Source organism: Ornithodoros turicata, chromosome 3 (genome assembly GCF_037126465.1).
Source record: "Ornithodoros turicata isolate Travis chromosome 3, ASM3712646v1, whole genome shotgun sequence".
Classification (NCBI taxonomy): domain Eukaryota; kingdom Metazoa; phylum Arthropoda; class Arachnida; order Ixodida; family Argasidae; genus Ornithodoros; species Ornithodoros turicata.
In genome coordinates, this window is record NC_088203.1 from 70,060,876 (window position 1) to 70,113,609 (window position 52,734).

Consider the following 52,734-nt stretch of genomic DNA (forward strand, 5'->3'; position numbering starts at 1 on the left):
CGGCAGGTTGTAACATTGGGTTGTCCATGACGTGTTGGGTTGTCTGTGACTTGTTTCTGACACCGATGATGACGACCAGGACGATCGTCACTGAAGGATGGCCGAATGTAGAATATGGCAGGTTTCGGCATAAACACGGTCGCCAACTGGGCAACCCTGGAAGTACTGCGCAAGAACATGCAAGAGTATCTATTCCGAAACTTTAGTCATTCACTGTCTCCCCTACCTTAGACTCATGCACTCACGCGTTTTGTACTAGGTTGCAATAAACCGCTTTGTGTAAGTGATTTGGCATTTCCACAGCGATAACTCGGCTACTGTACGACGCAGACATCGGTCTAATGGGGCAGGGGAAGCGATATCCAATCCTTGCGCTTGCCCAGTGTCCCTAATGATGTTCACTGGGGTGGTTGGCAAAGAGTAGCAGAGTGTTGGCGGCCCTGCCTCTGTCAATCAACCAGCCCTCTGTATTTTGCCACACTTAGGAAGTACTAAACAAGAAAATTGTGTAAAAAAATCACTGGCGATTTAGCGGTAAATGCGAGAGAAGTGCGTTAGCATTAACCACCTTTTCCAGTCCATACTTGACTTCAGGGTAACCACTTCCGGTTTAAACCCAACTTCCGGTTGTCCACTTCCAGTCTAAACCCGACTTCCGGTTGTCCACATGCCGTCTATACATGACTTCTGGTTGTCTACCTCCAGTCAATGCTCCATTCCCGGTTTGACACCTATAAGTAAGGACGTATGTAACTCCATTTAATTAACCTTTAATTAGACTCAATTACTTTCAATTACCCTGTAATTACCCTTTAATTTCCTTAGGTAACCGCAGGTTACATGAGGTAATCTTGACTTCCCTTGATTGGCTTTAATTACGTTTACTTCCCTTAATTACTCTCAATTCCCCTTTAATTAATTATAGTTAGCTTTAATTGCATTTAATTACCTCCGGTATAACCTGAGGCTACCTTCCCTATTCTTTATTTTCAATTAATCTTTCTCTTAATTACACATATCTTAAATTCATTACCTTTAAGCTCAACTTTCTTGTTTTAATTCCTTTAATTACCTCTAATTAGATTTAATTACTCTTACCTCTAACTCTTAATTACCTTTGACTACTTCAATTTCAAATCATTTTTTTTCATTTACATTTACCCTCTTATAAATAAATATCCCTTTTGCATGTCCACTCATACCGCTATCTCAGTGAGGCTTCACCATCTCACACACGGACACACGCACATACATGCAGCTCTTTCTGTTTTGACACTCTAATGCTACCGTTAATAAACATAATAAAGTTAATTAAAAGTTAATAAACATAACTTTTAAATGCAAGTATAAGTAAGCTTCGGCTGTATCTAAAAATTATGAAATATAAATAGATATCTGAGTATTTTACGTACAATGCAGGTCACTAATACACGTCAAGCTCAGATAATCATTTTTTTAAGCCGGGTGAGAGGTGCTTCGTCACTGACAAATAATGTTGTAACTTTTGTGCCCTTCACAGGTAAAAAAAACATGGTTCAGGTCTCTGAAGAAAGCAGTTGGAAACACAAAATGCCTGCAGATCTTCCCAAATAATAGAGGGTGGACCAACTTGAATTGAACTTGAACACATTGCCGACTTACACTGGCTGGTGGCCCACCAGACCTCCTACATACCAAAACCGAAACTTTGCACTAAAACATGCCTCTTTCCCTTAAAACGTAACTCTTTACACTATGATATCTACGATAAAACGAGGCCACCATAAAGCACCTAGAAGCACCATCAATGGACACTGGACTATTTTTTCCTCCCGTGCTAGCTGGGGACCATTTCTTCGGTGTCATTCTTTCTAGCGCTTTTTGCTAGAGCAGTTTTTTTCTATAACCCAGGACTTATTCTTCTCTTTTTCGAAGCGGCAGAGTGCAGCACCTTTGGTTTAGGAGCATGTCTGAGGCGATGTGTTGCCCTGAAGGGTGTTGTGGGCAAACCATTGCGAGTAGACCCCTACCAGGCAGGAGTGAAGGCCCCTACCGAATGCCGTAGCGAAAGAGGGAATCTAAAATATTAACAACTGTTTCTTTGTAATTTTACATAAAATTTAGAATGTACCTATGTGGGTGTTCTTTGTTTTACTGACTAATAGCGACGCAGCGCGAAAATTATATATATTTTATCAGCACCTGCCACACACTGCGCTGGCGCCAGGCGGCTCGTCAGGTTACTTCCCTTTGTGCCTGGCGTCCATATTTCTGTACAAAACGAAATAAATTAATTTAATTTAATTTGATTTGGGGGTGATAGAGGGTTTCGATACAAGCATTGCCGTGACCTTAATTTGCTGGTATTTGAAATGACCTCAGAGGGAGGCTTCCTTAGGCCTTGGAACTAGCTCCACTAGGCAGTTGTAAACTATGAATGAATTCTGGTACGAAATACAACCCAATGTGGACCTTTGCGGTATGCAGAAATTTTTAATATGTCTGTAGGCCAAGAGCCAGAGAGACGGATAGCCGTGGTGAAGATGTTTAAGTCTCGAAATTTCGGAGAGGCTTGAACTAATATGCAGTCCATGCCTCTAAGCAAATGAGAGTGACAGTAGATGAATACTACCGTCGAGTGACGACGAGACGAGTTCAATTTCTTCTCTTTTTTTTCATACAAACAGACAAATAATCGTCTTCCTTAACAACGTGCATACCTCTGGAGCGTACCAGACTATTTTATGAAAAAATATGCATAACGTAAACGAAATATTATTGTAATATAATTCATGACGGTGATAGACGTAACGAACATATGTGAAACTCACTTACGTCATCAAGATATTTTACTTTGGAGGGCTCATTTAATACATGGTAGGCACACATGCTATACATGAGAAAACTTGATGTAGTGCAACAGCGTGGTTGTTTCACATTCAACACGTTTCCGTAGGAGATTTATAGAACTTGTCGCATTTCTTCGGGTTGTAGTTGATGAACTTCTTGTCTCCGCATAATAAGGTGTACACATACTCGCAGCACGATGGCACTTGTGGAGAGCCCACCGTCTGCAGGAAACATGCGTTGCCTGAAAGAAATTTCCTACTTATATATGGGTTTTGCCATAAATAAAAAAAATATAATGCGAGCCATAATGCAATATAATCTAAGGTAACGCCATCTTGTTTGCCGATCTTGCGCATTCGCTGTGATACGCATGACAGGCTCAGTACGTCTTTTCTCGCTGCTAGGATTTACGCTTGACTTTGCAATCTCACCACGCTCAAAAACTGATGAAATACATCAAAACAAGATCGGGATCCGCCTGTATTTCCAACTGAAACTGTTCTTTTTGAACAACAACAACAACTTGATTGCGAGATGATGAATGGGGAGTTTCATCGGCAGGGGCGATACTCTACTCCATTGATGGTGGTGATGCGGGGAATGAAATAATGACCCCCTTCACAGTAAGGATCGAAGTCCTATGGTATCCAGAAAGGTGAAGTGAGCTTTAAGGAGAGAGCTCTCCTTCTGGAAGAACACTGTTTTTATCTATCTTTTACGGGTTACTGGATTTCCTACTAGTTGGGGTACCGTGCCATTCCCTAAGGAGTGTGCGGTCACGGAGGCGTTTATCACGGAGAAAGCGACCTTCGTGAGCAATCGGCACGTCTGAACGCAAGAAAATTCCAGAGTGGAAACCATGAAGCGAATCTTCCGAAGGCACAGTGTTGTAACTGTGCTACGCCAGAATAGCGTTTCCTGCTTGTACCTGGGGTTAAGAATTCCCGGACTTTTTTTACGATCCCGGGATTTCGAATTCTGTAAACGTGGATATATATATATATATATATATCTTTCTTGCAGGTGTCGGATATCCGTGATTTCGCTGTATAGTACGCTGCCTACCTGCGCATTCATGCCATTGGAAGAAGCAATACAGACTGTAGTGACGCCTCGTTCGCGAACAATTCGGCTTGGAATGAATGGGCTTATTCACTCGCACGTTAACGTTATCGATTTAATGGGTCGTTGGTGCTAGCCGAACGAGAGACCTTTTAGATAATCGAATGTTCTCCGATTCACTACTTTACGTTAAACTTGCTCGTTGAGGCTATCGTGTTCGTTACGAGCTCTCCCGTGTCATGGCGTCATCCCAGGTAGAGAACAGGAGCCTGCGAGCGAGTGTGCAATTTCTCCAACCAATGCGGTTCATCGTTGTTCCTCTGCTTCAATACATTTAAATCTGGCGTCATCTCGTTCTGGTATCCATGCCGCACGACCACACCGCAGTACGGAATCATGGCACGCTACATGCGCCACAACGAAATATTGTTTCCGGGTGCCTTCTCGCGCGCTTCCACAGTACAGCAGCGGGACAGGGACTCGGCGCAACTAGCCGACAGCTTGGATGCTGCGGGCGGTTCTGTAAAGACGGTAGAGAAGTGGCGAAAGGTGAGTACTCAGATTCCTTTCTGCCCAATTAGCAATGAAGCATGCTCATTTGATATTGCCATGTAGATAGCCGCACAGAGAAGAAAAATATGAACCCGCAAATAAGTGCTTGTCAGAGAGGCAGTAAACAATTTTGGCAATGCAGCACAATTGTGTCATACTGTGACTGCATTTCGAGGAACGCACACAAGGTACAGACATAGAGCTAATGTATTTTGCAGCTAGGCATGACAGGATTGGAAGTCCATCGTGAAGCGAAAGCTGCTTTGATATGCACGCGGAAGAACGGGACAGGTGGCCGCCGTGCATCGAGCAGCTGACCACTGCAGAAAAACATCTGGTGACCGTTTTGAGAAATGTCAGCAGCGTAGGCGTCGCCACCAGCACAGAGCACGGTATCAGCCTTGGCGTGGGTCAACCTGAAGATGGCCCTTCAGAAGAGCCGTGTGAAGCTGACCTGCGGCACGCAATTGTGCGTGATGCTGACCCTGGTGATGGTACGGCTTCTGTTGAGACTTTATATGCGTTGGTTTGGAAAAATTCAAGGGGTTTTACACGGTTTTAGTACTTCCTATTTGCGTTTTCGCAGTGGTCATTTGCTAGTTGGTTGTAGCAGCACACAATGAACCACTTCAATCTCCACATGAGCCTTCAAGTTGAATGTCGCAGAGACTGTATCACTGGCAGACAATACTGAAGGAAGCAAACCTCCGTCACCCCAGGAAGGAGATCAAAAACAAGATGTCCCCAGATATCGACGAAGAAGCCGAATAAGTAAGGTTCACAGTATTTGCATTGCTTTGTTGTTCATCCAGTGATCCACACATGCGGAGGGAGTTTCATTTTAAATCGAACCAGGCGCAGAAGTTGGGTCTATTGATTCGGAAAAAACAATATATATATACATATATATATAAGGGAAAAGAAAATTAGCAAGAGCTCTTTGGCTGCTCGTATAGCATATGTTTGTAAGTCAAACGTCGCCATGCCAGTACTGGACAGCTGTTTCGGTCTTGTTGGGCCATCATCAGCATACACTTGACTGGCTTTGCACTGGGCTTTCAGAGGTGTCGTAGGACACCCTGACGGGAGGCATCACGTGCCACGTGACCTTCTGACGCCATCCGCTCAAACGTTGCCTGCCTGCGTACTGCTGATGATGGCCCAACAAGGCCGAAACAGCTGTCCAGTACTGGCATGATGACGTTTGACTTACAAACATATGCTACACGTGCAGCCAAAGAGCTCTTGCTAATTTTCTTCTCTCTTATACACTTGACTGGCTTTGCACTGGGCTTTCAGAGGTGTCTTAGGACACCCTGATGGTTGGCATCACGTGCTACGTGACCTTCTGACGCCATCCGATCAAACGTTGCCTGCTTGCGTACTGCTGATGATGGCCCAACAAGGCCGAAACAGCTGATTTACAAATATATATATATAAGGCAATTGAATTGGAAAAATCAGACGGCCACGAATATGTATATATGAATAGATGAATAAATCAGCGAGCCTTAAGACGGAAACGAATAGGAATAAGTTGAAATTAAGATTTATTATTATACAAAATAGGGATAAAATTTAGCTATTACAAAATCGACGTTCGGCGTCCAGGGTTTCCTGAAGCAGGCGGAGTTTCCGCCGAAACGTCGATTTTGTAATAGCTAAATTTTATCCCTATTTTGTATAATAATAAATCTTAATTTTAACTTATTCCTATTCGTTTTCGTCTTAAGGCTCGTTGATTTATTCATCTATTCATATATACATATTCGTGGCCGTCTGATTCTTCCAATTCAATTGCCTTTTATATATATATATATTTGTAAATCAGCTGTTTCGGCCTTGTTGGGCCATCATCAGCAGTACGCAAGCAGGCAACGTTTGATCGGATGGCGTCAGAAGGCGTCACATATATATATATATATTATATATATATATATATATATATATATATATATATGTGTGTGACGTATAAGAGAGGAGGTGCAGCTCGCGCAATAAACATATGTTCGTTCCCCGATTCACTGATCGCCCCGTTCCTTCGTCACATGAGTCGACAGGATAAAACCTGAAGCCAAGCCACCTGCAGCATGCCACCGAAACACCAACCACTTGTGATTCCCAAATATGACGGGGAGGCCGGCAGCGTACCCATCCAGAAATGGCTCCGTCTTTTCGAGTCGAAGGCTGATTCCTGCAACTGGACCGACAACGAAAAGGTACAGAATTTCAGCGAATATGTCGAAGGCGAAGCTTTCCGGTGGTATCTAAACGAAGTTTTTGGCACCAACGAGACGTGGGAGGACATCAAATCCCGCATGGGTCTCCGCTTCGCAACATCGGCTGCCGACCCTTTCCGCGCGTTTATTCATTATCGAGAGCGCAGGGACCAGTCGATCGAGTCATACTGTGAAGAAAAGCGAAGGCTCGGCGACTCCGCAGGACTCACGGCCGCTCACGTAGTTTCTGGTCTGACAGACGGTCTTCTACCAGACTATGAGCTTGCCTTCGCAGGATTGGACATTCAATCTTCCACGGATTGGTTTCGAGCCGCCCATAAAATCGATATTGCTTTAAATCGTCAGAAGTCGCGAAGCACTTACAGCCAATCGCAACCCCGAAAGTACGTCCCAGCGGCTGACACCGTGCAAATGCATCCCAACATTCCTAAGACCGAATGTAGGCACTGCGCGTCCATTGGGCTCCCCCAGCAGTTTCACTGGCACAACGCCTGCCCTAACCGACCGTCGGTCTCTGCCCTCGGCCCTGACCAGGGAAACGGGGACAGCGATCCAAGGTTTCAGTAATCCATTTCAACGCATTCATTAATGGGAATCCTGTAACTGCATTTCTGGATACGGGAGCCACAATTTCTTGCATCAGTGAACACATTTACAAGAGACTCAAACTTCAACTCCTCAGGAATTCCAGCATCGCAGTTCAACAGGTTACATCTCCCACACAAACCTTGGGTCGCGTCCGCATTCATTTACAAATTGGCGATACGGGAAGTCGAAGTCCATGTCCTCCGTGGTATGACGGCGGAATTCCTTCTTGGCCTCGACTACGCTTCAGACTTCAACCTTTCCCTTGACCTTTCAACCCGAACGCTCAAGCACGAGTCACCCCCTCAAGATACACCACGCTCCAGTGATAGTTGCATCAAAGACGACTCCTTGCCGATAGCGCCGTGGCACCCCAACCGTGGGAAGCTCGCTCCTGCCATGGAAGGACCCTACACCATACTTCGCAAGATTTCAACTGTTAATTATAAAATCGACCGCTCCATCTTACCTCTTGGGCGGCTAACCGACATCGTCCACGTTAGTAAACTACGCCTCTACCATTCCCCTACTCGCTTTTCTCTTGGAGGGGGGGGGGAGTGTGACGTATAAAAGAGGAGGTGCAGCTCGCGCAATAAACATATGTTCGTTCCCCGATTCACTGATCGCTCCGTTCCTTCGTCACATATATATATATATATATATATATATATATATATATATATATATATATATATATGTGTGTGTGTGTGTGTGTGTGTTTTTCCCTGGAGTGCCATCCCCATTCATATTCGGCGACCACCATTAACTTCCTGGATGTGCAAGTTAAATTAACTGATGGTGTTCTAACTACTGATCTTTATCGCAAGCCCATGGATTCCCAGCAGCATTTGTCATTCAACGATTGCCACCCACGGCACATAAAGTTGGCTGTTCCCTATAGTCAGGCTGTGAGATAGAGGAAAACATGCTCAAACGACGCTGATCTTAGCCGACTAAAATTTTCTGCCAATAAATCCCCCACGACTAAAACAAACGTTTCTAGACCGCCAATTTCCTTCCGACCTAGTTGAAGACGCACTAGACATAGATCGCAAAATGGATCACCAAAGTTTACTTCTAAAACGAAAAAATGACTCACGAAATGGTACCTTAAACGTAACGCTAACATTCGCTGGAAATATCCCAAATATCAAGCATATACTGAATTGCCATCATAACTCCAGTCCGAACGCACAAAAGAAATTTTCCCTGAACCACCGCGTGCCACCTACAGGCGTGCACCAAACTTACAAGATAGCCTAGTTCGCTTTTAAGTAACCGTACCAGAAAATTCACCAAGAGGCTGCCACCCATGCAACGGTCGTAGATGCCAGCTTTGTAAATTAATGCAAACGATCCAATCAGTCAAGAGCACAAAATCCGATTTTTACGTAAATCAACGCTGATCTAGATTGCAACTCCTCTAACGTTGTATATGTAATCGAATGTAACACGTGCCAAGCACAGTACGTCGGTCAGACTAAAACGTCTTTTAGAATTAGGTGCAATAACCACCGATCGCCCATGTGACGAAAAAATATAATCTTCCTGTTTCGCGCCATTTCAACCAACCGGGTCATTCAATTCAAGACGTTTCAATTTTTCTTCTTCAATCAAACTTCACTACCGATCGATCCCGAGAACAACGCGAATCATACCTTATCTACACATTCCAGTCTGCCATAAACGAAAGCTTCTTTTTTCCTTTCGTTTCAGCTGAGGTCCTGACAACGCCCCCCTCCCCGACTCCAAGGACGTTGACACTACCCAGACTTGACACCGCATTCCTGGACTTGACCTATCGAGCGCCGCCAGGTGGCGGGGCCCTCCTCATTCACACGTCATTCTAGACAAGTGCAAAAGCTCCAAGTCCTGTCCAGTACTGGCATGGCGACGTTTGATTTACAAACATATGCTATGCGTGCAGCCAAAGAGCTCCTGCTATTTTTTTCCCTCTTATATATATATATAGATACTCATGGAACGATGCGACAGTACGAGAGGACACGTGTTTCGCCGTGTTTGCGGCTCGTCAGGTCTGGGTAGCTGCTCATCGTTCGAAATTGGCAAACCAGGGGTCGCTCAGCGAGCGATATACACATGGGAGGGTGACTGAGCACTCCTCAATGCCACAGTGCAAGCCAGTGAATTATAATGAAGAGAAAAAAAGCCATTAAAGAAACAGGTAAATGACACTAGACGTATTTGAAATTAAAAATTACAGATTAAGATGGCTTCTATGACTGCACGCTGAGAAACAGATACTCATGGAACGATACTCATGGAACGATGCGACAGGACCGCATCGTTCCATGAGTATCTGTTTCTCTGCGTGCAGCCATAGAAGCTATCTTAATCTGCAATTTGTAATTTCAAATACGTCTAGTGTCATATACCTGTGTCTTTAATGGCTTTTTTCCCCTTCATTATATATACGAGGGTGGCTCCATAAGTTTCCGGCCCGACCAACTTTTAATAGGCATAGAGACGAAACAAGTGTATCACTTTTCGACATAGTCACCCCTAACTTCAATGCACTTTTGACACCTTTCAACCAGCATTCTTATACCGTTGAAAAAATAGTCAGAAGTTCTGTCCGCAAAATGCTGGAAAACTGCCTCTTGCACCTCACTATCGTTTTGAAATCTCCGTCCTCTGAGATCCCTCTTCAAGTTTGGGAACAAGAAGTAGTCACTCGGTGCCAAGTCTGGACAGTAGGGTGGGTGGTGGATTTCTTCGAAGCCGCTCTCCTTCAGTGCAGCCTTGGCAACAGAAGCCGTGTGGACAGGGGCATTGTCCTGGAGCAACCGGACACCTCAACTCAACCTGCCGCGCCTCTTTTCCTTGATGGCGTCTCGCAGTCGGTGCAGGAGTGAAGCGTAATAAGTCGCACTCACTGTGGTGTTCCTCTCTTTGAAGTCGATGAGGAGGATCCCGTGAAAATCCCAAAATATTGTTGCCATCATCTTCTTTGTGGATTGTGTGACCTTGGCTTTTCTTGGGGGTGCTTCTCCTGGTTTGCGCCATTCCATCGACTCCTTTTTCGAAAGGGGATCATAGAGCACCATAGTCTCATCCCCTGTGACAATTGACGTTCATATTTCTTTTTCGTTCTCTTGACAGAGCTCCAAAAACTCTTTGGCACAGACGACGCGCTGTTGCTTTTCAAATGACGAGAGAAGTCGTGGCACCCATCTCGCACTGACCTTTGTCATGTGACGGCCCTGGCCGATGATGCGAAAAAACGGTTGTTTTGGAAAGCCCCAGCCTTTCTGAGATTTCCTTCACCTTCAGACGCCTGTCACTCAGCACTTCCTCCTCGACAAGAGACAAATTTTCTTGTGTCACCACTTCCACTGGACGACCATCGCGTGGATCATCTTCAGTGGACTCTCGCCACAGTCGAAACTGCTTAGCCCAGTCGTTGTGTACGACGGAGAGTCTTCCCTGTACACGTTGTCCAGTCGCGCTTTAATTTCTTTAGTCGAAAGTCCCTCTTTTGTCAAGAATTTTATCACAGCGCGGTACTCGATTTTTCCATTTTAACTGAAGAGTGCACCCTGGCTGTTTGAAATGCCGCTCTCCAACCGACAAAAGCATGCAGAGGGTTGAGGGTGGTGCGCCGGCCCTCCAACAGATGGCGCCACGCGTCCTTTATCGCATTTTCAAATTCGCGCGCATTTTCTACCTCGGGCCGGAAACTTATGGAACCACCCTCGTATATACAGGGTGTTTCAAAAAACGTGCCATTCGGACTTTATAAAAAAACGGGGCGACGGAAAAATACGGGGTAAAGGGCACTTCTGTGGCAACTGAATTTGCCATCTTGCAAAAATATTTTCATTTGATTTTAATTAAAATAAATTGAATTTCTTTAATTGAACTCCAAAATTTCCCTAGTCAACCTAACGTTTTTTTTGCAGAATTTGAGAGCCTGTAGCGAACTTAGTCAGGTCCACCAAGAAATCCGCTCGATATTGCAAATGGAACTGCCCAAAAAAAAGTCACGAAGTTGAGGCTTCAGAGTTTCGGGTATTCAACAGCGCACCAAATCAGTTGGAAAAATGCGCGGAGGGCAGGACATGCTCCTGCCCCCATGAAGCTAGAAGAGTTTATCGCCGGACCGGCGCGCAGCACAAGTCGCGCAGATAACAAGGCAGGTGACATTCCACCATACGTTGATAAGCGGCAAACAAAAATGATTCCGCCTCTTTTTTTCCGCCTTGTGTTTTTTCGACCTTCTATCTTTCATGGGGGCAGGAGCATGTCCTCCTCTCCACGAATCTTTGCGTCTGATTTGGTGCGCCGTTGAATACCCGAAACATTGAAGCCTCAATTTCGGGACTTTTTTGGGGCAGTTCCATTTGCAATATCGAGCGGATTTCTTAGTGGATCTGACTAAGTTCGCTACGGGCTCTCTAATTCTGTAAAAAAAACGTTAGGTTGACTTGGGAAATTTCGGAGTTCAATTAAAGAAATTCAATCGATTTTAATTAAAATCAAATGAAAATATTTTTTCAAGGTGGCAAATTCAGTTGCCACACAAATGCCGTTTACCCTGTATTTTTCAGTCGCCCCGTTTTTTTATAAAGTCTGAATGACACGTTTTTTGAAACACCCTGTATACAGGGTGTCCCAGAAAACGTGTCATTGAATTATAATAATAAAACTACGCCACCTAGAATCATGCGGTCAACGGCATTTGTTCTTATTAGGTTTTTGCCACCTTGTAAAGTTAATGTCATGTACCCCAAGTTTAATTATGCAAATATTTGCGAACTGAACTCAGAAATTTGCCAAGGGAAGGTCACTTTTTTACCCCACCAATATGAAGAGCGTGCCGAATTCACTCCAATTCATGATAATTGACAGTGATATTCACGAACTATCCCATCGGAAAAAATAGCCGAATATCATGCTTTTCGGAGCACCGGACCATAACGCGCGATGTCTTTTTGAGCGCAATCGCTCGCAGTGCGACGAAAGGAGGTTCCGAAGCCAGCCCAAAGAGTGATAGTAGAAAAAGTAGTGTTCCTAAAATTAAGAGAGGGAAACCATTATCCCAGCGAAAATCGGACGTGGTAAGCCATGCCTGCGTTATCTCTTTTTGCGGTGCCGGGGTGGGCTGGGTTTCCAACCTCCTTTCGTCGGACTGACGAAGATTGCGCTGAAAAATTCATCGTGCGCTATTCTGTGCGACCTCCGTAGAGCATGATGTTCGGCTATTTTTTCCGATGGGATAGCTCCTGAATATCCCTGTCAATTATCATTAATTTGAGTAAATTAGACACTGACGAAGACACTGACTCTTCACATTGGTGGGGTAAAAAAGTGACATTTACTAGGCAAATTTCCGAGTTCAATTCGCAAAAATTTACATAATTAAACTTACGTTACACGACATTCACATGAGGAGGTGGCAAAAACCCAGTAAGAACAAATGCCGTTGACCGCATGATCCTAGATGGCGTTAGCTTTTTTATTATAATTCAATGACACGTTTTCTGGGACACCTCTCCGGGGCCTACGTTTCTTACTATGAATTTTTTATCATGGTTGGTGGACCACTCTGTATACAGGGTGTCCCAGAAAACGTGTCATTGAATTATAATAAAAAAGCTAACGCCATCTAGGATCATGCGGTCAACGGCATTTGTTCTGATTAGGTTTTTGCCACCTCCTAATGTGAATGTCATGTACTCCAAGTTTAATTATGTAAATATTTGCGATCTGAACTCGGAAATTTGCCAAGTAAAGGTCACTTTTTTACCCCATCAATATGAAGAGCGTGCCGAATTCACTCAAATTCATGATAATTCACACTGATATTCACGAGATATCCCATCGGAGAAAATAGCCGAACATCATGCTTTTCGGAGCACCGGACCGTAGCGCGCGATGACGTTTTGAGCGCAATCGCTCTCAGTGCGACGAAAGGAGGTTCCGAAGCCAGCCCACAGAGTGATGGTAGAAAAAGTAACAGTTCCTAAAATTGGGAGAGGGAAAGCATTATCCCAGCGCAAGTCGGATGTGATAAGCCGTGCCTGTTTTATCTCTTTCTGTGATGTCAGGGAGGGCTGGGTTTCCAACCTCCTTTTGTCGGACTGACAAGGTTTGCGCTGTAAAATTCATCGTGCGCTATTCTGTGCGACCTCCGTAGAACATGATGTTCGGCTATTTTTTCCGATGGGATAGCTCCTGAATATTTCTGTCAATTATCATTAATTGGACTAAATTAGACATGCTCCTCACATTGGTGGAGCAAAAAAGTGACCTTTACTAGGCAAATTTCGGACTTAAGCTCGCAAAAATTTACATAATTAAACTTACGTTACACGACATTCACGTGAGGAGGTGGCAAAAACCCAGCAAGAACAAATGCCGTTGACCGCATGGCTCTAGGTGGTGTAGTTTTTAAATTATAATTCAATGACACGTTTTCTGGGACACCCTGTATACAGAGTGGTCCACCAACCATGATAAAAAATTCATAGTAAGAAACGTAGGCCCCGGAGAGACAATCGGGCAACGGATTTTTTTCTGCCAATAACTTTCGCCACATATTGGTAACATTTTTATTTCATTTCAATTAACGGAAAGTTAATTTCTGGAATGGAACTCTGAAATTTCCCAAGGCAACCTAGCGTGTCCTTTGCGGAAATGGGTTCCCCGTGGTCATTTTACTCAGAATAGCACATAATCCCACTCGTAATGCAAGGGCAATTGCCGAAACAAATTCGCCGAAAATCTGTGGAAATGAGCCCTTTGCTCCGCCTCGTTTTTCACGGCTCTAATTTGAGCGCAAAGCTGCGAAGAAAGGATGTTACATTGGCACGCCACACGAAGGGGGAAAGCGTTACAAGCCTTACAAAGGGAACAAACACGCGCGGTGAGTGGGGGATCAGAGCTATCATATCAAAAATGAGGACGCCCGACGTATTGACCGGTAGGGAAGGAAATACATTTTTGGAGGGTTTTGCACTCCGGTCTCAGTGAATGCAGTGAACAAGTAAGCAGCAGCGATGACAAGGACCGTGTATTCCAACTAAGAAAAAACGAGGATGATCATTGCTCTAGGGGCCACAGGTATGGACTATGACAGAAGGGTCCTCAAATACAGTGAATTTTTTTCAGAAACTGTGTGATGGGTTCTGAAGTTCTATTCCGATTATGGATTCTGAGGGCGGTGATGGGTTCTGTAGCTGAAGTCGATGATGGGTGTTGAAGTTGAATTTCTGCGAGGGTGTATGAGGGCTGTGATGCCATCGTTTATAATGGTGATGGGCTGTGCGGAAATCCGGTTATAGTGCGAAGCAGGATGAATTCTTCGGAAAATGCCGGCCTATGATCTCTGCGGACGACTTGCACTTATCTGATTTCGCCTTGACCCTTATATCGCTCATCTAATGTCACACATTCAATGGGTGCCACTGCCCAGCGGTAAAACACACTAAGTCAGTGGTTCCCAAACTTTCCCGGCTCACGGCACATCAAAATATACACCACCTCGTCGCGACCCCCCCCCCCCCCCTCCCCTCGGCGATGCCAGACGTCTTCCGATTTCAGCGCATGAACGTTAGCCAAAACGATATAAGCTGACATTTTATTCGGGCGCTACATTCAGAGGGCGAAGGCCAAAAAGTATTGCACAAAGGCAGGAGTACTTGTGCTTTCGGACTCCAAAGATGAGTTTCGTTTGACAGCGGTCAGAAATCGTTCCATTATTAAGCAGCTGGGAGCACGCAAAACTCGGAAACAACAACTACGAACGAGTGCTCAATCCTGAGCAAATGTGGCGCAGTCATATGTGCTAACTACTGCGTGCTTCGCTCATCGACAACGCACGCGAAACGGTTTTCTTAGGTTTTTAGCGTCCGCTCTAATTTGGGAAGACGCGCCGTGTGCCGTGAAGGCTAGACGCAGACGCTGTGGCCTTTAGCGGGAGTGAGTGGACCTCACGACATAGATTTTGGCCCTCCTGCACAAGCGAAAGCAGGCGTGAAAGTGAGGCTGTGTGATGCATCGAATGCGTCGCGTACCCCGCATGCAAGCGCATTTATGAGAAACCTCCGGGTCTGCTGCCACGGGCTTCCTGGTAACCCAGGACAGCGGACGCGACGTGACACTTTTTTTAAAGTCCCACTACGGGCTTTTCTCGTGTTTTCAGAGTTCTACCACAGTTATGTTATTGAAATCTTCTTGTCTCACTTTACATTCCTGCAAAATATTTTGGCTCTACATGACGCGACAGCTAGATAAAATTATCTTTTATTTTTTAGGACTGTGACGTCATGTAAGGCTCCGACGGAGCGCCCGGCTCTCATCTGGCAACGTTGTTCTCGTTCGCGTCTTCCGGGGGGGGGGGGGGGGGCTCACTTTTTGCACTTTGTTAGGGCCGGGTCCATAGCTTTATGCGAGCAGCAGCAGCAAAGCAGCAGCGGTGCGGCAGCAGCAACACGGCAACATGGCAGCAGAGCAGCTTTCTGCTGCCGCTGCTCTGCTGCTGGAGGCGTCCCATAGCTTCGTTGCCCGAGGTACAGTGCACACCGATGTACCCTTGTGTCGTCCCTGTCTCGCCTGGATAATCGGCCATACTCCACCGAAAAGGTTCTTGGGTGCTGGCCAGCAAATCAGCTCATACCTGCCATGCGCGCCCTTGTGCAATTTCTAGTCTCGACGGACCTGTTTGACACATTGTGACACTCTTTGTTTTTAGTGCCTTGAGACTTCGCTTTTGGTGACAAGCTCGGTGATGATGTTTTCATTTATTCTTTCAAAGCGTTTCAAAGCGTCGAGGTTAGTGTAGTTTCCCTTTCTTTTATTAATAACGCGTCCTGGAGTAGCCAGTCCCGAGTGGCTCGAGACTACCATCTCCATTTTTTTCTTTTAAAATCAATCAATCAATCAGCTTCGTTTTGAATTAGCGGCAGCAGCGGCTTAGGAAACACAAAGCGTGTTGGCAACTCTGGCATTGTTTACATTTCGCACATTCCGAAGGCGTACGCAGCTGCTAAGCCTTTTAGTGCACACACTTAGGAACGCAATCCTAGGTGAAAGGCGTTTGTGTGAGATATATATTGTGGATTTGGAGCTCATAAGTGAACTTTGAGATGAGTGTGGTGGTGGTCTGAGCCTCGTATTACCTGATTGACTCTTCGTTGATGTGTGCGCAGTTAGTTTCCTGACATTCAACGTAGGTTCGTCCTACTGCTGTGCAGAACCGTCCTTGCTGTGTTGTGTGGAGATTCTTCTACGGGATTTTGTCGTATAAATAATTAAATATTGCCTCGTTACTATAGTATTCGATATTTTGACTTACGGTGACTGTCAAATGCGTACGTTGCTATTAGTGAAATAAAATTGTCTAACGAAAACAAAGGCCCCTTCTGCTAGTATTCACTGCTTTCTGCCTGTTTTCACAAGGAATGGGTTCATTATCTATCTCTGTCGAACCTTTTTTCGTTGTCTGAACGTTGTCTACCTCCATCTGACCCTTCTCAAGGGTCAGTTTCATTTACAACCACCTAGCAAGGTCTTGGAATACCGACCACAAGAAATTTGTTCGGTTTGGTTTTCACACGGCATGGACGTGAAAGTAATTTGCTTGTACGTTATCAGGTCACGGGTTTTGAAGTACTTTCTAGAAAACAAGCGAACATGTAGCTACAACTGGTACACAACATATGAATCACGTAGGTTCGGTCGAACACTTTATGAACTGAATTATGTCCTGAAAGCGCACTTCACGCAGTCCCGATGATTGAACACTCGCTCCAAACTACTGGCAATCACAAGCGTATCCAGATCTTCAGAATCAAATCACGGAACAAAAGGAAACAAAACTTCTGCCGTCACTCACCGCCCTGCTAACCCTAAACACCGTCGAACGAAAACAATACCAACCAGCCTCCTGATTGGCTTTCGAGACCGGCTGCTCAGGCTGCAGAGCAACAGGGCAGCACAGCAACCAAAAATTCGGATACGAGAGCAGCAGGGAATTTCTGCAGCTCGGCAGCTCTGCTGCTCTCGCCCAGTGCTATGGGACCACTCGTGTCGCTGCAGCTCTGCTGCTCCGCTGCTGTTGCTCTGCTGCTGCTGCTCAAATCGAGGCTATGAGACCCCGCCTTTAGCGGAGCCCCACGTGGCATATCCTCCGGGCGCTGCGACCTTCGAGAAAACACAAAGGATGGAGAAGACATCTCTCCCATTTTCCCGTTTGATTGCGTCACTCGCTGGTTGCGTCATCGGTACTTGTGGAGGCTCAGCAGTTCTCCACAAAGTGACTGAAATGCACAGCGTTCAGGAGTGAAATTTCGCGTATAGAATCCTTGAGGGAACTTCTTTTCTAGAAGTAAATAACGTAAATGCTGTTTTATGAGTCCGAAGTGGCACTTTAAATTAGTGCGCCGCTTCGCGACCCCCTTTGGAACGTGTCGCGATCCCCCTAGGGGTCTTGACTCACAATTTGGGAACCACTACTCAAAGTCAGAGAAGGGTAGAAAATCCAGCGAACTGGTAAGAAAATGTTAAGGGAAGTACCTCGGGACGAGAGCCATGATCCTTTATCTGTTATTGTTATTGTTCTACGACGGGATACCACTTCATGTTTGACGGAGTGCCAACTGGTCCAACTGTTTTGCCTAAATTATTTCATAATATTACCATTTACACTTTGTTGTTCAGTTCTATCCACATTCCAACAGAACGGCATTTCGTAACATCTTCGCTATTTTCATTTGACTGGATTCTATACAGGGAAACCTGAAATTACATGACGTACCGGGCATGTAGAGCGGTTTGGCCAGGTAACATTGACCGCATCCGGTATACAGGTTTTGTTGCGACACATAATCTGGAATGAAAGCATGTAGCACATTAACTGAAATGTGTAGCACCTTGTAACCTGAAGCACATCGCACGACTATTACGATTTCCTCAGACACTATCCTCACGTCTGACAGGGTGCGTGGGTGGTTTGGGCAGAGGCTGGTCCGTCCTTCTGGTGCACCTACGCGATAGTGTCACGTACATGGCTACATATGCCATATATCAAATGCTCATCGTGCATATAAGAGCAGCTTCTCTGAGGGACTGGTAAAAGAAGAGCACAAAGAACGTCGTCACAAAAGCGTGAAAAAGCGCACGCTCAGATGGAACTGCCTGGACGTAACGAAGCCGATTGATTTCATTCAGCGGATGTCTCCGAATAATAGACGGGAGCCCAGCGCCACGTGAGCTGGATGACTAGGGACAGCACGACAGAGCAAGGGTTATTATGCCGCAGGTAGGAACCTACATTTGTCTGCAGCATGAGATCTGTCGATGTTGGAACTGTAGTACCATTTTTTACACAAGGGCGCGAAAGTCCTAAGAAGAAATGTAGTCATGCGGTGCTTCAAAGAGGCAAAACATTTCTATTTATTCGAATAAAAACGGAAAGGAAAGGGAAAAGCCAGTCATACGCATGGTCGACTTCCTACATTGCGTTGAAAATCAACAAAGCGAGAAGAAAAACAAGGAAAGGAAAAAAAAGGTGAGAAAGGAACTATGCTACATGATTCACCTATTCAGAGGCTGTCCATAAGTTATCTCTCTCCCAGGAAGTGAAGTATTGCTTTGATCACACTCCACTGCGCCGAGTAATGACGCCAAAGACAATACTGTACATCCAAAATCACACAAGCGCCATCCCGAATGGGACGAGGAGCGGCGTGTCTGTGGCAGGGAACAAACGAGAAAGGCTCTTGCACAGGCAGTATCAGGTGTCTAGTATTCACTGTGACTGAGATGGAAGGTTCTGAAGGTTCTGGAAGGAATATACTGCTTTAGTACGGGAACATGTGTCCTGTTATCCCATGCAGTACAATCAAGACCAACAAGACCTGCCCGATTGCATGAGCGAAATTTTGCATGTACTTTTGAAACTCATCAGGTGCAGGGCCTATACACCGTTTTCCAGCCAGCCTCGCACCCAGCGCTTTCGAACCCAACACATTCCAGCAAGGAGGACAGCGATACCGCGGAGGAAGCACACGTCCCGTGTGTTTTCCTTCTCTCTGGCATGTGCGGTAAACATCCTTCAACATGCTTCCCCAGCTAGACAATACTGCGGTTCAAATATGGCGACGTCCACGGGAAAACGGTGTACCGGGTGTGTCACGGAAATACCCCGGCTGAATAATTCGTGTAGAGATGGCGCCATCGAAGAATTTTTTTTTTTTTTTGTAAAGATCCTTGGGACATCGGTTATGAACTCAGTACTAAGCGGCTCATCTGCATACGCTCACTAATTACATAAACATCTTAACATTTGAATTTTACTTCGCGAAAAATATTGCAAGAAAAAAAACGCGTCGACACTTAGTGATTTTTTCGAGTAATTAGTTGGTTTCGGTTTACATATTTGTTGCGCGGAACAGTGCACCAATGCGCTCTTTGTACCAGCTATCCGGCTGTCAATTTCGTGTTAAACCGCACGGTTCACGCACGGGGTCGACAGGAGATTACGAACAGCCGCAAGAGATGCTTTAATATTCCTTATCAAAGCGACTGGTAAACAACGCTGGCGGTTCTGTCGTTCCGTAGGTGAGATAGCGAGCTCTTATCATGGATGATGACGAATGCGCCGCGAGCGCTATGAACTCGTGGGGTACACTCTTAAAAATTAGGTGGTGGTGGTGATGGTGAAAGGGCTTGCTCTTAAAAATTAACTACACCACATAGCACGCTCCTAGCCAACCATCATCCCGAATGACAACGTTCTCGCCCAATTTGTTGAAAACGGGAGGCTGAGCCTGTAGAGAAGGAACACCAAAGCGCCTCCTGCAGGGTTGCGGCTGTTCCTTGTAGCTCCTAGGATAGCTCATCCAAAGAGCGCATTGGTGCACTGCTCCGCGCAAGAAATATGTAAACCGAAACCGATTAATTACTCGGAAAAATCACTAAGTGTCGACGCGTTTTTTTTTTCTTGCCATAGTTTTCGCTGAAGGTCCCCATGCGTAAAACATAGGTTCCGTAAGTGTGAGAAGTAAAATTGAAAAGTTAGGATATTTATTTAATTAGTGAGAGTATGCAAATGAGCCGCTCACTACTCAGTTCATAGCCGATGTCCCAAGGAACTTTACCAAAACGAAATTTCTTCGATGGCACCATCAGTTCACGAATTATTCAGCCGGGGGATTTTCGTGAAACACCCTGTATACCACAGGCCCATCTCAATTGTTTCTCACTTTTCAGGTCGACCTCAGTCAAATACTTAATGCATCGTAGGCATCTTGTTCTCTTCTTGCCGAGTAAGGGTGGACATACCAAAGTTTGCAGCGAGTTTCTAGTCACCGCGGACCTGGACTTGGCGAGTGCTAGTGGATACATTTACCTAGGTGCATTCCCATTTATTACTATGTCTCAGCGAGACGGGAACTCTTCAACCGCTTAGGATAAGTTACTTCGAATTAACAACCAAGCCGCAATTAAACTGATCCACAGCACTGCCGCATTTTGTGGAGGTCGAACGTAAATCCCTTTCCTTCTTCTTTTTTTCTTTCTGCGCTTTCGGCAGATATGACTACGTGACTACGAGACTGGCCTACAGACTCAACAATTACCTGATCATAATTTTGCAGCAATGGTAAGTTGCTCTGCGTGTCGGCCATCATGCGTGTGTGTTTGTGAGCCTTTAGTTCACATCTACCTATACCAGGTTTCATCCCGTTATGTTCGGTTAGTTAAGTAATATCCGTCAAAGAAAAGCCCTTACCATCGCCAACTTTATTGCGTACGATGTTCCCGGTGTCAGACCCTGAAGGTGAACAGACGATGACCTTCTTCTCCACATGGACGCTGCACGTTAAACGAGGGATCTGAGTATGTAGGAGATCAACGGGAGTTGGTGATAGTTCATGTCGCTACACGGCAGCACTCAGACAGGACGAAGGGGGGTTAAAACAAGGAGGCAAACGTTAAACACGGGTTAAATAAAAGGTTAAATACAGGTTATATTCTCTGCTCCGCATAAGTTGCAAAGTCTTTGCTCCCACCTTAATGGTGAGCCCAAATTACGGGGGTGTGGCATTCGCCACAAGAAGCCTATTGTTGGTTGTGTCCTAGGCACCATATATTCTATTGGTTTAGATTGTGCTGCGTGCTATTCGCAAGTTCCTTAGACGCGGACGCCGCATCGCGGCCAAAGTGAGAAGCACTACAGAGATTATCGCGGGCGCCTGGCCTGTTTGGTGGGAAACTGCTTTATGCATGTACGTGCGTTTACTGTGTCTGTGAGTTTGTCTGCTCGTTGTTTGCGCTATTTCAACACGATGGGCAAACGATGTAAAAACAATCGCATCTGTTGCGTGCACAGTGCCAGAACAGAGCATTAGTGAATAAAATAAGCCTCCATTCGTTTCCAAATGACCCACGAATGAAGAAAGAATGGGTAGTGAGGCTTAGGATCGGAAAGCCTGTGACTCCGCCAATGAAAGTATGCAGTGCACATTTCGTGGACGACGACTTCTTTTCGAGCAACATGGGTAAGCGAAATAACATTGAATCTCATTGAATCATAGGATGTCCCCGGCGTTCTGTACCTTTTGAATTTAGCTGGCTCGTATGATCGTTGTAGTAGAGCCCTGTGACAATTGTTTCAAACAATAAAGCTCCTACAGAGCAAATTTACAGCAGACCCTCAAGTGTGTATACCAGCTCGGAAAAGGCTCAAGAAAAATGCTGTGCCATCGCGATGCATACCTGCAAGAAGCCACGACAAAAAGGACTTGACACAGACTCGGTCATCAGCTGCTCGTGCTGCACGACATTCAGCCAGGGGCACGCACAGTATGTAATGTAATCTGTCACATGTTGTTATTGTGGGTAGTATGATCTTAAACCTTTGAACCTGCTTTGTTCTTGAAAATGTGACATTTTCAGATAATATTTATCCGTGCTAGCAAGCACCCAGTTGTGGTGCTGTAGCACATGCTAACAGCTCTGAAGACCTGTAAGCATCAGTAGCCACTGTAGCACCAGGTTGAAAAGAGGGAGAGGGGCTGTTAAAGCAATGTAGAGCCTGTGCAATGGTTTAAAAAAAAAGTAGATAAGACTGGTACTAGCTGTGTGTATTTCTTCTATGAGAAACAAGTGATTGTGTCCTACTTTCCAGGATTGTCACCTGAACCCGCAATATCCTCAGAAGCAGAAAGCTGTGTTGGACAAGATACATTGGTAAATATTAATGCAGACACATCAGACCTTGCGCCTACTGAACACGAAGTGGCGGATGCCCTCCTACAGCTTGCAGGCTTCACCACTGCCTACTGACAGCAGTGTACAGGTGGACACCGAGACCTTTATGCAAAAGCAAAAATTTGTGGACCTGCTGTCTACAGATTCTGCAGTGCAAGCATTTACAGGTGGTACCTGAATGACAGCTCTACACTCTTAAAAATGATCTTCACCGCATAGCTCGCTCCTAGCCAACCATAATCTCGAATGATATCGTTACCTGCCCTGATTTGTTGAAAACGGGGAGCGTACGCCTTTTTTTGTGACACTTATGCTGTTCATAATTGTCACAAAAAAGGCGTACGCCCCCGTTTTCAACAGATCCCAGCAGATAACGATATCATTCGAGATCATGGTACGTTGGCTAGGAGCGTGCTATGCGGGGAAGTTCATTTCTAAGAGTGTACTTACAATTTCTGCAGAGGTTGCAGCAGTTGATAGCACGGACGCAGATATTTCTGTCCTTTAGCGTGTTGTTCTGGTCCTTGTCCGTTTGAAGACTTGCCTGTCGCTCACATGTCTGGCTACATTATTTGGCATAGTCCATCGGCACTTCTATGGGACTTTACAGAGCCCTTCAGCAGTTCTTGAGGCTGCTATCCCATGGCCTTCACAAGAAGAAGTCTAAAAAAATTTGCCACGTTGCTTTGAAGGGTACCACGATGTGCGGATGGTGCAGGACTGCACAGAGGTTGCGATAGAAAAATCACACTGTGCGTCATGCCGCATACTGACGTACTCCCACTACAAGGGCTGCCACACTGCAAAAGTGCTTGTTGGAGTTTCACCAGGTGGCCTGATAACATTTGTCAGCAGTGCGTTTGGTGGTAGGGCGTCGGACAAGGCTTGTGTAGAGAAATCCGGAGTTCTCGATAAGCTCACTAGTTTCCACGATGATGTCATAGTGGATAAAGGTTTTAATATTGATGACATGTGTGCCAAACTCGGATTGGGAATGATACAACCACCTTTTCTGCGCAAAAAGAATCAGTTTTCAGCTGAAGATGCCAACAGAACACGTGCATGTGTACATGTAGAGCGTGCCATCCAGAGAATGAAGACATTCAAAATATTAAAGGGACCTCTGCCCTGGGAGATGGCCGGTGCCCTTGATCACATAGTGATAATAATTGCAGGCATCGTGAACTTTTCAAGCGCTATACTATCCGATGAACGCTTTTGAAAATATGTCGCTATGCAGCTGAGACAAGTGAAACACTGTGTGTGTATGTGTGTGTGCACGGGAAAGAGAGACATATTTGAGTGCACAGAAATTGATTTTAATGATGCTTGAATAGACTTACGCTTTTGCAAGCTGCGGCAACAAGTGTTTGAAATAAACATACAGCAGTCTTCTCACAAGTTCGTCAATGTGTGTGTCACATCGCTGCACTACTACAGTCAGTGACTCCACTTTGGAACACACAATAAGGTGTGCAACATTTATATTCAGGAGGAACATTCCTGGCTGTACTTGAGAAAAGTAACTGTGATTAGTATTCAGAATGAAGTTCTCTCCATCCATTTTAATGCTTTTTTGTGACAAGTTCAGAAGCTTTCATCACTTTGCCTTGAACTGGGCTTTTGATTTCCACTAGGATGGCCGGTGCACCATTTCTAAACACTACACCGTCCGGGCTGTATCCAGCCAAGGAAGAAGAGGGTTGATAACCAAGCCGAGCTGTGTGACTGCACTATTTGTGATGCTTGTGTACTCTTGCCGAGCCTTTTCCTCGCAAGCTTTGCCATAACGTGTGGACTCGTTTCCCTTGAAGCTGTCTTCCAGCAAAGCAGACACTTTGTCATTCCAAGGCCGATCCTGTCGAGGAATGAACGTGAAGTATGCCCGACAGGCGCTGCCTGTTATTCTAACTTTTCGCTGCTTTTGCCACTTAGTGTTCTCCTGGCACTTAGTTTCTGTACATATTTTAGAGCCTCTTCTTATGTTATTCTCACGTGCATTTGATAGAATTGTTTTTCTTGTTCACAAATATCGCTCTCTGTCAACCTGAAATACTTGAATTACACTGAATCATAAAACGCTGAACATGAGAGAACTGAAGTTCTGAGGCTGAAACAACATAGTAGAAGGGACAAATATATACAAAGCCTCAAATGCCTTGAATCCAGAAGATGTGGGTTCGAGTCCTACAGCTGGCTAACCTTGACTCAGCTAACCAACACTCAGTGACTTTCATCTTTCATCATAAAATGCTACCTCGTGGAACAGCATCTCTGTGTAGGATATCAGGCGTTCATCTGCCATGTGCCTGAAAAGAACACGCTCTTCACAAGTTGGAGCAGCAGCAGGTGTAGTAGCATCCCTTGGCTGGGACCTTCCACGAGCATGAAGTGCAAGTGCACTCTGCGGTAAAGCTGGAATTACCCTTTGTCGGACTTCTTTTCGGTTGTTTTCAGTAAGCTGTAGTCGCGGCAGTCCCTTTACATGGCATAACTGCTTGAGCTTCCTTGCTTGATAAATTGGGTTCTTGCGAAGTTTTCCCCAGGCCTGTTCTATGTCGGTGCACGTAAGCAAATCCAAGTGTTGAATTCCAGTCGTGCACATAATTTTTATTGGTTATTTTCCTGCCCACTAACCTTGTTTTCGATTACAAGTAAAAAGTAAGTAAGAGAGAAAAAAGCTTCCTTGCCTGTTTACAAGTAGCAACATGGCAATGAGGTGTTTACAGCGCTGGGAATTGCCGGCCTTGCACGAACAGTGGCCCTTCATGTGGCCCTTCAAAAAGCACATGATCTCCTCGCGGTCAACCTGCGCACATGGCTGGGCAGTTCAACGGAGCGGGTGTTGCGTGTCGCCTTGTGCACGTTCAAGCAAATAAACACACGTACCTTGATTTTGCTGTCTCGTGCGTAAACGAACTCCACTTCGTGCGGCTTCTGTTGTACGTGGGATGTTTGGACACAAAGTCCCTGCACTGTCACCGAATCAGCAGTGCAAGATCTCACGCCGCAGCAGATGATGTGATCAGCATGCAGTACTTCTTCGCCTTCTATGAGGCACCAGATTCTTTTTTCTGCACTTCCGACATGCTTCATGATGTCGCCTAAGGAGAGTGATCCAACGAAAGGCAACGGCATCGTTCCAAACACGCGCAGCACTTAAACATGTAATGATAAATAGGAGCACATGTGCGTGAAGGGTAAGCTGGCACTGCACGCGAAAACGATCATCTCTCGGACAGCCATATTGGATTTCTAGGCGCGCCACCCATATGCCGCGGAACTTGCGAATATTGGTCAGTCGGGGCGGTGCTTGAATGTCCGACTTTTGGAACATGTCTCGCCCATATGCCGCACCCCATCGGGCCACCTTGGCCTACACTGTAGGGGCAGCGAATGCATATAATGCTCCGAAAAAGCATCTGTTCTGTGCAGGAATACTGGTAAGACTGTACGCGACTAGACTGAAGCTTTTTGTATTCACAGAAAAGGGGTGCACTGTATCCCGTCCCTTGCGCTGACTAACCTAGAAAAATATTTTCCAAACGTAGAGTGTGGGGCTTACCTTGGATACCCACGTGGGCCACACTAAGGAAATGACATTTTCTGTAGCTAGTGCGCCACCTGTCGTTCTTGTGATTGTTGAAATATGCCTGCTCAAATGAAATTCCTGTCAGTTGAGAGTATCTACACACGTTTGTCTGCTTGTTTTAACCCCCCTTCGTCCTGTCGGAGTGCTGCAGTGTAGCGACCTGAGTATAGCAAACGTGAAATTTGGACATTTTTCATTATCAGAAACCACTTAGGCTAGTTGCCAGAATCCCAAATGTTGTAGGTATCTCCAGTATTGCAATGTCTGGGTAATGTCCGTGTACGGTGCTTTTACATAAAACCGGACGAGGACGCCAGCAACTTGGTGGCAGGGTACAAGTTGCTTTTCCATGCCCCGACGGACGTGAAACACGGTGTGCCGAAATTTCCGTCACGTTAAAGAACCATCAGCAGGCAAAATTAATCCACAGACTGACCACTGTGGCGCGGAGATTGTGACGGTTATGTTTTAGGGTTCGGCTCGTCTGCAAGCATAGCGGTTCGCTTCACGTTTGGGTCTAGAGCAGAAAAATGGCATTGCCAGCATGATGATGTATGGTGTTACAGGGCCATCTCCATTCTTGAAGTTACGACGGTTTGATGTGACAGTTGAGTTGCCACCAGATATAACGCATGACATCCCCGAAGGCTCGTTTGAGTATATTTAGAGGAGTGCACTCTTAACGCGGTACCCTTTAGTAAAGGGTAAAAAATCGCAATATTTTACCCTCTATTTCAGAAGCTACAGGTACCCTCTGAGCAGTACCTTTTATAAAAGTTACAAGGAAACCCACTAATTAGAGGTTACGGCCTTCAATCCAGCACCTGCCCGTAAAGGTTACGCCAACGTGCGGCTTTTTATACAGGATGTTTATTTTTATTCGCAACAGAGTAGCGCTCATTTGGCAGGTGGGTTATGTGAATTTTTGCTAATTAATCGATCCGTAGTTACAAACACATGCGTCAGGAAATGTCGGAAATGTTTCTAACTACGGATGGGTTAATTTGCGAAAATTAACACAACCCACCTGTCAAATGAGCGCTGGTGTGATGCGAATAAAAACAAACACCCTGTGCGTGGGATATGGAGCGACCTTTACAGAACACACCAAGGTACCAAAATGAACCAGCAGAAAAGGAGATCTTGAACATATGATCTTGAACATATGCGACTGCAGAAGACCTGTTGAAGGGCCTGTTGCGCTGTTGAAAATCTAGAGCACATTATTCTCCATTGCCTACAGTACCAACCTTCCCGAACCGTACTCTCCGGATCCCTCAACGAGCTAGACTCTCGTCCCCTCTCTCTCACAAAACTGCGTGGTCTCTGGCCATATGCAGCGCACCAACGCTCTTCCCTCAAGGATCTCTTCACCTTTCTGGACACCACAGGACTTCGATCCTTATTGTGAAGGGGCTCATTATTTCATTCCCTGCATTCCTACCAGCAATGGGGTAGAGTATCGCCCCCGGCGATGAAACACTCCAGTCATCATCCCGTAGTAAAGTTGTGTTTTGCTGAAGACACCAAAATTGTCCAGTCATGATCTTGATATCACGAAGAACTACACCATGAAGGGAAAACCGCGTGTATAAGAAGGTTTCTGGCGACGACAGCCACGTAGGTTGGGCAGTTCCGGATTCTGCTCGTTGGAGAGTGGTCTCCCTGTGCCATGACCATTTAGGGCATTTTGGACTCTAGGAGACAACGAAGACACCAGAGGAGACATATTGGTTTCCCCGCATGAGAAGATACGTACGGCGGTACCTAGCGTCTTGCCTGGAGTGCCTTTACAATAAAATTCCTCTGAAAAAAGACCAGGTTACCTTCATTCCATTGACAGAGTAGGGGTGCCTCCCCATACCCTCCACCTTGACCACCTTGGACCGTTCCGTCGAAGCAAAAAGGGAAATACCTTCCTCGTGGTGGCAGTCGACGGTTTGACTAAATTCGTAACTCTGCGCGCTGTGCGTAGCGCTGCCGCTGTACCTGCTGTGCAGTTCCTTGAGGACTTAGTCGCCGTTTTTGGTAGCCCTCACCGTGTCATCACAGAGATAGGGACCTCTTACACGGACAAAGAATTTGAGCAGTTTTGCAAGGAGCATAACATTGTCCACGTGAAAACTTCTATTGCGACTCCCCGTGCTAACGGACTAGTTGAGCGCGTAAACCGTATCCTCACTCCTGCTCCTGCAAGTTCGTCGGAATATCCTCAATACAGACTGGGACAAGCAACTACTAGAAGTGCAGTACGCAATCAACAGTACCGTGCACAAAGCAACTAAGAAAACTCAATTTGGGTTCCTGTTCAACTTTAAACCCAGACGTTTTGATGGAAGCCCGTTGGATGGTGCCCTACGGGAGGACTTCGAAGAAGCCTTGATACAGAAGCGCCAAGAGGCAATCTCTTGTATCGAAAGTGACCAAAGGAAACAACGGGAAACGTATAACAAAAGATGCAGAGCGATGCAGAACGGTTCGAGCCCGGTGGTCTCGTGATCGTCGAGAGAGATCCTTCACCGCACGACCAGCCGACCAAGCTCTCGAAGCGATATAAAGGGCCATACGTTGTGACGGAAGCATTGCCCTGTGACAGATACGGAATTGAATACCAGATACGGAATTGAATACCTGCTCTTCTGCAGAACAGCAGCTCACCAGACGTTTCTACTCTGGATGTGCTCCAGTCGGCAGGTTGTAACATTGGGTTGTCCATGACGTGTTGGGTTGTCTGTGACTTGTTTCTGACACCGATGATGACGACCAGGACGATCGTCACTGAAGGATGGCCGAATGTAGAATATGGCAGGTTTCGGCATAAACACGGTCGCCAACTGGGCAACCCTGGAAGTACTGCGCAAGAACATGCAAGAGTATCTATTCCGAAACTTTAGTCATTCACTGTCTCCCCTACCTTAGACTCATGCACTCACGCGTTTTGTACTAGGTTGCAATAAACCGCTTTGTGTAAGTGATTTGGCATTTCCACAGCGATAACTCGGCTACTGTACGACGCAGACATCGGTCTAATGGGGCAGGGGAAGCGATATCCAATCCTTGCGCTTGCCCAGTGTCCCTAATGATGTTCACTGGGGTGGTTGGCAAAGAGTAGCAGAGTGTTGGCGGCCCTGCCTCTGTCAATCAACCAGCCCTCTGTATTTTGCCACACTTAGGAAGTACTAAACAAGAAAATTGTGTAAAAAAATCACTGGCGATTTAGCGGTAAATGCGAGAGAAGTGCGTTAGCATTAACCACCTTTTCCAGTCCATACTTGACTTCAGGGTAACCACTTCCGGTTTAAACCCAACTTCCGGTTGTCCACTTCCAGTCTAAACCCGACTTCCGGTTGTCCACATGCCGTCTATACATGACTTCTGGTTGTCTACCTCCAGTCAATGCTCCATTCCCGGTTTGACACCTATAAGTAAGGACGTATGTAACTCCATTTAATTAACCTTTAATTAGACTCAATTACTTTCAATTACCCTGTAATTACCCTTTAATTTCCTTAGGTAACCGCAGGTTACATGAGGTAATCTTGACTTCCCTTGATTGGCTTTAATTACGTTTACTTCCCTTAATTACTCTCAATTCCCCTTTAATTAATTATAGTTAGCTTTAATTGCATTTAATTACCTCCGGTATAACCTGAGGCTACCTTCCCTATTCTTTATTTTCAATTAATCTTTCTCTTAATTACACATATCTTAAATTCATTACCTTTAAGCTCAACTTTCTTGTTTTAATTCCTTTAATTACCTCTAATTAGATTTAATTACTCTTACCTCTAACTCTTAATTACCTTTGACTACTTCAATTTCAAATCATTTTTTTTCATTTACATTTACCCTCTTATAAATAAATATCCCTTTTGCATGTCCACTCATACCGCTATCTCAGTGAGGCTTCACCATCTCACACACGGACACACGCACATACATGCAGCTCTTTCTGTTTTGACACTCTAATGCTACCGTTAATAAACATAATAAAGTTAATTAAAAGTTAATAAACATAACTTTTAAATGCAAGTATAAGTAAGCTTCGGCTGTATCTAAAAATTATGAAATATAAATAGATATCTGAGTATTTTACGTACAATGCAGGTCACTAATACACGTCAAGCTCAGATAATCATTTTTTTAAGCCGGGTGAGAGGTGCTTCGTCACTGACAAATAATGTTGTAACTTTTGTGCCCTTCACAGGTAAAAAAAACATGGTTCAGGTCTCTGAAGAAAGCAGTTGGAAACACAAAATGCCTGCAGATCTTCCCAAATAATAGAGGGTGGACCAACTTGAATTGAACTTGAACACATTGCCGACTTACACTGGCTGGTGGCCCACCAGACCTCCTACATACCAAAACCGAAACTTTGCACTAAAACATGCCTCTTTCCCTTAAAACGTAACTCTTTACACTATGATATCTACGATAAAACGAGGCCACCATAAAGCACCTAGAAGCACCATCAATGGACACTGGACTATTTTTTCCTCCCGTGCTAGCTGGGGACCATTTCTTCGGTGTCATTCTTTCTAGCGCTTTTTGCTAGAGCAGTTTTTTTCTATAACCCAGGACTTATTCTTCTCTTTTTCGAAGCGGCAGAGTGCAGCACCTTTGGTTTAGGAGCATGTCTGAGGCGATGTGTTGCCCTGAAGGGTGTTGTGGGCAAACCATTGCGAGTAGACCCCTACCAGGCAGGAGTGAAGGCCCCTACCGAATGCCGTAGCGAAAGAGGGAATCTAAAATATTAACAACTGTTTCTTTGTAATTTTACATAAAATTTAGAATGTACCTATGTGGGTGTTCTTTGTTTTACTGACTAATAGCGACGCAGCGCGAAAATTATATATATTTTATCAGCACCTGCCACACACTGCGCTGGCGCCAGGCGGCTCGTCAGGTTACTTCCCTTTGTGCCTGGCGTCCATATTTCTGTACAAAACGAAATAAATTAATTTAATTTAATTTGATTTGGGGGTGATAGAGGGTTTCGATACAAGCATTGCCGTGACCTTAATTTGCTGGTATTTGAAATGACCTCAGAGGGAGGCTTCCTTAGGCCTTGGAACTAGCTCCACTAGGCAGTTGTAAACTATGAATGAATTCTGGTACGAAATACAACCCAATGTGGACCTTTGCGGTATGCAGAAATTTTTAATATGTCTGTAGGCCAAGAGCCAGAGAGACGGATAGCCGTGGTGAAGATGTTTAAGTCTCGAAATTTCGGAGAGGCTTGAACTAATATGCAGTCCATGCCTCTAAGCAAATGAGAGTGACAGTAGATGAATACTACCGTCGAGTGACGACGAGACGAGTTCAATTTCTTCTCTTTTTTTTCATACAAACAGACAAATAATCGTCTTCCTTAACAACGTGCATACCTCTGGAGCGTACCAGACTATTTTATGAAAAAATATGCATAACGTAAACGAAATATTATTGTAATATAATTCATGACGGTGATAGACGTAACGAACATATGTGAAACTCACTTACGTCATCAAGATATTTTACTTTGGAGGGCTCATTTAATACATGGTAGGCACACATGCTATACATGAGAAAACTTGATGTAGTGCAACAGCGTGGTTGTTTCACATTCAACACGTTTCCGTAGGAGATTTATAGAACTTGTCGCATTTCTTCGGGTTGTAGTTGATGAACTTCTTGTCTCCGCATAATAAGGTGTACACATACTCGCAGCACGATGGCACTTGTGGAGAGCCCACCGTCTGCAGGAAACATGCGTTGCCTGAAAGAAATTTCCTACTTATATATGGGTTTTGCCATAAATAAAAAAAATATAATGCGAGCCATAATGCAATATAATCTAAGGTAACGCCATCTTGTTTGCCGATCTTGCGCATTCGCTGTGATACGCATGACAGGCTCAGTACGTCTTTTCTCGCTGCTAGGATTTACGCTTGACTTTGCAATCTCACCACGCTCAAAAACTGATGAAATACATCAAAACAAGATCGGGATCCGCCTGTATTTCCAACTGAAACTGTTCTTTTTGAACAACAACAACAACTTGATTGCGAGATGATGAATGGGGAGTTTCATCGGCAGGGGCGATACTCTACTCCATTGATGGTGGTGATGCGGGGAATGAAATAATGACCCCCTTCACAGTAAGGATCGAAGTCCTATGGTATCCAGAAAGGTGAAGTGAGCTTTAAGGAGAGAGCTCTCCTTCTGGAAGAACACTGTTTTTATCTATCTTTTACGGGTTACTGGATTTCCTACTAGTTGGGGTACCGTGCCATTCCCTAAGGAGTGTGCGGTCACGGAGGCGTTTATCACGGAGAAAGCGACCTTCGTGAGCAATCGGCACGTCTGAACGCAAGAAAATTCCAGAGTGGAAACCATGAAGCGAATCTTCCGAAGGCACAGTGTTGTAACTGTGCTACGCCAGAATAGCGTTTCCTGCTTGTACCTGGGGTTAAGAATTCCCGGACTTTTTTTACGATCCCGGGATTTCGAATTCTGTAAACGTGGATATATATATATATATATATATCTTTCTTGCAGGTGTCGGATATCCGTGATTTCGCTGTATAGTACGCTGCCTACCTGCGCATTCATGCCATTGGAAGAAGCAATACAGACTGTAGTGACGCCTCGTTCGCGAACAATTCGGCTTGGAATGAATGGGCTTATTCACTCGCACGTTAACGTTATCGATTTAATGGGTCGTTGGTGCTAGCCGAACGAGAGACCTTTTAGATAATCGAATGTTCTCCGATTCACTACTTTACGTTAAACTTGCTCGTTGAGGCTATCGTGTTCGTTACGAGCTCTCCCGTGTCATGGCGTCATCCCAGGTAGAGAACAGGAGCCTGCGAGCGAGTGTGCAATTTCTCCAACCAATGCGGTTCATCGTTGTTCCTCTGCTTCAATACATTTAAATCTGGCGTCATCTCGTTCTGGTATCCATGCCGCACGACCACACCGCAGTACGGAATCATGGCACGCTACATGCGCCACAACGAAATATTGTTTCCGGGTGCCTTCTCGCGCGCTTCCACAGTACAGCAGCGGGACAGGGACTCGGCGCAACTAGCCGACAGCTTGGATGCTGCGGGCGGTTCTGTAAAGACGGTAGAGAAGTGGCGAAAGGTGAGTACTCAGATTCCTTTCTGCCCAATTAGCAATGAAGCATGCTCATTTGATATTGCCATGTAGATAGCCGCACAGAGAAGAAAAATATGAACCCGCAAATAAGTGCTTGTCAGAGAGGCAGTAAACAATTTTGGCAATGCAGCACAATTGTGTCATACTGTGACTGCATTTCGAGGAACGCACACAAGGTACAGACATAGAGCTAATGTATTTTGCAGCTAGGCATGACAGGATTGGAAGTCCATCGTGAAGCGAAAGCTGCTTTGATATGCACGCGGAAGAACGGGACAGGTGGCCGCCGTGCATCGAGCAGCTGACCACTGCAGAAAAACATCTGGTGACCGTTTTGAGAAATGTCAGCAGCGTAGGCGTCGCCACCAGCACAGAGCACGGTATCAGCCTTGGCGTGGGTCAACCTGAAGATGGCCCTTCAGAAGAGCCGTGTGAAGCTGACCTGCGGCACGCAATTGTGCGTGATGCTGACCCTGGTGATGGTACGGCTTCTGTTGAGACTTTATATGCGTTGGTTTGGAAAAATTCAAGGGGTTTTACACGGTTTTAGTACTTCCTATTTGCGTTTTCGCAGTGGTCATTTGCTAGTTGGTTGTAGCAGCACACAATGAACCACTTCAATCTCCACATGAGCCTTCAAGTTGAATGTCGCAGAGACTGTATCACTGGCAGACAATACTGAAGGAAGCAAACCTCCGTCACCCCAGGAAGGAGATCAAAAACAAGATGTCCCCAGATATCGACGAAGAAGCCGAATAAGTAAGGTTCACAGTATTTGCATTGCTTTGTTGTTCATCCAGTGATCCACACATGCGGAGGGAGTTTCATTTTAAATCGAACCAGGCGCAGAAGTTGGGTCTATTGATTCGGAAAAAACAATATATATATACATATATATATAAGGGAAAAGAAAATTAGCAAGAGCTCTTTGGCTGCTCGTATAGCATATGTTTGTAAGTCAAACGTCGCCATGCCAGTACTGGACAGCTGTTTCGGTCTTGTTGGGCCATCATCAGCATACACTTGACTGGCTTTGCACTGGGCTTTCAGAGGTGTCGTAGGACACCCTGACGGGAGGCATCACGTGCCACGTGACCTTCTGACGCCATCCGCTCAAACGTTGCCTGCCTGCGTACTGCTGATGATGGCCCAACAAGGCCGAAACAGCTGTCCAGTACTGGCATGATGACGTTTGACTTACAAACATATGCTACACGTGCAGCCAAAGAGCTCTTGCTAATTTTCTTCTCTCTTATACACTTGACTGGCTTTGCACTGGGCTTTCAGAGGTGTCTTAGGACACCCTGATGGTTGGCATCACGTGCTACGTGACCTTCTGACGCCATCCGATCAAACGTTGCCTGCTTGCGTACTGCTGATGATGGCCCAACAAGGCCGAAACAGCTGATTTACAAATATATATATATAAGGCAATTGAATTGGAAAAATCAGACGGCCACGAATATGTATATATGAATAGATGAATAAATCAGCGAGCCTTAAGACGGAAACGAATAGGAATAAGTTGAAATTAAGATTTATTATTATACAAAATAGGGATAAAATTTAGCTATTACAAAATCGACGTTCGGCGTCCAGGGTTTCCTGAAGCAGGCGGAGTTTCCGCCGAAACGTCGATTTTGTAATAGCTAAATTTTATCCCTATTTTGTATAATAATAAATCTTAATTTTAACTTATTCCTATTCGTTTTCGTCTTAAGGCTCGTTGATTTATTCATCTATTCATATATACATATTCGTGGCCGTCTGATTCTTCCAATTCAATTGCCTTTTATATATATATATATTTGTAAATCAGCTGTTTCGGCCTTGTTGGGCCATCATCAGCAGTACGCAAGCAGGCAACGTTTGATCGGATGGCGTCAGAAGGCGTCACATATATATATATATATTATATATATATATATATATATATATATATATATGTGTGTGTGACGTATAAGAGAGGAGGTGCAGCTCGCGCAATAAACATATGTTCGTTCCCCGATTCACTGATCGCCCCGTTCCTTCGTCACATGAGTCGACAGGATAAAACCTGAAGCCAAGCCACCTGCAGCATGCCACCGAAACACCAACCACTTGTGATTCCCAAATATGACGGGGAGGCCGGCAGCGTACCCATCCAGAAATGGCTCCGTCTTTTCGAGTCGAAGGCTGATTCCTGCAACTGGACCGACAACGAAAAGGTACAGAATTTCAGCGAATATGTCGAAGGCGAAGCTTTCCGGTGGTATCTAAACGAAGTTTTTGGCACCAACGAGACGTGGGAGGACATCAAATCCCGCATGGGTCTCCGCTTCGCAACATCGGCTGCCGACCCTTTCCGCGCGTTTATTCATTATCGAGAGCGCAGGGACCAGTCGATCGAGTCATACTGTGAAGAAAAGCGAAGGCTCGGCGACTCCGCAGGACTCACGGCCGCTCACGTAGTTTCTGGTCTGACAGACGGTCTTCTACCAGACTATGAGCTTGCCTTCGCAGGATTGGACATTCAATCTTCCACGGATTGGTTTCGAGCCGCCCATAAAATCGATATTGCTTTAAATCGTCAGAAGTCGCGAAGCACTTACAGCCAATCGCAACCCCGAAAGTACGTCCCAGCGGCTGACACCGTGCAAATGCATCCCAACATTCCTAAGACCGAATGTAGGCACTGCGCGTCCATTGGGCTCCCCCAGCAGTTTCACTGGCACAACGCCTGCCCTAACCGACCGTCGGTCTCTGCCCTCGGCCCTGACCAGGGAAACGGGGACAGCGATCCAAGGTTTCAGTAATCCATTTCAACGCATTCATTAATGGGAATCCTGTAACTGCATTTCTGGATACGGGAGCCACAATTTCTTGCATCAGTGAACACATTTACAAGAGACTCAAACTTCAACTCCTCAGGAATTCCAGCATCGCAGTTCAACAGGTTACATCTCCCACACAAACCTTGGGTCGCGTCCGCATTCATTTACAAATTGGCGATACGGGAAGTCGAAGTCCATGTCCTCCGTGGTATGACGGCGGAATTCCTTCTTGGCCTCGACTACGCTTCAGACTTCAACCTTTCCCTTGACCTTTCAACCCGAACGCTCAAGCACGAGTCACCCCCTCAAGATACACCACGCTCCAGTGATAGTTGCATCAAAGACGACTCCTTGCCGATAGCGCCGTGGCACCCCAACCGTGGGAAGCTCGCTCCTGCCATGGAAGGACCCTACACCATACTTCGCAAGATTTCAACTGTTAATTATAAAATCGACCGCTCCATCTTACCTCTTGGGCGGCTAACCGACATCGTCCACGTTAGTAAACTACGCCTCTACCATTCCCCTACTCGCTTTTCTCTTGGAGGGGGGGGGGAGTGTGACGTATAAAAGAGGAGGTGCAGCTCGCGCAATAAACATATGTTCGTTCCCCGATTCACTGATCGCTCCGTTCCTTCGTCACATATATATATATATATATATATATATATATATATATATATATATATGTGTGTGTGTGTGTGTGTGTTTTTCCCTGGAGTGCCATCCCCATTCATATTCGGCGACCACCATTAACTTCCTGGATGTGCAAGTTAAATTAACTGATGGTGTTCTAACTACTGATCTTTATCGCAAGCCCATGGATTCCCAGCAGCATTTGTCATTCAACGATTGCCACCCACGGCACATAAAGTTGGCTGTTCCCTATAGTCAGGCTGTGAGATAGAGGAAAACATGCTCAAACGACGCTGATCTTAGCCGACTAAATTTTCTGCCAATAAATCCCCCACGACTAAAACAAACGTTTCTAGACCGCCAATTTCCTTCCGACCTAGTTGAAGACGCACTAGACATAGATCGCAAAATGGATCACCAAAGTTTACTTCTAAAACGAAAAAATGACTCACGAAATGGTACCTTAAACGTAACGCTAACATTCGCTGGAAATATCCCAAATATCAAGCATATACTGAATTGCCATCATAACTCCAGTCCGAACGCACAAAAGAAATTTTCCCTGAACCACCGCGTGCCACCTACAGGCGTGCACCAAACTTACAAGATAGCCTAGTTCGCTTTTAAGTAACCGTACCAGAAAATTCACCAAGAGGCTGCCACCCATGCAACGGTCGTAGATGCCAGCTTTGTAAATTAATGCAAACGATCCAATCAGTCAAGAGCACAAAATCCGATTTTTACGTAAATCAACGCTGATCTAGATTGCAACTCCTCTAACGTTGTATATGTAATCGAATGTAACACGTGCCAAGCACAGTACGTCGGTCAGACTAAAACGTCTTTTAGAATTAGGTGCAATAACCACCGATCGCCCATGTGACGAAAAAATATAATCTTCCTGTTTCGCGCCATTTCAACCAACCGGGTCATTCAATTCAAGACGTTTCAATTTTTCTTCTTCAATCAAACTTCACTACCGATCGATCCCGAGAACAACGCGATCATACCTTATCTACACATTCCAGTCTGCCATAAACGAAAGCTTCTTTTTTCCTTTCGTTTCAGCTGAGGTCCTGACAACGCCCCCCTCCCCGACTCCAAGGACGTTGACACTACCCAGACTTGACACCGCATTCCTGGACTTGACCTATCGAGCGCCGCCAGGTGGCGGGGCCCTCCTCATTCACACGTCATTCTAGACAAGTGCAAAAGCTCCAAGTCCTGTCCAGTACTGGCATGGCGACGTTTGATTTACAACATATGCTATGCGTGCAGCCAAAGAGCTCCTGCTATTTTTTTTCCCTCTTATATATATATATAGATACTCATGGAACGATGCGACAGTACGAGAGGACACGTGTTTCGCCGTGTTTGCGGCTCGTCAGGTCTGGGTAGCTGCTCATCGTTCGAAATTGGCAAACCAGGGGTCGCTCAGCGAGCGATATACACATGGGAGGGTGACTGAGCACTCCTCAATGCCACAGTGCAAGCCAGTGAATTATAATGAAGAGAAAAAAAGCCATTAAAGAAACAGGTAAATGACACTAGACGTATTTGAAATTAAAAATTACAGATTAAGATGGCTTCTATGACTGCACGCTGAGAAACAGATACTCATGGAACGATACTCATGGAACGATGCGACAGGACCGCATCGTTCCATGAGTATCTGTTTCTCTGCGTGCAGCCATAGAAGCTATCTTAATCTGCAATTTGTAATTTCAAATACGTCTAGTGTCATATACCTGTGTCTTTAATGGCTTTTTTCCCCTTCATTATATATACGAGGGTGGCTCCATAAGTTTCCGGCCCGACCAACTTTTAATAGGCATAGAGACGAAACAAGTGTATCACTTTTCGACATAGTCACCCCTAACTTCAATGCACTTTTGACACCTTTCAACCAGCATTCTTATACCGTTGAAAAAATAGTCAGAAGTTCTGTCCGCAAAATGCTGGAAAACTGCCTCTTGCACCTCACTATCGTTTTGAAATCTCCGTCCTCTGAGATCCCTCTTCAAGTTTGGGAACAAGAAGTAGTCACTCGGTGCCAAGTCTGGACAGTAGGGTGGGTGGTGGATTTCTTCGAAGCCGCTCTCCTTCAGTGCAGCCTTGGCAACAGAAGCCGTGTGGACAGGGGCATTGTCCTGGAGCAACCGGACACCTCAACTCAACCTGCCGCGCCTCTTTTCCTTGATGGCGTCTCGCAGTCGGTGCAGGAGTGAAGCGTAATAAGTCGCACTCACTGTGGTGTTCCTCTCTTTGAAGTCGATGAGGAGGATCCCGTGAAAATCCCAAAATATTGTTGCCATCATCTTCTTGTGGATTGTGTGACCTTGGCTTTTCTTGGGGGTGCTTCTCCTGGTTTGCGCCATTCCATCGACTCCTTTTTCGAAAGGGGATCATAGAGCACCATAGTCTCATCCCCTGTGACAATTGACGTTCATATTTCTTTTTCGTTCTCTTGACAGAGCTCCAAAAACTCTTGGCACAGACGACGCGCTGTTGCTTTTCAAATGACGAGAGAAGTCGTGGCACCCATCTCGCACTGACCTTTGTCATGTGACGGCCCTGGCCGATGATGCGAAAAAACGGTTGTTTTGGAAAGCCCCAGCCTTTCTGAGATTTCCTTCACCTTCAGACGCCTGTCACTCAGCACTTCCTCCTCGACAAGAGACAAATTTTCTTGTGTCACCACTTCCACTGGACGACCATCGCGTGGATCATCTTCAGTGGACTCTCGCCACAGTCGAAACTGCTTAGCCCAGTCGTTGTGTACGACGGAGAGTCTTCCCTGTACACGTTGTCCAGTCGCGCTTTAATTTCTTTAGTCGAAAGTCCCTCTTTTGTCAAGAATTTTATCACAGCGCGGTACTCGATTTTTCCATTTTAACTGAAGAGTGCACCCTGGCTGTTTGAAATGCCGCTCTCCAACCGACAAAAGCATGCAGAGGGTTGAGGGTGGTGCGCCGGCCCTCCAACAGATGGCGCCACGCGTCCTTTATCGCATTTTCAAATTCGCGCGCATTTTCTACCTCGGGCCGGAAACTTATGGAACCACCCTCGTATATACAGGGTGTTTCAAAAAACGTGCCATTCGGACTTTATAAAAAACGGGGCGACGGAAAAATACGGGGTAAAGGGCACTTCTGTGGCAACTGAATTTGCCATCTTGCAAAAATATTTTCATTTGATTTTAATTAAAATAAATTGAATTTCTTTAATTGAACTCCAAAATTTCCCTAGTCAACCTAACGTTTTTTTTGCAGAATTTGAGAGCCTGTAGCGAACTTAGTCAGGTCCACCAAGAAATCCGCTCGATATTGCAAATGGAACTGCCCAAAAAAAAGTCACGAAGTTGAGGCTTCAGAGTTTCGGGTATTCAACAGCGCACCAAATCAGTTGGAAAAATGCGCGGAGGGCAGGACATGCTCCTGCCCCCATGAAGCTAGAAGAGTTTATCGCCGGACCGGCGCGCAGCACAAGTCGCGCAGATAACAAGGCAGGTGACATTCCACCATACGTTGATAAGCGGCAAACAAAAATGATTCCGCCTCTTTTTTTCCGCCTTGTGTTTTTTCGACCTTCTATCTTTCATGGGGGCAGGAGCATGTCCTCCTCTCCACGAATCTTTGCGTCTGATTTGGTGCGCCGTTGAATACCCGAAACATTGAAGCCTCAATTTCGGGACTTTTTTGGGGCAGTTCCATTTGCAATATCGAGCGGATTTCTTAGTGGATCTGACTAAGTTCGCTACGGGCTCTCTAATTCTGTAAAAAAAACGTTAGGTTGACTTGGGAAATTTCGGAGTTCAATTAAAGAAATTCAATCGATTTTAATTAAAATCAAATGAAAATATTTTTTCAAGGTGGCAAATTCAGTTGCCACACAAATGCCGTTTACCCTGTATTTTTCAGTCGCCCGTTTTTTTATAAAGTCTGAATGACACGTTTTTTGAAACACCCTGTATACAGGGTGTCCCAGAAAACGTGTCATTGAATTATAATAATAAAACTACGCCACCTAGAATCATGCGGTCAACGGCATTTGTTCTTATTAGGTTTTTGCCACCTTGTAAAGTTAATGTCATGTACCCCAAGTTTAATTATGCAAATATTTGCGAACTGAACTCAGAAATTTTGCCAAGGGAAGGTCACTTTTTTACCCCACCAATATGAAGAGCGTGCCGAATTCACTCCAATTCATGATAATTGACAGTGATATTCACGAACTATCCCATCGGAAAAAATAGCCGAATATCATGCTTTTCGGAGCACCGGACCATAACGCGCGATGTCTTTTTGAGCGCAATCGCTCGCAGTGCGACGAAAGGAGGTTCCGAAGCCAGCCCAAAGAGTGATAGTAGAAAAAGTAGTGTTCCTAAAATTAAGAGAGGGAAACCATTATCCCAGCGAAAATCGGACGTGGTAAGCCATGCCTGCGTTATCTCTTTTTGCGGTGCCGGGGTGGGCTGGGTTTCCAACCTCCTTTCGTCGGACTGACGAAGATTGCGCTGAAAAATTCATCGTGCGCTATTCTGTGCGACCTCCGTAGAGCATGATGTTCGGCTATTTTTTCCGATGGGATAGCTCCTGAATATCCCTGTCAATTATCATTAATTTGAGTAAATTAGACACTGACGAAGACACTGACTCTTCACATTGGTGGGGTAAAAAAGTGACATTTACTAGGCAAATTTCCGAGTTCAATTCGCAAAAATTTACATAATTAAACTTACGTTACACGACATTCACATGAGGAGGTGGCAAAAACCCAGTAAGAACAAATGCCGTTGACCGCATGATCCTAGATGGCGTTAGCTTTTTTATTATAATTCAATGACACGTTTTCTGGGACACCTCTCCGGGGCCTACGTTTCTTACTATGAATTTTTTATCATGGTTGGTGGACCACTCTGTATACAGGGTGTCCCAGAAAACGTTGTCATTGAATTATAATAAAAAAGCTAACGCCATCTAGGATCATGCGGTCAACGGCATTTGTTCTGATTAGGTTTTTGCCACCTCCTAATGTGAATGTCATGTACTCCAAGTTTAATTATGTAAATATTTGCGATCTGAACTCGGAAATTTGCCAAGTAAAGGTCACTTTTTACCCCATCAATATGAAGAGCGTGCCGAATTCACTCAAATTCATGATAATTCACACTGATATTCACGAGATATCCCATCGGAGAAAATAGCCGAACATCATGCTTTTCGGAGCACCGGACCGTAGCGCGCGATGACGTTTTGAGCGCAATCGCTCTCAGTGCGACGAAAGGAGGTTCCGAAGCCAGCCCACAGAGTGATGGTAGAAAAAGTAACAGTTCCTAAAATTGGGAGAGGGAAAGCATTATCCCAGCGCAAGTCGGATGTGATAAGCCGTGCCTGTTTTATCTCTTTCTGTGATGTCAGGGAGGGCTGGGTTTCCAACCTCCTTTTGTCGGACTGACAAGGTTTGCGCTGTAAAATTCATCGTGCGCTATCTGTGCGACCTCCGTAGAACATGATGTTCGGCTATTTTTTCCGATGGGATAGCTCCTGAATATTTCTGTCAATTATCATTAATTGGACTAAATTAGACATGCTCCTCACATTGGTGGAGCAAAAAAGTGACCTTTACTAGGCAAATTTCGGACTTAAGCTCGCAAAAATTTACATAATTAAACTTACGTTACACGACATTCACGTGAGGAGGTGGCAAAAACCCAGCAAGAACAAATGCCGTTGACCGCATGGCTCTAGGTGGTGTAGTTTTTAAATTATAATTCAATGACACGTTTTCTGGGACACCCTGTATACAGAGTGGTCCACCAACCATGATAAAAAATTCATAGTAAGAAACGTAGGCCCCGGAGAGACAATCGGGCAACGGATGTTTTTCTGCCAATAACTTTCGCCACATATTGGTAACATTTTTATTTCATTTCAATAACGGAAAGTTAATTTCTGGAATGGAACTCTGAAATTTCCCAAGGCAACCTAGCGTGTCCTTTGCGGAAATGGGTTCCCCGTGGTCATTTACTCAGAATAGCACATAATCCCACTCGTAATGCAAGGGCAATTGCCGAAACAAATTCGCCGAAAATCTGTGGAAATGAGCCCTTTGCTCCGCCTCGTTTTTCACGGCTCTAATTTGAGCGCAAAGCTGCGAAGAAAGGATGTTACATTGGCACGCCACACGAAGGGGGAAAGCGTTACAAGCCTTACAAGGGAACAAACACGCGCGGTGAGTGGGGGATCAGAGCTATCATATCAAAAATGAGGACGCCCGACGTATTGACCGGTAGGAAGGAATACATTTTTGGAGGGTTTTGCACTCCGGTCTCAGTGAATGCAGTGAACAAGTAAGCAGCAGCGATGACAAGGACCGTGTATTCCAACTAAGAAAAAACGAGGATGATCATTGCTCTAGGGGCCACAGGTATGGACTATGACAGAAGGGTCCTCAAATACAGTGATTTTTTTCAGAAACTGTGTGATGGGTTCTGAAGTTCTATTCCGATTATGGATTCTGAGGGCGGTGATGGGTTCTGTAGCTGAAGTCGATGATGGGTGTTGAAGTTGAATTTCTGCGAGGGGTATGAGGGCTGTGATGCCATCGTTTATAATGGTGATGGGCTGTGCGGAAATCCGGTTATAGTGCGAAGCAGGATGAATTCTTCGGAAAATGCCGGCCTATGATCTCTGCGGACGACTTGCACTTATCTGATTTCGCCTTGACCCTTATATCGCTCATCTAATGTCACACATTCAATGGGTGCCACTGCCCAGCGGTAAAACACACTAAGTCAGTGGTTCCCAAACTTTCCCGGCTCACGGCACATCAAAATATACACCACCTCGTCGCGACCCCCCCCCCCCCCCTCCCCTCGGCGATGCCAGACGTCTTCCGATTTCAGCGCATGAACGTTAGCCAAAACGATATAAGCTGACATTTTATTCGGGCGCTACATTCAGAGGGCGAAGGCCAAAAAGTATTGCACAAAGGCAGGAGTACTTGTGCTTTCGGACTCCAAAGATGAGTTTCGTTTGACAGCGGTCAGAAATCGTTCCATTATTAAGCAGCTGGGAGCACGCAAAACTCGGAAACAACAACTACGAACGAGTGCTCAATCCTGAGCAAATGTGGCGCAGTCATATGTGCTAACTACTGCGTGCTTCGCTCATCGACAACGCACGCGAAACGGTTTTCTTAGGTTTTTAGCGTCCGCTCTAATTTGGGACGACGCGCCGTGTGCCGTGAAGGCTAGACGCAGACGCTGTGGCCTTTAGCGGAGTGAGTGGACCTCACGACATAGATTTTGGCCCTCCTGCACAAGCGAAAGCAGGCGTGAAAGTGAGGCTGTGTGATGCATCGAATGCGTCGCGTACCCCGCATGCAAGCGCATTTATGAGAAACCTCCCGGGTCTGCTGCCACGGGCTTCCTGGTAACCCAGGACAGCGGACGCGACGTGACACTTTTTTTAAAGTCCCACTACGGCTTTTCTCGTGTTTTCAGAGTTCTACCACAGTTATGTTATTGAAATCTTCTTGTCTCACTTTACATTCCTGCAAAATATTTTGGCTCTACATGACGCGACAGCTAGATAAAATTATCTTTTATTTTTTAGGACTGTGACGTCATGTAAGGCTCCGACGGAGCGCCCGGCTCTCATCTGGCAACGTTGTTCTCGTTCGCGTCTTCGGGGGGGGGGGGGGGGCTCACTTTTTGCACTTTGTTAGGGCCGGGTCCATAGCTTTATGCGAGCAGCAGCAGCAAAGCAGCAGCGGTTGCGGCAGCAGCAACACGGCAACATGGCAGCAGAGCAGCTTTCTGCTGCCGCTGCTCTGCTGCTGGAGGCGTCCCATAGCTTCGTTGCCCCGAGGTACAGTGCACACCGATGTACCCTTGTGTCGTCCCTGTCTCGCCTGGATAATCGGCCATACTCCACCGAAAAGGTTCTTGGGTGCTGGCCAGCAAATCAGCTCATACCTGCCATGCGCGCCCTTGTGCAATTTCTAGTCTCGACGGACCTGTTTGACACATTGTGACACTCTTTGTTTTTAGTGCCTTGAGACTTCGCTTTTGGTGACCAGCTCGGTGATGATGTTTTCATTTATTCTTTCAAAGCGTTTCAAAGCGTCGAGGTTAGTGTAGTTTCCCTTTCTTTTATTAATAACGCGTCCTGGAGTAGCCAGTCCCGAGTGGCTCGAGACTACCATCTCCATTTTTTTCTTTTAAAATCAATCAATCAATCAGCTTCGTTTTGAATTAGCGGCAGCAGCGGCTTAGGAAACACAAAGCGTGTTGGCAACTCTGGCATTGTTTACATTTCGCACATTCCGAAGGCGTACGCAGCTGCTAAGCCTTTTAGTGCACACACTTAGGAACGCAATCCTAGGTGAAAGGCGTTTGTGTGAGATATATATTGTGGATTTGGAGCTCATAAGTGAACTTTGAGATGAGTGTGGTGGTGGTCTGAGCCTCGTATTACCTGATTGACTCTTCGTTGATGTGTGCGCAGTTAGTTTCCTGACATTCAACGTAGGTTCGTCCTACTGCTGTGCAGAACCGTCCTTGCTGTGTTGTGTGGAGATTCTTCTACGGGATTTTGTCGTATAAATAATTAAATATTGCCTCGTTACTATAGTATTCGATATTTTGACTTACGGTGACTGTCAAATGCGTACGTTGCTATTAGTGAAATAAAATTGTCTAACGAAAACAAAGGCCCCTTCTGCTAGTATTTCACTGCTTTCTGCCTGTTTTCACAAGGAATGGGTTCATTATCTATCTCTGTCGAACCTTTTTTCGTTGTCTGAACGTTGTCTACCTCCATCTGACCCTTCTCAAGGGTCAGTTTCATTTACAACCACCTAGCAAGGTCTTGGAATACCGACCACAAGAAATTTGTTCGGTTTGGTTTTCACACGGCATGGACGTGAAAGTAATTTGCTTGTACGTTATCAGGTCCGGGGTTTTGAAGTACTTTCTAGAAAACAAGCGAACATGTAGCTACAACTGGTACACAACATATGAATCACGTAGGTTCGGTCGAACACTTTATGAACTGAATTATGTCCTGAAGCGCACTTCACGCAGTCCCGATGATTGAACACTCGCTCCAAACTACTGGCAATCACAAGCGTATCCAGATCTTCAGAATCAAATCACGGAACAAAAGGAAACAAAACTTCTGCCGTCACTCACCGCCCTGCTAACCCTAAACACCGTCGAACGAAAACAATACCAACCAGCCTCCTGATTGGCTTTCGAGACCGGCTGCTCAGGCTGCAGAGCAACAGGGCAGCACAGCAACCAAAAATTCGGATACGAGAGCAGCAGGGAATTTCTGCAGCTCGGCAGCTCTGCTGCTCTCGCCCAGTGCTATGGGACCACTCGTGTCGCTGCAGCTCTGCTGCTCCGCTGCTGTTGCTCTGCTGCTGCTGCTCAAATCGAGGCTATGAGACCCCGCCTTTAGCGGAGCCCCACGTGGCATATCCTCCGGGCGCTGCGACCTTCGAGAAAACACAAAGGATGGAGAAGACATCTCTCCCATTTTCCCGTTTGATTGCGTCACTCGCTGGTTGCGTCATCGGTACTTGTGGAGGCTCAGCAGTTCTCCACAAAGTGACTGAAATGCACAGCGTTCAGGAGTGAAATTTCGCGTATAGAATCCTTGAGGGAACTTCTTTTCTAGAAGTAAATAACGTAAATGCTGTTTTATGAGTCCGAAGTGGCACTTTAAATTAGTGCGCCGCTTCGCGACCCCCTTTGGAACGTGTCGCGATCCCCCTAGGGGTCTTGACTCACAATTTGGGAACCACTACTCAAAGTCAGAGAAGGGTAGAAAATCCAGCGAACTGGTAAGAAAATGTTAAGGGAAGTACCTCGGGACGAGAGCCATGATCCTTTATCTGTTATTGTTATTGTTCTACGACGGGATACCACTTCATGTTTGACGGAGTGCCAACTGGTCCAACTGTTTTGCCTAAATTATTTCATAATATTACCATTTACACTTTGTTGTTCAGTTCTATCCACATTCCAACAGAACGGCATTTCGTAACATCTTCGCTATTTTCATTTGACTGGATTCTATACAGGGAAACCTGAAATTACATGACGTACCGGGCATGTAGAGCGGTTTGGCCAGGTAACATTGACCGCATCCGGTATACAGGTTTTGTTGCGACACATAATCTGGAATGAAAGCATGTAGCACATTAACTGAAATGTGTAGCACCTTGTAACCTGAAGCACATCGCACGACTATTACGATTTCCTCAGACACTATCCTCACGTCTGACAGGGTGCGTGGGTGGTTTGGGCAGAGGCTGGTCCGTCCTTCTGGTGCACCTACGCGATAGTGTCACGTACATGGCTACATATGCCATATATCAAATGCTCATCGTGCATATAAGAGCAGCTTCTCTGAGGGACTGGTAAAAGAAGAGCACAAAGAACGTCGTCACAAAAGCGTGAAAAAGCGCACGCTCAGATGGAACTGCCTGGACGTAACGAAGCCGATTGATTTCATTCAGCGGATGTCTCCGAATAATAGACGGGAGCCCAGCGCCACGTGAGCTGGATGACTAGGGACAGCACGACAGAGCAAGGGTTATTATGCCGCAGGTAGGAACCTACATTTGTCTGCAGCATGAGATCTGTCGATGTTGGAACTGTAGTACCATTTTTTACACAAGGGCGCGAAAGTCCTAAGAAGAAATGTAGTCATGCGGTGCTTCAAAGAGGCAAAACATTTCTATTTATTCGAATAAAAACGGAAAGGAAAGGGAAAAGCCAGTCATACGCATGGTCGACTTCCTACATTGCGTTGAAAATCAACAAAGCGAGAAGAAAAACAAGGAAAGGAAAAAAAAGGTGAGAAAGGAACTATGCTACATGATTCACCTATTCAGAGGCTGTCCATAAGTTATCTCTCTCCCAGGAAGTGAAGTATTGCTTTGATCACACTCCACTGCGCCGAGTAATGACGCCAAAGACAATACTGTACATCCAAAATCACACAAGCGCCATCCCGAATGGGACGAGGAGCGGCGTGTCTGTGGCAGGGAACAAACGAGAAAGGCTCTTGCACAGGCAGTATCAGGTGTCTAGTATTCACTGTGACTGAGATGGAAGGTTCTGAAGGTTCTGGAAGGAATATACTGCTTTAGTACGGGAACATGTGTCCTGTTATCCCATGCAGTACAATCAAGACCAACAAGACCTGCCCGATTGCATGAGCGAAATTTTGCATGTACTTTTGAAACTCATCAGGTGCAGGGCCTATACACCGTTTTCCAGCCAGCCTCGCACCCAGCGCTTTCGAACCCAACACATTCCAGCAAGGAGGACAGCGATACCGCGGAGGAAGCACACGTCCCGTGTGTTTTCCTTCTCTCTGGCATGTGCGGTAAACATCCTTCAACATGCTTCCCCAGCTAGACAATACTGCGGTTCAAATATGGCGACGTCCACGGGAAAACGGTGTACCGGGTGTGTCACGGAAATACCCCGGCTGAATAATTCGTGTAGAGATGGCGCCATCGAAGAATTTTTTTTTTTTTTTGTAAAGATCCTTGGGACATCGGTTATGAACTCAGTACTAAGCGGCTCATCTGCATACGCTCACTAATTACATAAACATCTTAACATTTGAATTTTACTTCGCGAAAAATATTGCAAGAAAAAAAACGCGTCGACACTTAGTGATTTTTTCGAGTAATTAGTTGGTTTCGGTTTACATATTTGTTGCGCGGAACAGTGCACCAATGCGCTCTTTGTACCAGCTATCCGGCTGTCAATTTCGTGTTAAACCGCACGGTTCACGCACGGGGTCGACAGGAGATTACGAACAGCCGCAAGAGATGCTTTAATATTCCTTATCAAAGCGACTGGTAAACAACGCTGGCGGTTCTGTCGTTCCGTAGGTGAGATAGCGAGCTCTTATCATGGATGATGACGAATGCGCCGCGAGCGCTATGAACTCGTGGGGTACACTCTTAAAAATTAGGTGGTGGTGGTGATGGTGAAAGGGCTTGCTCTTAAAAATTAACTACACCACATAGCACGCTCCTAGCCAACCATCATCCCGAATGACAACGTTCTCGCCCAATTTGTTGAAAACGGGAGGCTGAGCCTGTAGAGAAGGAACACCAAAGCGCCTCCTGCAGGGTTGCGGCTGTTCCTTGTAGCTCCTAGGATAGCTCATCCAAAGAGCGCATTGGTGCACTGCTCCGCGCAAGAAATATGTAAACCGAAACCGATTAATTACTCGGAAAAATCACTAAGTGTCGACGCGTTTTTTTTTTCTTGCCATAGTTTTCGCTGAAGGTCCCCATGCGTAAAACATAGGTTCCGTAAGTGTGAGAAGTAAAATTGAAAAGTTAGGATATTTATTTAATTAGTGAGAGTATGCAAATGAGCCGCTCACTACTCAGTTCATAGCCGATGTCCCAAGGAACTTTACCAAAACGAAATTTCTTCGATGGCACCATCAGTTCACGAATTATTCAGCCGGGGGATTTTCGTGAAACACCCTGTATACCACAGGCCCATCTCAATTGTTTCTCACTTTTCAGGTCGACCTCAGTCAAATACTTAATGCATCGTAGGCATCTTGTTCTCTTCTTGCCGAGTAAGGGTGGACATACCAAAGTTTGCAGCGAGTTTCTAGTCACCGCGGACCTGGACTTGGCGAGTGCTAGTGGATACATTTACCTAGGTGCATTCCCATTTATTACTATGTCTCAGCGAGACGGGAACTCTTCAACCGCTTAGGATAAGTTACTTCGAATTAACAACCAAGCCGCAATTAAACTGATCCACAGCACTGCCGCATTTTGTGGAGGTCGAACGTAAATCCCTTTCCTTCTTCTTTTTTTCTTTCTGCGCTTTCGGCAGATATGACTACGTGACTACGAGACTGGCCTACAGACTCAACAATTACCTGATCATAATTTTGCAGCAATGGTAAGTTGCTCTGCGTGTCGGCCATCATGCGTGTGTGTTTGTGAGCCTTTAGTTCACATCTACCTATACCAGGTTTCATCCCGTTATGTTCGGTTAGTTAAGTAATATCCGTCAAAGAAAAGCCCTTACCATCGCCAACTTTATTGCGTACGATGTTCCCGGTGTCAGACCCTGAAGGTGAACAGACGATGACCTTCTTCTCCACATGGACGCTTGCACGTGTTAAACGAGGGATCTGAGTATGTAGGAGATCAACGGGAGTTGGTGATAGTTCATGTCGCTACACGGCAGCACTCAGACAGGACGAAGGGGGGTTAAAACAAGGAGGCAAACGTTAAACACGGGTTAAATAAAAGGTTAAATTACAGGTTATATTCTCTGCTCCGCATAAGTTGCAAAGTCTTTGCTCCCACCTTAATGGTGAGCCCAAATTACGGGGGTGTGGCATTCGCCACAAGAAGCCTATTGTTGGTTGTGTCCTAGGCACCATATATTCTTTGGTTTAGATTGTGCTGCGTGCTATTCGCAAGTTCCTTAGACGCGGACGCCGCATCGCGGCCAAAGTGAGAAGCACTACAGAGATTATCGCGGGGCCTGGCCTGTTTGGTGGGAAACTGCTTTATGCATGTACGTGCGTTTACTGTGTCTGTGAGTTTGTCTGCTCGTTGTTTGCGCTATTTCAACACGATGGGCAAACGATGTAAAAACAATCGCATCTGTTGCGTGCACAGTGCCAGAACAGAGCATTAGTGAATAAAATAAGCCTCCATTCGTTTCCAAATGACCCACGAATGAAGAAAGAATGGGTAGTGAGGCTTAGGATCGGAAAGCCTGTGACTCCGCCAATGAAAGTATGCAGTGCACATTTCGTGGACGACGACTTCTTTTCGAGCAACATGGGTAAGCGAAATAACATTGAATCTCATTGAATCATAGGATGTCCCCGGCGTTCTGTACCTTTTGAATTTAGCTGGCTCGTATGATCGTTGTAGTAGAGCCCTGTGACAATTGTTTCAAACAATAAAGCTCCTACAGAGCAAATTTACAGCAGACCCTCAAGTGTGTATACCAGCTCGGAAAAGGCTCAAGAAAATGCTGTGCCATCGCGATGCATACCTGCAAGGCCACGACAAAAAGGACTTGACACAGACTCGGTCATCAGCTGCTCGTGCTGCACGACATTCAGCCAGGGGCACGCACAGTATGTAATGTAATCTGTCACATGTTGTTATTGTGGGTAGTATGATCTTAAACCTTTGAACCTGCTTTGTTCTTGAAAATGTGACATTTTCAGATAATATTTTATCCGTGCTAGCAAGCACCCAGTTGTGGTGCTGTAGCACATGCTAACAGCTCTGAAGACCTGTAAGCATCAGTAGCCACTGTAGCACCAGGTTGAAAAGAGGGAGAGGGGCTGTTAAAGCAATGTAGAGCCTGTGCAATGGTTTAAAAAAAAAGTAGATAAGACTGGTACTAGCTGTGTGTATTTCTTCTATGAGAAACAAGTGATTGTGTCCTACTTTCCAGGATTGTCACCTGAACCCGCAATATCCTCAGAAGCAGAGAAGCTGTGTTGGACAAGATACATTGGTAAATATTAATGCAGACACATCAGACCTTGCGCCTACTGAACACGAAGTGGCGGATGCCCTCCTACAGCTTGCAGGCTTCACCACTGCCTACTGACAGCAGTGTACAGGTGGACACCGAGACCTTTATGCAAAAGCAAAAATTTGTGGACCTGCTGTCTACAGATTCTGCAGTGCAAGCATTTACAGGTGGTACCTGAATGACAGCTCTACACTCTTAAAATGATCTTCACCGCATAGCTCGCTCCTAGCCAACCATAATCTCGAATGATATCGTTACCTGCCCTGATTTGTTGAAAACGGGGAGCGTACGCCTTTTTTTGTGACACTTATGCTGTTCATAATTGTCACAAAAAGGCGTACGCCCCCGTTTTCAACAGATCCCAGCAGATAACGATATCATTCGAGATCATGGTACGTTGGCTAGGAGCGTGCTATGCGGGGAAGTTCATTTCTAAGAGTGTACTTACAATTTCTGCAGAGGTTGCAGCAGTGATAGCACGGACGCAGATATTTCTGTCCTTTAGCGTGTTGTTCTGGTCCTTGTCCGTTTGAAGACTTGCCTGTCGCTCACATGTCTGGCTACATTATTTGGCATAGTCCATCGGCACTTCTATGGACTTTACAGAGCCCTTCAGCAGTTCTTGAGGCTGCTATCCCATGGCCTTCACAAGAAGAAGTCTAAAAAAATTTGCCACGTTGCTTTGAAGGGTACCACGATGTGCGGATGGTGCAGGACTGCACAGAGGTTGCGATAGAAAAATCACACTGTGCGTCATGCCGCATACTGACGTACTCCCACTACAAGGGCTGCCACACTGCAAAGTGCTTGTTGGAGTTCACCAGGTGGCCTGATAACATTTGTCAGCAGTGCGTTTGGTGGTAGGGCGTCGGACAAGGCTTGTGTAGAGAAATCCGGAGTTCTCGATAAGCTCACTAGTTTCCACGATGATGTCATAGTGGATAAAGGTTTTTATTGATGACATGTGTGCCAAACTCGGATTGGGAATGATACAACCACCTTTTCTGCGCAAAAGAATCAGTTTTCAGCTGAAGATGCCAACAGAACACGTGCATGTGTACATGTAGAGCGTGCCATCCAGAGAATGAAGACATTCAAAATATTAAAGGGACCTCTGCCCTGGGAGATGGCCGGTGCCCTTGATCACATAGTGATAATAATTGCAGGCATCGTGAACTTTTCAAGCGCTATACTATCCGATGAACGCTTTTGAAAATATGTCGCTATGCAGCTGAGACAAGTGAAACACTGTGTGTGTATGTGGTGTGCACGGGAAAGAGAGACATATTTGAGTGCACAGAAATTGATTTTAATGATGCTTGAATAGACTTACGCTTTTGCAAGCTGCGGCAACAAGTGTTTGAAATAAACATACAGCAGTCTTCTCACAAGTTCGTCAATGTGTGTGTCACATCGCTGCATACTACAGTCAGTGACTCCACTTTGGAACACACAATAAGGTGTGCA

General features: G+C 45.6%; 1 protein-coding gene across 1 annotated transcript; it reads right to left on the bottom strand.

Moving 5' to 3' along the window:
* Nucleotides 1–486: 486 nt before the first annotated feature.
* On the bottom strand, nt 487–49,846 carry LOC135387274 (uncharacterized). The gene is made up of 8 exons (XM_064616554.1): nt 49,786–49,846; nt 46,810–46,881; nt 31,600–31,855; nt 29,354–29,516; nt 21,025–21,107; nt 18,049–18,120; nt 2,815–3,070; nt 487–731 (listed from the first exon to the last, which is right to left on the bottom strand). The coding sequence occupies exons 4-7, from the start codon at nt 29,365–29,367 to the stop codon at nt 2,919–2,921; spliced, it is 321 nt and encodes a 106-aa protein (XP_064472624.1). The 5' UTR covers nt 29,368–29,516; nt 31,600–31,855; nt 46,810–46,881; nt 49,786–49,846; the 3' UTR covers nt 487–731; nt 2,815–2,918.
* Nucleotides 49,847–52,734: the final 2,888 nt, after the last annotated feature.

Excerpts from the sequence above, each read along its gene's own strand:
- LOC135387274 (XM_064616554.1), bottom strand. Across the intron at positions 18,121-21,024 it reads ACGCAATAAAGTTGGCGATG|ATTATGTGTCGCAACAAAAC; the intron begins GTAAGGGCTTTT and ends CTTTCATTCCAG. Across the intron at positions 3,071-18,048 it reads CAAACCGCTCTACATGCCCG|GCAACGCATGTTTCCTGCAG; the intron begins GTACGTCATGTA and ends AATTTCTTTCAG.